Source organism: Akebia trifoliata, chromosome 10 (genome assembly GCF_017979445.1).
Source record: "Akebia trifoliata isolate Shusen 1 chromosome 10, ASM1797944v1, whole genome shotgun sequence".
Lineage (NCBI taxonomy): Eukaryota > Viridiplantae > Streptophyta > Magnoliopsida > Ranunculales > Lardizabalaceae > Akebia > Akebia trifoliata.
Window position 1 is genome coordinate 8134739 of NC_141384.1, and position 54921 is coordinate 8189659.

Here is a 54921-nt window from a genome sequence, read left to right on the forward strand (position 1 = left end):
CTTCGGATCTGAAACTAAAAAATGGAGAATGAAAGGGTGAGTAACAATGGTTACCCAGTAAGGAATAACACAATTTCTGCCAATAACCTCTTCTAACATGAACGAATAAACATACTAAATCATTTTAAAATACACAAAATTTTACAGAAGAAAACTACGATTAACTGGTATATATAGCCAGGGATGAGCAACTAAACATTTTAAAACTGACATTACATCAATCAGCATTACTCACTATAACATTATCTTTTTATACAAATCTAATTGATCAAATAGAAACATTAAATATGCATTTCATTTTATAAATCAAAATGAGCAACAGATACATAATACACAATGGTGGAGTATTGGAATTAGAGAGTTGGGATTCACGACTGAATCGCTCCCAGTCGGGACATGATGTTACAATTCCTATCTGGCTTTTAGTTCCTGATTTTGTGGCTGGTCGCTGTTTACCACGCTTGGTTGACCATTTATCCGGCTCAGGCTGGCCGTTTGACGTGACCGTAAGCAATGGGTCTCTTTTCGATGTGTCAGAACGTTCGACTACTATAGATTGTTACTAATCACTGACTAATCATCTTCGTCTATGCCTATCAGGCGTGCATGTGATTCCCAAATATACAAACCATTCGTATACGACCACCTTTACATTACAAGTTCACTGGTAAAGATAGAGAGGAATAAACCCGGATTCCAGTTGTGACTCCACTCTCATACGCGTCCCATACCACGTATGAGTTTGGTGGTCCCTACCGTACATCCCAGGATAGTACACCACTCCGGATGATATGACGCACTATCCCTTCAGGCATTCACAAACTCTTTAACAGCTCATAAAATAGGTACATATATATCTTATTTTCATTTGAAAACAAAAGAGAAATTAACAATACAAGGTTGATAATAGATATCCAGTTTTCTACCATGCAAGTGTGGCCACCCGGCCTAAAATAAATAACATAACGGAGCGCCTCGCGCTAACAGAAATTTAAATAAACATGCAACCAACAATATTATCCCTGGATATCTGTTCACCAACCTGCACACAACACAACAACGTAAAATGCAGAAATCACCCTCGGGTGTGACTCTGACATTTTACCGTTTCATACCCTTTTTCCCTTTTTCCGATTTTTACAATTTTCAATCTCTTCAATAAAACATCCATTTTCTGATATTTATCAACTCAATATGAGTTCATTGAATATTAAATCACATTTTTCAACTAAAGAATTTATTTTTATCAATAATATTGAAAAAAATACAAATTTCATATCAAAACGGGTTCGAGCAGTGCACAAGACCCAATTTATAGAAATAACCCGTTAAAATATCCTACCCACGTATAATTTGTTAAAAAATACAATTAAACATATCAAACATGCAATTTCTGGCGTGAATTTTGAAATAACAAAAGAATTCTATATTTTGGAAATACATCAAAAAATTTCAGATAAAATCTTAAATGCAATTTTCACAATCTACGATTACTAATAGAAATTGAGAGTTCCTTACTATTTCTAGGCGAAAGGATCGAAGCGTGTGCGCTGAAATCGAGGCGATCAACGCGGAAATCGAGACGGACCGAACTTCGAAGCGGCTGATTTTTGAAACCGGCCCGGTGGTTTCGAAGATCTCGATGTGCTCGTCTCTTCTCCCTTCTACGGCGAAAAACGGTTTGACCCCGAAACTGATGAAAACCGAGGTCGAAGTTACGAAATCTCAGTATAAAAATACGACTGATTTTTGACTATACGAGGTGAAAAAAACGAGAAAACGGAAGGAATTTAGGTTGGTTATGTAGAGAATGAGGCTGCGGACGTTTCTCCCTTCTGCGTCGGAAGACGGTTTGACCTAGAAACGGACAAAATCCGAGGTCAAAGTTTTGAAATTTTGTATCCAAATACGGCTGATTTTTGACGATATCGGGTGAAATAGAAAGTGAAACGAAGAAAGGTTGGGTGGGTTTTGTAGAGAACGTAGCTGCGGACATTTCTCCCTTCTGCGTCGATCATCGACGACGAACCGTTTGTGAGAGATCTGAGGTGGAAGATCAAAGAGAAAAAAAATTTCGTATTTATATGTCTCGTCCGTATGGACGCGTTGGGGAAGATGAGTTTATAAAAAAAAATTAAAATATTATTTATATGAAATTTGGGACGAATTTGGTATTTCGCTTATTGTTTTGATCGACGATAACTTGGCCATTCGGACTCCAAAACTGACGAATGAATACTTTATTTCGCCTAATTTTTCGTTCCGGATCTAATGGTGTAGTCAATTTCTAAAAATTATGTCTCCATAAAAAATTTACATTTTTGGCCTGAGGTGACCCCTAAACTTGATGTCGTTTTCGTTTTTGACGATAATTCGACTTCCTGATCTCCAAAAATGACAAATAAATAGTCCATGTTGAATAATTTTTCGTTACGAATCCAATGGTGTAATTGAATCTTAAAAATTCTTACTCTAACAAAAGATCACTATTTTAGCCTGATCCGATTCGATAATCGAGGATTTTGTAACTTTTATATTCGGACTCGCATTTGAGCGTGCTTATAGGCTAAACTATGTTTTTAGATCATTTTAAATTTAATGGTGAGGTCAGATTCTATTAAAAATGATCAGAATAAGGTCCTACAGTTTTACCCTAAGTTCCACTTTCAAGATTTTCTTAAAATTCCACTATTTATTTTTCCTCGAGATACGAATTAAAAATTTGGGGTGTTACATTCTCCCCCCTTACTAAAAATTTCTTCCTCGAAATTGAAATCATACCTTATTGAGCTTTGTCGCGATTCCACTAATACGACATGTATTATAAACAACACCTATTTTCGATTACCATTTATTCTTAGTCCCAAATCAATCTCATTTATAACTCATAGACTTATGTCTCCCATATTCCGTCAACCCAACACATTCATTAATTAATCACTCTAATTCAAACTCATACTCCAACCAATCCATTATTTTTATAATCCTAAGATAACAATCAATTCACCTTATATCACTTCCTTGCTAATATCTATCAACAACAATTCCTTTAAATCTTCTCTGTTCTTTATATTTACTTCTCTCACCAGTTACACCGTCTATTATGTTTTACTCATACTTACCCTGATTATTACTCCTCATTGCATAGACTTACCGAAAACACATTACTACTATTTGCACACCATTTAATACTCCTTAATAAAATAATATACAACCTTTACACTTATTATATCCCTATTATGATACAAATATCTACTAACACTAGATTCACAAACTGCATTAAAATCTCTATTCCCAATACTCTAATATCGTTATATTCAATGCAGTATTCTATTTCTGCTTACCGTGACATCTCCTCATAATTTTCATAATTTAAAACCTTAATCAAGAAGGTAAATCTTACATCAATTAAATTGTTTCGTAACTAACCACGTGTAAAGGGCCTGACAAATACTTCTTCAACATGGACACATAGAACATCCGGTGAACTTGCTCAAAATCTGTTCAACTACTTTAAACGATCCCATAAGCTGCAAGTCACACGCTTTCTTTCTCTACTCCCAAAATTACAGTATTGACCAGTTACTGTTTAAATATTATTGTAATATCAATTAATCCTTATTCATGTAACTTTATATTTTGCCTAAATCATACATATTTCCACTTATCATCCAATATTGACAGTACCACAATTAACTTTTACAAATCTAACAACTATCTCTCATGACTTTCAGTTCATAAGTAATATTGCTATCTTACCTTCTTCATCTATTTCTCACAACTCTAGTAAGTCACCATTAATGCAACATTGTCACAAAATCATTCCTTCTCGCATTTTACATTGACTTACCTTACTTTCAAAACTATCTTTTATATCTAACTCTTTCTTATTATAATTCTAATCATTTTAACGCTATTTTTTTTTTAGCTTATCCAATTGCCAAATCCAACATGTTCCACTATTCATAAATCTACCCCTTACCTTTCCTAATGAAATTCATCATTCACACGTCGAGTTTACCTCCAAATACTCATTCATTTTGATCACCTACCAAATTTCAGTTTTAGATTGCACACCTATACTCTGTAGGTTCTTATATAATCTTTCTAACCAATAAATATTTTTAGCTTTTATGTATACAAACCCAACACCATATTATTACCATGTTATAGATGTACTCATCCCCACACACATATTTCCCCGTATAATGTTCTTTTCTATTCTACTCTACTGTGCATATCTCGACAGCATTCTTTGTCTCCTAGTACTCAATAACCTTTTGTCAATCATAGTCTTCTTGTGGCATAGACAGTTTTATTACTCGGCCTATCTCGACAATTTCTAACTTTCGTAAGTGTGCATAATCTTATCAGAAGCATGTAATCTAAATGAAACAACATTGAATAGAAGTCTAATTTTCTAACATCATAATTAGAAATCGTACCTTCCAAAATTTCGTCAGAGACAGGTACTTTCTCCTGGGTCACAACCCTTGCTCGCGACTGTGATAGAGGGCACTCTCTCCTAATATGTCCCACCTGACCACATGCGTAGCATGTCAACGATCCTGTCTTCGTAGATCTCTGTGAAGCAGGCAGTTGGTGGATTGGGGTCTGTAGGCTCTGAACCTGTCTTGTTGGTTCCTTTGGCCCTATTGGCATCATTGGAGTCTCAATTGTTATATGGCTAGGTGATGAAGAAACCCTATAACTCGATAGTGGAGTAGGAGCTCGGTACTGCGGATATGCGGGTTCAGAGGCACTCGGTCTTGAATACACCGGTCTCTTGGCTGGATCTGATCTGGAAGGAAGAGACGTCTGGGATTGACTAATATGTCCCCGAGATATCTGTAATTCCATTCCTTCTCGCTTTCGACCGCTAATTCGGTTTGATTGCGGTGGCATAAGTTTTTCATCAATTTTGTTAAAATCCAGTGGCCTTATTGTTCATTGAGTTGGCCCATCTAACATTTTTCTTAGCCATGGATCTTTAATCGGTTGACGTCGACCGGAACATTGCTCCCCTCTATGTCCTAACTTACCACATTCGTAACATGCCCCTACTCTTTCTTTTGACTGATTTAATATTATATGTTGTTGTTTCTTGTAAAACTCTTCCATCTCTTGAGCAGATATTTCTATAGTCTCGCTTCTTATGCATGGTTATTTTCTCCGTGACTTTGCTAGTTTCGTAATTGTTTGCCTCTTATTAGATTCTAACTGTCTTTCTTCAAATAGGCTCTGAGGCGATGATTGTAATATCCCTACTTCTTTTCGTAGTCCTCTCTGTGTTGGGATGTTTACTCTCAAATCCTTTTGGGATTTATCCTTAAGATGGTGGTCGAGTTTTTCTTCCATCCTCTCTAATATTTTTGTCAGTTGACCCACCATAATCATTTGAGCCTTAAACATCTCAGATTGTCTCATTTCCATACGAGCCTGCCTTTGGGATAATTCCGAAACTACTTCTATCAACTGTTCTAACTTGGTGAGTTTACTCGACCCAACTAGGTCTTCCCCACCAGTTTGACTCCTTGTCACAGGTCTAGTTGCACCAATATTTCCTTGCATCTTTCCTAACCTGTAAGTTCAGAAATCTTTACTTTATTAGAAGCAAGGCACTTCTTCGAACCACACCAACATCATTCTCATAGAAGCATAACTACTAGCATAATAAGGAATCTAGTAATGAATACCATTTACATTACTAACAGAATGAACCTAGAATCCAATCCTAGGCTTACTAGGCTATATGGACTTCTAGACACGGAAGAACTCGTAATTCCAATACGGAACTACTGGAGAGCTCGGATACCGAATTCTTAGTAACACTCTATGATTATCGCTTTAATATCTGTGGTATCAACCAATTCTCCAAAACATAGCAGATCTGTATCCCATACGGATCTAATACTATGCTCTGATACCATCTGTGGCGCCCCGCCGAATGCTAACACAAATCCCTATGTCAGATCTCGAGGTACTAGGTGGCACCTCGAAATTTCGGCATAGTCTCCTCTGTTTATGTTAGCATTCCAAGGCGTTCAACCTGCACCTGATAAACGACATACAATGCTGCATATATATACAAAATATAATACTAGCGGAAGCCTATATAAGTCTAATAATGTACGAATTATCAGAGTGCGGAAGAAGAAAATTTATATACAGGATTTTACAGAGGTTCCTCACTCTAACAAAATTTCTAACACTCAAAACAAAAATCTATGTAACTCTTTGACGAATCGATACCACTAGGGGTATAACCCCAATACTCACCAAGTGACAGACTCTGGCTGTCTATCTGACCCACCAGATGATTCTCTCATGTTCTACTCCTGCCTCGCTAAGCTTCGGATCTGAAACTAAAAAATGGAGAATGAAAGGGTGAGTAACAATGGTTACCCAGTAAGGAATAACACAATTTCTGCCAATAACCTCTTCTAACATGAACGAATAAACATACTAAATCATTTTAAAATACACAAAATTTTACAGAAGAAAACTACGATTAACTGGTATATATAGCCAGGGATGAGCAACTAAACATTTTAAAACTGACATTACATCAATCAGCATTACTCACTATAACATTATCTTTTTATACAAATCTAATTGATCAAATAGAAACATTAAATATGCATTTCATTTTATATATCAAAATAAGCAACAGATACATAATACACAATGGTGGAGTATTGGAATTAGAGAGTTGGGATTCACGACTGAATCGCTCCCAGTCGGGACATGATGTTACAATTCCTATCTGGCTTTTAGTTCCTGATTTTGTGGCTGGTCGCTGTTTACCACGCTTGGTTGACCATTTATCCGGCTCAGGCTGGCCGTTTGACGTGACCGTAAGCAATGGGTCTCTTTTCGATGTGTCAGAACGTTCGACTACTATAGATTGTTACTAATCACTGACTAATCATCTTCGTCTATGCCTATCAGGCGTGCATGTGATTCCCAAATATACAAACCATTCGTATACGACCACCTTTACATTACAAGTTCACTGGTAAAGATAGAGAGGAATAAACCCGGATTCCAGTTGTGACTCCACTCTCATACGCGTCCCATACCACGTATGAGTTTGGTGGTCCCTACCGTACATCCCAGGATAGTACACCACTCCGGATGATATGACGCACTATCCCTTCAGGCATTCACAAACTCTTTAACAGCTCATAAAATAGGTACATATATATCTTATTTTCATTTGAAAACAAAAGAGAAATTAACAATACAAGGTTGATAATAGATATCCAGTTTTCTACCATGCAAGTGTGGCCACCCGGCCTAAAATAAATAACATAACGGAGCGCCTCGCGCTAACAGAAATTTAAATAAACATGCAACCAACAATATTATCCCTGGATATCTGTTCACCAACCTGCACACAACACAACAACGTAAAATGCAGAAATCACCCTCGGGTGTGACTCTGACATTTTACCGTTTCATACCCTTTTTCCCTTTTTCCGATTTTTACAATTTTCAATCTCTTCAATAAAACATCCATTTTCTGATATTTATCAACTCAATATGAGTTCATTGAATATTAAATCACATTTTTCAACTAAAGAATTTATTTTTATCAATAATATTGAAAAAAATACAAATTTCATATCAAAACGGGTTCGAGCAGTGCACAAGACCCAATTTATAGAAATAACCCGTTAAAATATCCTACCCACGTATAATTTGTTAAAAAATACAATTAAACATATCAAACATGCAATTTCTGGCGTGAATTTTGAAATAACAAAAGAATTCTATATTTTGGAAATACATCAAAAAATTTCAGATAAAATCTTAAATGCAATTTTCACAATCTACGATTACTAATAGAAATTGAGAGTTCCTTACTATTTCTAGGCGAAAGGATCGAAGCGTGTGCGCTGAAATCGAGGCGATCAACGCGGAAATCGAGACGGACCGAACTTCGAAGCGGCTGATTTTTGAAACCGGCCCGGTGGTTTCGAAGATCTCGATGTGCTCGTCTCTTCTCCCTTCTACGGCGAAAAACGGTTTGACCCCGAAACTGATGAAAACCGAGGTCGAAGTTACGAAATCTCAGTATAAAAATACGACTGATTTTTGACTATACGAGGTGAAAAAAACGAGAAAACGGAAGGAATTTAGGTTGGTTATGTAGAGAATGAGGCTGCGGACGTTTCTCCCTTCTGCGTCGGAAGACGGTTTGACCTAGAAACGGACAAAATCCGAGGTCAAAGTTTTGAAATTTTGTATCCAAATACGGCTGATTTTTGACGATATCGGGTGAAATAGAAAGTGAAACGAAGAAAGGTTGGGTGGGTTTTGTAGAGAACGTAGCTGCGGACATTTCTCCCTTCTGCGTCGATCATCGACGACGAACCGTTTGTGAGAGATCTGAGGTGGAAGATCAAAGAGAAAAAAAATTTCGTATTTATATGTCTCGTCCGTATGGACGCGTTGGGGAAGATGAGTTTATAAAAAAAAATTAAAATATTATTTATATGAAATTTGGGACGAATTTGGTATTTCGCTTATTGTTTTGATCGACGATAACTTGGCCATTCGGACTCCAAAACTGACGAATGAATACTTTATTTCGCCTAATTTTTCGTTCCGGATCTAATGGTGTAGTCAATTTCTAAAAATTATGTCTCCATAAAAAATTTACATTTTTGGCCTGAGGTGACCCCTAAACTTGATGTCGTTTTCGTTTTTGACGATAATTCGACTTCCTGATCTCCAAAAATGACAAATAAATAGTCCATGTTGAATAATTTTTCGTTACGAATCCAATGGTGTAATTGAATCTTAAAAATTCTTACTCTAACAAAAGATCACTATTTTAGCCTGATCCGATTCGATAATCGAGGATTTTGTAACTTTTATATTCGGACTCGCATTTGAGCGTGCTTATAGGCTAAACTATGTTTTTAGATCATTTTAAATTTAATGGTGAGGTCAGATTCTATTAAAAATGATCAGAATAAGGTCCTACAGTTTTACCCTAAGTTCCACTTTCAAGATTTTCTTAAAATTCCACTATTTATTTTTCCTCGAGATACGAATTAAAAATTTGGGGTGTTACATTCTCCCCCCTTACTAAAAATTTCTTCCTCGAAATTGAAATCATACCTTATTGAGCTTTGTCGCGATTCCACTAATACGACATGTATTATAAACAACACCTATTTTCGATTACCATTTATTCTTAGTCCCAAATCAATCTCATTTATAACTCATAGACTTATGTCTCCCATATTCCGTCAACCCAACACATTCATTAATTAATCACTCTAATTCAAACTCATACTCCAACCAATCCATTATTTTTATAATCCTAAGATAACAATCAATTCACCTTATATCACTTCCTTGCTAATATCTATCAACAACAATTCCTTTAAATCTTCTCTGTTCTTTATATTTACTTCTCTCACCAGTTACACCGTCTATTATGTTTTACTCATACTTACCCTGATTATTACTCCTCATTGCATAGACTTACCGAAAACACATTACTACTATTTGCACACCATTTAATACTCCTTAATAAAATAATATACAACCTTTACACTTATTATATCCCTATTATGATACAAATATCTACTAACACTAGATTCACAAACTGCATTAAAATCTCTATTCCCAATACTCTAATATCGTTATATTCAATGCAGTATTCTATTTCTGCTTACCGTGACATCTCCTCATAATTTTCATAATTTAAAACCTTAATCAAGAAGGTAAATCTTACATCAATTAAATTGTTTCGTAACTAACCACGTGTAAAGGGCCTGACAAATACTTCTTCAACATGGACACATAGAACATCCGGTGAACTTGCTCAAAATCTGTTCAACTACTTTAAACGATCCCATAAGCTGCAAGTCACACGCTTTCTTTCTCTACTCCCAAAATTACAGTATTGACCAGTTACTGTTTAAATATTATTGTAATATCAATTAATCCTTATTCATGTAACTTTATATTTTGCCTAAATCATACATATTTCCACTTATCATCCAATATTGACAGTACCACAATTAACTTTTACAAATCTAACAACTATCTCTCATGACTTTCAGTTCATAAGTAATATTGCTATCTTACCTTCTTCATCTATTTCTCACAACTCTAGTAAGTCACCATTAATGCAACATTGTCACAAAATCATTCCTTCTCGCATTTTACATTGACTTACCTTACTTTCAAAACTATCTTTTATATCTAACTCTTTCTTATTATAATTCTAATCATTTTAACGCTATTTTTTTTTTAGCTTATCCAATTGCCAAATCCAACATGTTCCACTATTCATAAATCTACCCCTTACCTTTCCTAATGAAATTCATCATTCACACGTCGAGTTTACCTCCAAATACTCATTCATTTTGATCACCTACCAAATTTCAGTTTTAGATTGCACACCTATACTCTGTAGGTTCTTATATAATCTTTCTAACCAATAAATATTTTTAGCTTTTATGTATACAAACCCAACACCATATTATTACCATGTTATAGATGTACTCATCCCCACACACATATTTCCCCGTATAATGTTCTTTTCTATTCTACTCTACTGTGCATATCTCGACAGCATTCTTTGTCTCCTAGTACTCAATAACCTTTTGTCAATCATAGTCTTCTTGTGGCATAGACAGTTTTATTACTCGGCCTATCTCGACAATTTCTAACTTTCGTAAGTGTGCATAATCTTATCAGAAGCATGTAATCTAAATGAAACAACATTGAATAGAAGTCTAATTTTCTAACATCATAATTAGAAATCGTACCTTCCAAAATTTCGTCAGAGACAGGTACTTTCTCCTGGGTCACAACCCTTGCTCGCGACTGTGATAGAGGGCACTCTCTCCTAATATGTCCCACCTGACCACATGCGTAGCATGTCAACGATCCTGTCTTCGTAGATCTCTGTGAAGCAGGCAGTTGGTGGATTGGGGTCTGTAGGCTCTGAACCTGTCTTGTTGGTTCCTTTGGCCCTATTGGCATCATTGGAGTCTCAATTGTTATATGGCTAGGTGATGAAGAAACCCTATAACTCGATAGTGGAGTAGGAGCTCGGTACTGCGGATATGCGGGTTCAGAGGCACTCGGTCTTGAATACACCGGTCTCTTGGCTGGATCTGATCTGGAAGGAAGAGACGTCTGGGATTGACTAATATGTCCCCGAGATATCTGTAATTCCATTCCTTCTCGCTTTCGACCGCTAATTCGGTTAGATTGCGGTGGCATAAGTTTTTCATCAATTTTGTTAAAATCCAGTGGCCTTATTGTTCATTGAGTTGGCCCATCTAACATTTTTCTTAGCCATGGATCTTTAATCGGTTGACGTCGACCGGAACATTGCTCCCCTCTATGTCCTAACTTACCACATTCGTAACATGCCCCTACTCTTTCTTTTGACTGATTTAATATTATATGTTGTTGTTTCTTGTAAAACTCTTCCATCTCTTGAGCAGATATTTCTATAGTCTCGCTTCTTATGCATGGTTATTTTCTCCGTGACTTTGCTAGTTTCGTAATTGTTTGCCTCTTATTAGATTCTAACTGTCTTTCTTCAAATAGGCTCTGAGGCGATGATTGTAATATCCCTACTTCTTTTCGTAGTCCTCTCTGTGTTGGGATGTTTACTCTCAAATCCTTTTGGGATTTATCCTTAAGATGGTGGTCGAGTTTTTCTTCCATCCTCTCTAATATTTTTGTCAGTTGACCCACCATAATCATTTGAGCCTTAAACATCTCAGATTGTCTCATTTCCATACGAGCCTGCCTTTGGGATAATTCCGAAACTACTTCTATCAACTGTTCTAACTTGGTGAGTTTACTCGACCCAACTAGGTCTTCCCCACCAGTTTGACTCCTTGTCACAGGTCTAGTTGCACCAATATTTCCTTGCATCTTTCCTAACCTGTAAGTTCAGAAATCTTTACTTTATTAGAAGCAAGGCACTTCTTCGAACCACACCAACATCATTCTCATAGAAGCATAACTACTAGCATAATAAGGAATCTAGTAATGAATACCATTTACATTACTAACAGAATGAACCTAGAATCCAATCCTAGGCTTACTAGGCTATATGGACTTCTAGACACGGAAGAACTCGTAATTCCAATACGGAACTACTGGAGAGCTCGGATACCGAATTCTTAGTAACACTCTATGATTATCGCTTTAATATCTGTGGTATCAACCAATTCTCCAAAACATAGCAGATCTGTATCCCATACGGATCTAATACTATGCTCTGATACCATCTGTGGCGCCCCGCCGAATGCTAACACAAATCCCTATGTCAGATCTCGAGGTACTAGGTGGCACCTCGAAATTTCGGCATAGTCTCCTCTGTTTATGTTAGCATTCCAAGGCGTTCAACCTGCACCTGATAAACGACATACAATGCTGCATATATATACAAAATATAATACTAGCGGAAGCCTATATAAGTCTAATAATGTACGAATTATCAGAGTGCGGAAGAAGAAAATTTATATACAGGATTTTACAGAGGTTCCTCACTCTAACAAAATTTCTAACACTCAAAACAAAAATCTATGTAACTCTTTGACGAATCGATACCACTAGGGGTATAACCCCAATACTCACCAAGTGACAGACTCTGGCTGTCTATCTGACCCACCAGATGATTCTCTCATGTTCTACTCCTGCCTCGCTAAGCTTCGGATCTGAAACTAAAAAATGGAGAATGAAAGGGTGAGTAACAATGGTTACCCAGTAAGGAATAACACAATTTCTGCCAATAACCTCTTCTAACATGAACGAATAAACATACTAAATCATTTTAAAATACACAAAATTTTACAGAAGAAAACTACGATTAACTGGTATATATAGCCAGGGATGAGCAACTAAACATTTTAAAACTGACATTACATCAATCAGCATTACTCACTATAACATTATCTTTTTATACAAATCTAATTGATCAAATAGAAACATTAAATATGCATTTCATTTTATATATCAAAATAAGCAACAGATACATAATACACAATGGTGGAGTATTGGAATTAGAGAGTTGGGATTCACGACTGAATCGCTCCCAGTCGGGACATGATGTTACAATTCCTATCTGGCTTTTAGTTCCTGATTTTGTGGCTGGTCGCTGTTTACCACGCTTGGTTGACCATTTATCCGGCTCAGGCTGGCCGTTTGACGTGACCGTAAGCAATGGGTCTCTTTTCGATGTGTCAGAACGTTCGACTACTATAGATTGTTACTAATCACTGACTAATCATCTTCGTCTATGCCTATCAGGCGTGCATGTGATTCCCAAATATACAAACCATTCGTATACGACCACCTTTACATTACAAGTTCACTGGTAAAGATAGAGAGGAATAAACCCGGATTCCAGTTGTGACTCCACTCTCATACGCGTCCCATACCACGTATGAGTTTAGTGGTCCCTACCGTACATCCCAGGATAGTACACCACTCCGGATGATATGACGCACTATCCCTTCAGGCATTCACAAACTCTTTAACAGCTCATAAAATAGGTACATATATATCTTATTTTCATTTGAAAACAAAAGAGAAATTAACAATACAAGGTTGATAATAGATATCCAGTTTTCTACCATGCAAGTGTGGCCACCCGGCCTAAAATAAATAACATAACGGAGCGCCTCGCGCTAACAGAAATTTAAATAAACATGCAACCAACAATATTATCCCTGGATATCTGTTCACCAACCTGCACACAACACAACAACGTAAAATGCAGAAATCACCCTCGGGTGTGACTCTGACATTTTACCGTTTCATACCCTTTTTCCCTTTTTCCGATTTTTACAATTTTCAATCTCTTCAATAAAACATCCATTTTCTGATATTTATCAACTCAATATGAGTTCATTGAATATTAAATCACATTTTTCAACTAAAGAATTTATTTTTATCAATAATATTGAAAAAAATACAAATTTCATATCAAAACGGGTTCGAGCAGTGCACAAGACCCAATTTATAGAAATAACCCGTTAAAATATCCTACCCACGTATAATTTGTTAAAAAATACAATTAAACATATCAAACATGCAATTTCTGGCGTGAATTTTGAAATAACAAAAGAATTCTATATTTTGGAAATACATCAAAAAATTTCAGATAAAATCTTAAATGCAATTTTCACAATCTACGATTACTAATAGAAATTGAGAGTTCCTTACTATTTCTAGGCGAAAGGATCGAAGCTTGTGCGCTGAAATCGAGGCGATCAACGCGGAAATCGAGACGGACCGAACTTCGAAGCGGCTGATTTTTGAAACCGGCCCGGTGGTTTCGAAGATCTCGATGTGCTCGTCTCTTCTCCCTTCTACGGCGAAAAACGGTTTGACCCCGAAACTGATGAAAACCGAGGTCGAAGTTACGAAATCTCAGTATAAAAATACGACTGATTTTTGACTATACGAGGTGAAAAAAACGAGAAAACGGAAGGAATTTAGGTTGGTTATGTAGAGAATGAGGCTGCGGACGTTTCTCCCTTCTGCGTCGGAAGACGGTTTGACCTAGAAACGGACAAAATCCGAGGTCAAAGTTTTGAAATTTTCGTATCCAAATACGGCTGATTTTTGACGATATCGGGTGAAATAGAAAGTGAAACGAAGAAAGGTTGGGTGGGTTTTGTAGAGAACGTAGCTGCGGACATTTCTCCCTTCTGCGTCGATCATCGACGACGAACCGTTTGTGAGAGATCTGAGGTGGAAGATCAAAGAGAAAAAAAATTTCGTATTTATATGTCTCGTCCGTATGGACGCGTTGGGGAAGATGAGTTTATAAAAAAAAATTAAAATATTATTTATATGAAATTTGGGACGAATTTGGTATTTCGCTTATTGTTTTGATCGACGATAACTTGGCCATTCGGACTCCAAAACTGACGAATGAATACTTTATTTCGCCTAATTTTTCGTTCCGGATCTAATGGTGTAGTCAATTTCTAAAAATTATGTCTCCATAAAAAATTTACATTTTTGGCCTGAGGTGACCCCTAAACTTGATGTCGTTTTCGTTTTTGACGATAATTCGACTTCCTGATCTCCAAAAATGACAAATAAATAGTCCATGTTGAATAATTTTTCGTTACGAATCCAATGGTGTAATTGAATCCTAAAAATTCTTACTCTAACAAAAGATCACTATTTTAGCCTGATCCGATTCGATAATCGAGGATTTTGTAACTTTTATATTCGGACTCGCATTTGAGCGTGCTTATAGGCTAAACTATGTTTTTAGATCATTTTAAATTTAATGGTGAGGTCAGATTCTATTAAAAATGATCAGAATAAGGTCATACAATTTTATCCTAAGTCCCACTTTCAAGATTTTCTTAAAATTCCACTATTTATTTTTCCTCGAGATACGAATTAAAAATTTGGGGTGTTACAGAATGGATATCCAGTTTCCTACCATGAAATTGTGGCTCCTGGCCTAAATAAATAACAGTACAGAAATTAAACCAGCGTCTTGCTCTAACATAATCATAAATAAACATGCAATCGAAAGTAAATTACTCATAGATATCCATTCAATAAGCTCACACATAACACAACAATACAAAATACAGACATCACCATTCAGGTGTGATTCTGACATTTAACTGTTTCATCTCTTTTTTCCCTTTTTTCTGTATTGACACTTTTAAAATTTTCAACACAAATTCCTTTTTTGATATTTACCAATTCGATATAACTTCGTTGAACATTAAATTATTTTTCACTTTCAAATTCATTTTGACCATTTAAATTGAAAATTACAAAATTGGGATTTAAATGGGGTCTGTGCCGATGCACAGAACCAAACTGTCAAAATTACATCTGGTGATAGCTAGCGGTGGCACCACTAGAATGGCTTGTGGCAGGTGGCGGTAGCATCGCCAGTGCTGTCGACAGCACTGGGATAGCCCTCGCAAAAATTGAAATTTTGTCAAATTCTTCGAATTCTTCGCTATACTACCCCTACCTACGTATCCATTGTTAAAAACACAATTACAACACATCAAACATGTAAGTCTCGCATGAATTTGAAATAAGAGAAGAAAATTTTACGTTTAAAAACACATCACAAGTTTAATGAAAATCCTAAATGCAATTTTCAAAAACTACTTTTACCAATAAGAATTGTAAGTCCCCAACCAAAATCGTGATTTTCAAGAACTAGTATGGAAGTCGAGGTACATAGTTTGAAAATCAAGGTTAGATGTGGCTGATGTACGAAATGGTCGAGTAGTTTGCTAAGATCTCGATGGTGACGTTATCTTTCCCTTCTACGATAGAGGATGAATTTGACCCTAACTCAATGAAACCTCGAGTGTAACACGTTGAAACCCACTCGTTGGTTTTTGATGAAAAATGAAGAAGAAAGGAAAACGAGAATCAAAGACCATGAAGTTGTAAAGCTCGTCGATGTTGACAACTTTTTCTTTTTCATAGATGATCAATGAGGTCTCGTTTGCGATGGATCTTGATGCAAAGAGGGTTGAAACCCTTGGATTCCAAATCATCTCTTACGGCTAGGTATGTTTCGTTGGAGAAGAGAATGAAATAAAAAAAATGTTTATTATTTTATATAAAGAATAAGTAGGATGAAATTGATATTTTGTACTTTGTTCTATTATTGGCGGTAGTTCGACTTTTCGGGATAATCAACGAATGAATATTTCATTATTTATAATTTTTTATCACAGATCTAATGGTGCAATCAGATATATTAATTCTCAATCTAAAAAATGTTACCATTTTAGACCTCATCTAACATGAAAATCGAGGTTTTCATCATTTTTCCATTTGAGCTCGAATTTGAACTTGCTTATAGGCTAAAATATGTTTTTTTTTAGTCATTTTGAATCAAATGGTGAAGTTAGATTTCATAAAAAATGAACATAAGCCAAATTCAAAAGTTTTACCTAAGTCACACTTTCAAAAAAATTTCAAAATTTCATTATTTATTTTTCCTCGAGATACAAATTAAAACTTAGAGTATTTCTAAACCACACAAGGGTGTCAAATCAGTCAAAATATTTTGGGGAGGGGCAAAAAATTAAAATTATGTATGAGAGGGGCAACATGATTAAAAGAGGTTTCTCATTAGGTGGAAAATACAAAAGCACTTCAACCAAAAATCAAAATATAAGGGATATTTAAATAAAATAAAAAAATTGAAGGTGGGCAATTGCCCCCTCTAGTCTCTTATTGGCTTCAAGCCTGGCTAACCATTTCAATAATATACAAAATTACTATGATATCATAGCTAACTAGTTATGTCTTGTCAACCCTAAACTTAAACATGATGTCACTTTTGATTCAAGTCTTCTTTTGACTATTATTATAAATATTTTTTGGGTAGTTCACAAAGATTTTTCTATTGGTAATAAAAGATTTTTTTTGATACCATGGAGATTTGTTGCAAGGTCGTAGCTAACTATTATAATATTATGTTATGCGAACCCTAAACTTAAACAAGAAATACATTTTAATTGAATTATTTGTTTGATTATTATTATAAATGCTTTTGGGGTAGCTTTCCATCTATAGTAGTGGGACATTTTATACTATAGAGGCTCGCAAAAAATATCATAGCTAACAATTACAATATTATGTTGTGCTAACTTGAACTTAAAAAGGATGTTACTTTTGATCCATTTATCCTTTTAACTTTTATTATTTATACTTTTGGGATAGTTCGTGAAGATCTATTCATATACAACAATGGGTCATTATGATACATTGGAGGTTCACTACAAATCATACCTAACAGTACAATATTATGTCATGTCAACTCTAGACTAAAATAAAACGTAATTATTGATACAAATATCTATTTGACTATTATTATATATACTTTTTGAGTAATTCTTGAATATTTATCAATCCACTATAACAGATCATTTTTATATCGTAAAGAATCACTATGATGTTATAGTTGTTCTTAACACTATTATGTTGTGTGAATCATAAACTTAAATATGATGCAACTTTTGATCTAAATGTTCGTTTGACTATTATTATGTTTGTTTGGGTAGCTTGTGATGATTTATTCATCTACAACAATAGATCATATTAATATTATAGGAGATCACTACAACATCATAGCAATAACTACAATTCTTTTCACAAAATAATGATAAAATATTTCAAACATACATTTTACGCTTTATTTTCTCTTGAAATCGTAAACATTATTTAATTTTATTGATACATTGATCATCTGAAAAGGAAGATGACCATGTTAGATAGTTGTTTTTGGGCTTCAACGGCTGTAGTAAAATACTTATAAAAAATGCTTAACAGAGGCTTTGTTGAAGGTTAGTTGCAAAAATTGAGACTTGACAGGGGTAAGTAAAGAAATAAAAGTAAATATTATAATTACTTTTATTGGTACTAAAGTTAAAGTTGACATTTTTTTGAAAATATTAACTGATGTGGTAACACTCTCATTTCAGGTAGTTGGAATCTGAAGCCCTCGTTTACAATCTCGATGAGAGTAAAGCACTAAAATCCCCAAAAATATTTGCCGCCAAAATTCTCAAATCTCTTATACACAATCTAATAAGTGATTTTCTTATTAAATCATACTAGTACAAATGTCATGCAAGTGAATTAAAAAAAAAAATGAAGGAAGAATATAAGAATAGAAGAATAGGTATTTAAACAAAAACCAACTAATTATTGGGGGTAATGGTCAGGGCTTCCCTTTAAAAAGAGAGAGGTCTTGAGTTCAAGCTCCCTATTGGCCACCCACAAGGATTTATCCTAGCTTACTTGGTATGTGTGATTTGTGGGGTATTACATGTACCCACGAGATTTAATTAGGTGAGATATGATGCTCTAAGAGGCAAGTCACTAGCCAGTTGGGCCTATGGGTCCAAAGACCCTATCATAAAAAATAAAAAAACATGTAAAAATAAAGGAGATTACAACAGTATCTTATTATAAATTTATATATTTTGATTTACAATAATAATCGTTGTCGATGATAATAGAAAAAAGGAGGAAGTTGAATTAATTTAATAAAGTGAAAGAAAGTGTTGCAATAAAATTACAGTATTACTTGTTGTCAATGATGAGAAAAGATAAAGTTGAATGTATGCAAAGTGGGGAGAAAGTAAATAGAGAATAAGGGTATAATATAAGAGGGGTAAGAAAGCAATACGATTTCTCCATGTTTATTTTATTTAGATGTATAAAAATCAGCCCAATGTGAACCTTCTAACCCCATCAAAAGTGATTAGAGTCGTGTTATCAATAATTTGTAAACCACTTTTGATGGATTTAGAAGTTTCAAATTGGGCTGATTTTTTGTGAGGATGATCTCCTCACAAAAGATCAGCTCAATCCGAAACTTTTAAGTCATATATGACAAAATTAGTTACCTAACGTTGGTTGTCGAACACCTAGGTATATTTTTGAAATTTAAAAATCTATCTAATGTGAATTTCGATCGACAATACCTGCCCCTTATTATGATAATATAAATACTAGAATGCATGAACAATTCACAAGAGTGAAGTATGAAAATATGAATTACATGCAATAAAATATTAAAAACTTGGATGAATCTTACAGGTTTGTTGTTTGTCTTTGATCTAACACCCTCAATTAATAACATGGTCCACTTCGATGAAATTATCAACTCATTGTCAATGATGAAAAATGAGAGAGTTGAAAGAATTTAATGGATTCAAATCAAGAGAGTTATTCAATGAAATTGAAAAAGATACTCATCATCAATGTTGAGAAGACAAAAAAGAGTTGGATGAGTTTAATATACTCAAAATAAGAGAAAAGGAAGAGGGAATACGGGTTAACGTGGGAGAGGCTAAGAGAAATAGCTAAATCTTAAAAAAATGAGAGAGTTGGTAAAAATATATATTTTTGAAAATGGTAAATTACCATTTTCAGAAATAGGTGCTAAAGTTTACCGTTTTGGTAAATAAATTTGAAAACTGTATCGATTTGATAAATTTCTCTAAAAAATAAACGGAGAGAGTGAGAAATATAGGGTTACTCCATAAAAACAAAATGTAGAGTATTTTATTAGGTTAAGACTTAAAAGTAATTTTAATTAATGGGTGTATGTAAGATTTACTGATCAAATAATAATAATGTGAATTTTGATAAACAATACCCATTCTTATGTCATTGTAATAGTAAAGTTATTTAGGGACTTATATTTCTGCAGCATTATCGCTTACAGGCTTTTGGAACCCAACAATTGATTAGATCTCCAAGAGAGAAAATAATTCCATTTTCTTTATCAACATGTCCATGAAGACAATTGATGGTCTCCAAGGAAACAAACGCTATAGACTCTTTTGATTTAATTCATAGTTTTCGTTGTTGATGTGTGTCATCCGTCTTTACATGACTGAACAACTCCGAATTATCATCAAATTATTCTTTTATTTATTGATGTCGAACTCAATAAGAACTACTACACCTAAGCAAAGGCATTTTCCATGCCTAATGTTTTCTTCTACTTAACCTTCATTAGGGCTGTCAATGGATTGGATAAGATCCCAAACTTGATCCCTTTTGATTTGATAGCTCTGGATCGAGATCAAGGATTTGGGTTTTGAAAAGGACCAAAACCCAATTTGACAATTTATCAGATCAGTTTTGGATCAACCATATCCAATCCAAATCCAATGGGGTTGCAATATGATAATATAAAAGGATGTATATATTTTATTTATTCACTAATCAAATCGGATCTGCTTGGATGAAGACTGATCCAAAAATATATATTAATTTTTAAAATTATATCATTTCAGATCCAGAGATTATATTTAGGTCAGGTCCAGAGTTTATAATGACAGATCCAATCGAGTAAGGGCAGGATCCAATAAATTTCTTTTTCGACGAACAACAAATTAATTTGAATCGAGTCTAGAATAATCCATGGCCAAGCCAACTGGTGTTTTGGAACTAGGATAATTTAAAAGCTAAGGTAATATAAATTCACTTAGTTAATGATCAAAGAATCATTTTATTAAAAGTTAGAAATTAGATTTTTCTTTATGCCTTTAAAATCTGTTTCTTTGATCTTTCTCCCATGCAATATATTAGTTGGTTTAGGGTTCTAATCCTACCTTTCCTACATCAATACATACTTTCATTCAACTTAATAACACATGTTTATCCACCTAAACCATGAAATTGATGGGATCCATCTACCATATCTCTGGAACACAATTCAACCCAATCAGTTCCAACCCAATCAGTTAAACATCAGATTGCATTCTTTCGTTTAAAACCGACGAAGAACAATTTTGTACATATACCAATTTACCAAGAAAATGTCGTAGCTCTTTGAGACCGCTTGAATTTTCTAAAATTTGTATCCATATCTGAAGTACTACTTACAGAAAGAACTTGATACAGCATTCATTCTATTTAACTCAAATATGAGTTATATTGGACAAAAGGAAGAAAAATGACGAATTGGAAGTGTAACATAGTACCATATACAATTTCATGAGTTCAATGGTGATTTGACGACTGAGATTGGAAGGTCATTGATCATCTCTGTTACAACAATAGCCTTCAAACCAAATAACTGAATATCGCAACTGATCTTCATTTGAACTAAGAATTGCATGGATAGGGTACATTGGACTTTCTCAATTTCGGCCAAGCGAAAAATCCAATGGAACCAAAGAATTCAAATGAGGCTATAGCAGCTTTGCTAACCTTGATGTTGAATTCCAGCAGCTTTATTCTATTATATGTAAAGGTTATGAGAGTTTCAGACAGCCCAACTTATTAATATCATGACCCAACGAGACCCTTGTGTCGGGCATAGGAAATGATCAAAACGAAAAGGGAGGCACACACAATTCCCGTGAGAATGACAACCTGTTAATAAGCAGCCAAAGATCAACCAAGTGTACTAGATAGGTCATTGGTCCAATGCAATTTAATAATATTTTTTCATGACACGTACCCATTTAAACATGTATCCATGGTCCTCATTCCATGTATACGGGATATTCATGCCAAATATTCCAGCCACCAAAGAATAGATGGAGAGACAAACAGTACCCGAACTTAGGAAGAGCTCTAACTGTGGCCACAAAGTATGAGGAAAAGATAAACAGAACTATAAAGCTGTTAAGAAACTATTCTTACTCTGATTCAATGGCCTCATGAACAATGAAGAGGGAATGGAAGTCATAAAACAATAGCCAAGAAATGGGGAGCTTAGATACAGTACCTGAATCAGTTGATTTCGATGATTGTCAAGCTGCAAAAAACAAAAAGAAAAAAAGAAACAAAGAAAAAAAAAAGGAAGCATGAGATTTCTTTAGAATACTTAAATTCCATCTTTTAATTTCAAACTTATTTAAGCTTTCATGTGGTTTACCTGAATATTAATGTAATCCTCTGTGTCATCGATATACTCACGTAACTGGGAAAAAAATATATATATGCATCAATAACAGAGAGTAACAAGTGGACATGAAAGAAGAAAGGGTGATGCAATTTGTAATATCCACATATCCAGTAAGTTTTCACTACTTCAGGTGCTAGGCTTCCTGAACACATATGGTTTGGTTGCATGGATTAACGATTTTTCACACAGCCATAGAAGTGAAATGGCTGGACACTATATATTTTTTACAATTCATACTTCAATCCTACTTGTGCATTCCTATCTGCATCCCCCACTAACCAACTCATTTCAATGATCTAATGCACTTCACCAGACATGAAAACGAATATATCAGCAGACATTGAGAAACAAGTCAATTTTCAAGTTTTAATGTCTTGCCATCAACAATACAGGTCAGTAGTCAGTACCTACCAATTTATCTATCTTAAGGAAACTCCAAGGGATAAGAATTTAGTTAAGAGATGGGCAAGAAATACCCAAAGAGATTGCCTTCTGTTATTTAGCTTCAATCATCAACAAAGATGGAAAGATTGACAAGGATCATCCGATCCATAGAATTGGTCAGGAGCTATAGTGGAGGCACGCTTCTAGAGTTTTATGTAACAAAAAATGTACCAATCAAACCAAACTTTTAAACATGATACACCTTTTATAAAACTGAATGTTGAGCAGTCAAGAAAAAATGTTCATTGAGTGAGTAACAGAGATGAAAATGCTGGTATGACTGAGTACCAAGACTAGTAAAGACAAAAATAATAAATGAGTACATTTGAAGGAAATTAGGGATAGCCACTATTTAAAAAAAATAAAAATAAAGGAAAGACGGTTGATGACATGGAATAACTTTTAGTGGTGCATACCGTGGTCAATTTGTTTAATGTGCCATCAATTTGCATAAAGTACGCCTGCAAATACATTCAAAACAACCCACTTTAGACTTTAGCTTATGTGACCTAAGACTAGTAGCGTACTGTTACTACCTCAAGTAACATTTCAAGCTCTTCAACATCATTCTCATCTCCACGAAATGTTGCCGCACTTGCCCTACTTGCTCTTGATATCTTGGAGCCTATAGTGGGAGAAGCAGGGAACCAATTGGGTGCACCCGAGCCACTGACAGGTGAAGATGCCCCAGCTAATTTTCTTGATAAGTAAAGATCAGCCATATCATCATCATCGTCCAGAAGTTGTTCAAGCTCATCCCTTACCTGAACACAGTATTTTGTAGACAAAATTAGTAACATCATTGTTTAAAGTTATGGCCTCAATACAGAAAATAATCAGCCCTAGTCTCTTTTCAGCAATAATACTTCAACCTACAATCAAAAGCTTCAAGAGCTCTAGCATCCATCCAAAATGTACAGATTGAGAAAATATTCAAAGATACTAGATAAGCCCACATCCCAAATTTCCCAAGTAGCATATTATCTCAATATAATGCAAACAAACTATAAAAAACAGCATTCTTCATTCACAATATGATAGAACTGCATCCGGTTTCAACCACCTGGGAAGAAAAAAGGATTTGCACTTCTGATGCAGATTGGTAAGATTGGTTCCTCAAGAGGATGGAGAACTTGCAACACAAAAGTTCGTGAGTGGGATACACCAATCAAGCGAAGAAGACATCTCTTCGGTACGGAGGCATCTCATCCAAGCAAAGGTTTCAAACCGTAAAAAAAAAATATTCTAATTCAATATACAAAGAATACATCCCATTTTATAAAGACTTTTCTACCATTGGTTTCCTAATTCTAATCAAATTAAAAATGGAAACACCTACCGTTCATCTACCTTCTAAACTTATCACATAAAACCTCCAATTAAAATAAAAGAAAATTTGTAATGATTATAGGGTGTGGGTGTGTTTGATTGCACGGAAAGTCATTTTCATGGATTTTGAAATCCATGGAAAAGTAGAAGTGGAAAATGTGTAGGGTGGGAAAACCAAATTACTCTATTTGATTGTATTTAGGAAATATCAAAGGGAAAAAAAACATAGAGGAGGAAGAAGGGGAGAAAAGAGAGGCGAAGGGGGGAGGAGGACGAGAAAGAAGAAGAAGAAGAAGAAGAAGAAGAAGAGAGAGAGAGAGAGAGGGTGGCTGTAGTCGGTATCAAAGGCACGGCAACTGTGACCAGGGCGATGGCAATCGAGTTGGTGGTGGGGAAGAAAAACAAAATGAAAATGTTAGGATCTTGATTTCAGGGGTTTTGAGAATGGGTTTCATTTTCTAGTGGGTATGGATGGGAAAGTGAAATCCACACTTTCCCAGACTTTTGGAAGAGGGTGGAAAATCATTTTCCATGGAAAAAACCAACCAAACACATGGAAAATGTGATTTTCCATCCAATATGACTGTCCCACCTATTTTCCATGTGCAATCAAACACGCCCATAGAGTAAATTCTCATTTAGGTTAGAGCGAATTATCAACATTAGCAGAACCACCCTAGTTTGAACTTCAGATGTCAAACTGACACAAACAGAACCAAGAAGATCCAACCAATCAACAGCCCAATGGCAAGCTCATTTGGAGGCCCGTGAACAAGCCTTGAGGAAGCTCACTCACAAAGTGGTTTTGAGCACTTCAAGACTACTCGTTTTCAACATACACGCCCAGTCAATGTGGAACCTCTTGAAGTGATATCCAGCAACTTAGCTAGCAAAGTTAAAAAATTTAGTAGGTCTACCTGCTGCAGATAGCACAAAGAGAATTAACCATACCTTTTGAACCCGAGCAGTCAATCTTGTCATTGCACTCTTCAATTTACGAACACGATCCAAGTTACGACTACTAATCTGCACTTAGGTGAATGGTAGAGCAAAAAAAATAATATACTTTTAGAAGACAACCAAAAAAAATTTAATACAGGGAGCGAAAAGGTTCCACTTGGCAAAAGAGCAAATAGCTGAAGACAAGAATGAATGATGGCAGGGGAAAAAAATAACTTAGCTCAAAAATCAAAAATTTCAATATTAGGAATAGCAAGCAACTGAATCTATGTGGCAAATCTGCTAAAATTCACAATTCCAAAACATGATCATAAAAGTCAAATATAGAAGGATATGAGCACATAGAATAGTGATTGGTAGCAGAGTGAGTACTGAAGGTAGGTTCAATCCCCAATAAGGATATCTTATAATAAACCTTTATTTTATTTTATTTTTAAACTCTATTGAACATTTAGATAGTGATAGCCTGCGAGAAAAGATATCCCAAAGATACTACCAAATGAAGAAAAGGTTATAGCAAGGAAAAGTATTATTTCCTTTTTATTCTTGTTACTCAAATGAGTAGAATTTGTACAGCTTCCATAGTGACTGTTACCATTACCATTTCAACGACATGAACTCATAGCCCAAACACACTCCCATCAGGCATTTTGGGAGCTTTCTAGCACAAAGTTGGATTTCAACACTGAAGTTCTGGATACTGATATAGTTGTTTTAGTTTCAGAGCTTTTGTTTGTAAAGTTTACCATATGAGGGAGTTAAAGAAAATCCTATGTTCACTCATTTTATGTTTTCCATTTAACTCGAGTACCACCATTGACCTACTTGTAGTCATTGTTTTAAAAAGAGTGAGGCACATATGAGACGAGGTGCACGCCTCAAGGAGGTACAAGGTGTAGTCCTCAATTTTTTTAAGAATCAAATATTATTAAATAAATGAATTAATATTAGAATTAAAGGAAAAAATAAGAAACAAATTAGAAGCTCTTCTTTTATGATTTAACATAGAAATAATGCATCTTGAGGCAATATTTTTAATGCCCTTCTCAGCCCTCCTCCTCAATCCCTGACCTCAAAGTTGTTTTGCATGGTGTCAAACCAAAGCTATGGGTAATAAGCCACTGGTCATTCCCTTCTAGCCCTTAATATAACCCGCCCAATCAAATTCTAGGAGAAAACCCCACCCACCAAGAGTCCTACCTTAGCCTACTAGGGAGAAAAAAAAAAAACAATTAATCGTACAAATTGCGGAGAAAATCTCAGAACTGTTTTCAGCTCCAACGATCTCAATTCTCCGGGGATTCAATGCTTACTTCTAAAAACTTCCAGGAGACTATTGGACAGGATCTCACTAAAGCCATAAAAAGTTCTATAGGTCCAAGTTTGATGTTTGAATTCCATGCATAAAAAATATCGATATTATCCAAAAGATAAAAAATCTTCAAGCTTGGAGACTCCTACCTATTGGTTTATGTAAACATTCCATCTCTATGATTATGGCAAGGCGTCTTCAAACTGTTACTGGGAACCAAATCAATAAGCAGACATACCTGAACATATTATGCTAGCCTACAGACTGCTAAGAATTTTCACTAGTCCTTCCGAGGTTGGTGATTCAATTGTACGTCGATAAAGTGTTCAACTTGATCAGTTGGGATTTTGTTATAGCTATGCTAAAGCATATGAACATTCATGAATGCATCACTACAATTCATTTCTGATCCTGATGGGTCATCGGGTGGATACTTTAAAAGCTTGTCAACCTCTTTCAAGGAAACCCTCTATCTCTTATCTTATTTACACTCTAAAGAGGTATAAGAGAGTTTGAGTCTTCTTTTTTTCCAAGAAAGGAGTGAATCTTCTTTAGCTTAAAGCATGATATCCTGAATATAGGGTGTAATGTTGTGCTTATGCACGATGTGATGCTTTATATTGGCTTAGTGCAGTGCTAATCAACGCTATTAAATAAGATATTTCTATATGATTTAGGATATTATTTCGGCATTTCTTTCATCCTATATCAAAGAACTATATTTCAACTAAACATATCTCCAAGCTTATTTGAATATCAGGCACTCATCTCCAATATATATGCAGCCAACCCCAATTTTTTGGATAAGGTGTAGCTGATGATGATCTCCAAGTTTGGCAATTTTAGATCATATAGGTTGATGAGTTATCAAAGCCAAGACAAATCCTTTCTTCTACAAGAAAACATTCAAAAGGAATTAAAGTAGTAAATTTTGCCTTACCTTGGAAGTCAGCTCATCTAAAGCTGGGTAAGCAGCGGTCTCCAATTCGGTAGTACGTGCATCAAGAAAACTACAAATGGCTTCCAATGCTACTTCTAGGGCGCGAAATTCAAATGGAGACTCTGTGTTACATTTATAAGTCATAACAATCAGAAAACAAAAGAATAGCACAACTAAACAAATACAATCAGTTTGAAAATTTAAAATTATAAAGTAAATGTAAAAAAAAAGAGGGTGGGGGGGGGGGGGGGGGGGGGGGGGGGGGGGGGGGGGGGGGGGGGGGATGAAATTCAAAAACAACAAACCAGCCTGCTAATGATATCTGGCTATTGGATCATCATGAAACCAGAGACACTGGTAAAAACATATGGTTTCAAACACTTGAAAGAAAATGCTCAAATACATGGAAAAAAATCACTTATCAAGCGGGTTATACATGTATACACACACACATTCAAGGGATCAGTGGGCTTGAAATGTGTGCAACGTGGCAATATTTTGCATGACCGACACAGGATCAAGTATTTGTGACCAACATATCAGGTTTCCTCAAAACATAATAACAAGCAAATATCTCCCCCCCCCCCCCCAAAAAAAAAAAAAAAAAAAAAACCCACACCCACACCTACCCAAAAAAATCATGTTGACTCTTTATGTGCAGAAATCATTCTGAAATCTGATAATAAACTGCAATAATAGACCCAAAAACACATGCAAACAACAAGGAAAAAACCATCTGCTGTTATATACCATCTTCTTCCCCTGTTTCCATGTCATTGTAGCCACTATGTTGCTCTTTCCCATCTCCTTGGCCTTGGCGAATGGCGTTCACAGGTGGCAATCTCCTTCGAAGCTCCTCGACAATGGGAATGACATTATCCTCCAGTGGATCTCGAAGTAGTACCTATCCCAAAAGGAAAAAAGACAAGTTAACAAATCCTAAACAGACATTTAACTCTTTTTTTAACTTTCATTTTACTTATGATCTTGTTCAACAAGCTCAAGGATCAAAATTTAAACTAAATAAAGCCAAATGCATTCTCATTTTCAATACCAAACGCTTCAGAATATTTAAAATATTAATATTGCTAATCTCAAGTTCTCAATAAACATAAACCGAACATCTGAAATCAAAATGGAGAAATCTAGAATCTTAGTAATAAGACTTGCAGATGGTATTTGCCAAGGAGCCAACTAAGTGAATGGCAAGATGCATCCCTGGCCCATGTGTTCCCAACAAGGAAGCAATGAGAAGTTGGTCTAGTAGGTCTTAGAAACTCTACCAATACGAGGTGTCTGTCAGTTATCAAGAGCTGCTTACCTCGAAGGCCCTACAATCTGATAGGTTGGTAGGGGTGTCAGGAAAGAGATAGGGACATATAATGATTGTTCACCAATGCCCTACTGTAACGGCCATATCATCTGTCACCTAGAGTTAGGTGTAAACTCGCCCCGGAGCTACCCGGGAGCACCTATGTAATATCATGTAAGGCTCGTTATGAAGCCATGTCAGCCCCCGTACCCGGGCATATCTGTTAGCTTAGAGGTACATGTCAGCCCCATGCTAGGGCACCCTTGTTAGCTTAGTGGCATTTTCGTAATAAGGGAGTATGACCGGCCTCTACTTTTGATGTTTCCTTCTGGAAACCTAGGAAAGGAAAAGTATACACCTTGTAGGAAGAGTGTCAGTGATATCCCAATCCCCGGCCTACACCCACGTTGAAGCCCAGCTCCGTGGAAGTCCCGCCTGTCATAGGATCATCTATTGCTTTTGTAACGCGTTACCTCGAATAATCAATATTATATCAACAGAGTTGCCTCCGGGCTTTGCCTCGTGTTGCCTCATTTACTTGTTTGCTAGCTACGTGTGTGTGGTGTACGATCATTTTACAGGATTGCAAGTGGATTTGACCCCCTTGCGCCGCACGATCTCGCTTCGAAAGAATAGGGCCGTGACACCTAGGCTGGCAAAGTACTTGCCTATGGGAGGTGGGTGTTATTGGAAATATTTTATTATATGTTATTATTGTTGTTTTTCCTAGTTTTCTATTCTTCTCTATTTAAGGGCATTTATGTCCATTTACCGTGTTTATTATAAATACCCTGTAAGCTCTCATTGAGACTTGATTTTTTACTCTCTATAAATTCTTTTTGGTATCAGAGCTAAAAGAGATCCTTCGACAACCACTATTTGGGGTTTTTTTTTTATATTTTTTTTTTCGATTTTGGATTCTTGAAGACTCACCGCACGCCTCCCTAATCTCTTCTCTTCTTCTCCCATCATCCTCTTTTGATTGTTGAGACCCCATGACCTAGCAGGAGCCTTTGTCAGAGTCTCAACCCTTCGGGGGTTTCCTTTTTTTATTTTCTTTTGGTCAGAAATATGGAATCCTCCCATTGCAAGTCACGATAGGGTTGTCCTAGCAATAGTAGGACTGTGTGGCTGTCTTGCAATGGATCTATGCGGGAGAGTGGATGTGTGGCTGTATTGCGATCATAGCAGTGCCACTGCTGGGTTGATGCATCGTCATATTGGGACTATGTCAGACAGTTATTTGCTGGGACAGTGCTGCTGAGACTAAGGGGATGTGTGACTGTGTTGGCTTTTATTTGTTGCAACAGTGCTGCTGTTTGGGATAGTGTTGTCTTTGGAGATTGCATATTCTGTTTTGGATTGCGAGAGACCTCCCTTCAAGCCAAATAAGTTATATTTGCTTTGCTCTTTTTACTCTGTGAAGGACTTCTACTTTTTCTTTTCTTTGGACAACCATAAGTTCATGTTTATACCTCATTTTTCCCTTCTCCAGATTTCTAGTGACCTCTTGTTTCTTGCACTCTAAGTGTGTGATGGTTTGCTCCTACACTTTTTTCTTCATCAAATTGTAGCCTTCCTACATTTGATTATTCTTATCCTTTTTCCTTTGTGAATTATGGCATTTAATCAAGAGAACAAGGAATCTAATACTTCTTTTGGGCCCAACGTATTACTAGTGCTCTATTGGATGGTCAAAATTTTCAATCTTGGTCTCGGTCTGTGAGACTCTACTTGAGAAGTAGACGCAAATCTGGATGGCTTTTGGACACTGTCAATAAGCCTCCAACGACTGATCCCAAATTTGAACAATGGGAGATCAATAATTGCACTATTCTTGGGTAGCTATTTAATTCCATGAAGCAGCGTATCTACAATATGTTTATGTATCATGAGACTGTTTCTTCTTTGTGGTTAACTCTCACTCGGACCTGCGCATGCTAGGAATAATTCACGGATTTATAAGCTCTATCGAGATATTGCCCAGGCCATTCAGTGGACTCAGAGTGTAGCTAATTATTTTGGATTTCTTTAGTCTGAATGAGAGGAGCTCTCTTACTATGAGTCTATGACCGAGCTATCTACGGAGGCAACCGAATATATGATTAAGCAAATTACTCTACATTAGACATACCGGTTTCTCATGGGCTTATGTCCTAAGCTTGAGGCACTACGAATATAGAACTTAACATCTCTCCTTTGCCTTCTTTATTTGAGACCTTTGCTACTAATGATAGTGATGAGGGTCGTCGTTGTGTAGTTCCATCTCAGACTCAGGCTCCTGGTATTCTTTCTGCTTCAACAACATATTAGATGGCTCTAGTAGCTAATTCGGATTTTTCTGACTCTCGTGCCCAGGGATCTAGGAGTCATGGTTGAGGGGGTAATGGTCGTGGTCGTAATCGAGGGAGTAACCTTATTTGCAGTCAATATGGGAAGATTGGCCATGAGAAGGCCATATGCTTTCAGCTCTATCCTCATTTATTCCAATCTAGTGCCACTCCTTTAGGGCATTCTACTCCCTATATTGCAGTTGTAGATTCATCACCAATTCCTACCACTGATTCTCCTAGTATTCCTGGTACTATTGATTTGCAACAACTTTAGACCCAGATTGCCACTATTGTTCTTGATCAGATCCATGCTCATACTCGATCATCTTCGATTGTGGCCTCAGTTACCACGCCTTTAGTTACATCCTCTACATTTCATGTCACCTAGCTGGGTCCTGCTCCCTTGACATGGGTTATTGATTCTGGTGCCTCTAATCACATGATCGGTAAGTCGAACCACTTTACTTCGTCTACCTTTCCTGCTACTCATAGGGAGATTCGCCTTATTGATGGGTCATTATACATAGCAAGGGTATCATCATGTTATCCCTTGGTGTTTCCTTTGATTATGTGCTTCATGTTCCTCATCTATCTCTTGACCTTTTGTTTGTGAGTAGTATTATTAAATTTCTGAAATATCCGATGACTTTCTTTCCTACTAACTGTATTGTTTAGGACTTGACTTCTAAGAGGATTTTTGACAAGGGATATGAACGGGATAAGCTGTACTTGTTTGGATCTTTGCATACTGCTACTCCGACTTCTATGTTACCTACCTCTGAGAGTCATACTTTCTCATCTCAGTCCTTAGATTTGTGGCATGCTCGCTTAGGATATACTAATTTTTCAGCATTTATGTTCTTTATTTCCTGTTTCTAAAAATTCTTGTAGTGGACATAAGTTTCAGTGTTTTGTGTGTGAGCTTTCTAAAAACACACGTATCTATTTTGTTCCTCATACGCATCGATTTAATACAATGTTTGATTTAGTTCATTCTGATATGTGGGGGCCTTCCTTTGTTACTGCTTCTATTGATCATCAATATTATGTTATATTTATCGATGACTATTCTCGTTGTACTTAAATCTATTTGATGTGTTCTTTGAAGTGCTTCCTATTTTTATTAATTTTTCTTAAAATGATTTAGACTCATACAACATCACTATTAAATCTTTCCGGTCTAATAATGGAAATAAACATATTTTTAATGGGATTTGCTCTCATCTTCATGAGCATGGTATGCTTTACCAGTTGACTTGCCCCTACACTCCTAAATAGAACGGGGTGGCGGAAAGAATCACCACCTGATGAATATTGTCTGTTGCTTTCTTCGAGGAATGCATGTTCCTAAGTTATATTAGAACATGACTGTCCTCACTGCAACTTTCTTTCTTAACTGTGTTCCGAGTCGCACCTTAGGGAGACAAGTGCCTCTTTATGTTCTGCGTCTTGATAGCACCATCTTCCCCATTACACCCAAAGTCTTTGGGTGCACTTGTTTTGTTCAAGACAAGACCCCTTATCGTACTAAATTAGATGACAAAGGCATGCGGTATGTTTTCTTAGTTACTCCTCTATGTCAAAGGGGTATCGGTGTTATGATCCCCGTTTCTCATCGTGTCATGCATTCCTTTGATATTACCTTTTTTGAAAATGTTCCCTACGTTCATGCCATATCTTCTTTGCAAGACTTTTTTCCTTTGCAAGATCCTTTTCTTATAATACTACCCTCTCCGGTCTTCCCTTCATCTTCGCCTAATGCTTTAGGTTTACTCTCATCACTGTCTCCACTCTCCAACCTCCTCATTGGAGTCAAGTATATTCTCTCCTACCCATGCTCCTATCCCTTCTATATCTGACTCTCACTTACCTATTGGGCTTCACAAAGGTAAGCGGAGGTGTGTTATTGATCATCCTATTGCCCAATTTATTTCTTATTAAGGACTTTCTCCTTTTTATCAAGCCTACCTTGCTATTACTGATTCTATTTGAGTTCCCGATCTATTTCAAAGGCTTTATGAGATCTTAGTGGACTGCAAACATGATTGTTAAGATGGATGTTTTGCAAAAGAATCATACCTAGGAGCTTATTCATTTTCCCTCTGGGGAACGGATTATTGGGTGTAAATAGGTATTCATTGTTAAATATCATGTGGATGGCACTATTGATCGATACAAAGCCCGCCTAGTAGCTAAGGGATTTACGCAGACTCCAAAAAAGGATTTTGGTGCTACATTTGCTCATGTAGCTAAATGTTCTACTGTTCCCCTCCTTATCTCTTTAGTTGCTTGTCACTCCTAGCCCCTTCACCAACTAAATGTGAAGAATGTTTTTCTAAATAGTGATTTAACTGAGGTTCTTTATATGGACCCCCTCCTAGGTTTCGTCTTCAAGGAGAGTATTCTGGGAAAGTATGTCACCTTCTCAAATCTCTGTATGGGCTCAAGTAGTTTCTGCAAACTTAGTTCTATCGCTCTTCTGAGGTCATTTTATCTATGAGACTTTTCAGATGCCACTCAGATCATACATGCTTTGTTCATCGCGGATTAGATGATCGTTTATTGTGTCATTATTTTGGTTTATGAAGATGATATTATCCTTATTGGGGAAGATGCCCAATGGATTGACATGGTAAAATTGACATTGGGTCGTACCTTTGTGGTTAAGGACTTAGGTCTTCTTAAGTACTTCTTGGGGATAAAAGTGGCCCACTCACATCGTGGTATTTCGTTATCTCAACGCAAATACTCATTGGACCTTCTTCAAGATACGAATATGCTTGATTATCGTCCTGATTCCTCTTTTATGAATCAGAATCATCACCTTCATGCTGAATCTGGCAATCTATTCTCTGATCCCCTCTTTTATCAGAGACTCATTGGCCGTCGAATTTATCTGACCAACACTAGAACAGATTTGACCTTTGCGGTGAGTGTTGTTAATAAGTTCATGCATAATTCATGTATTTTTCATATTGATGTCGTTTATCGTATTCTTCGCTACTTGAAATTGCATCTTGGTCTTGGGCCCTTCTAATCGTCTACTACTCAACCTCATTTGTCATGCTTCACTGACACTGATTATGTTGGTTTTATTACAGATAGGAGATCTACCTCTGATTTTTGTATTTTCCATTGTGGTAACCTGATCTCGTAAAAGAGTAAGAAACAGAGTGTGCTCTCTCATTTTTCTGCTGAAGCTGAGTATAGAGCTATGACCTTTGGCACATGTGAGTTTATTTGGATTTGATCTTTACTTACAAGAACTAGGATTTCTTGTTTCTGGTCCCTGTACTCTGTTCAGCGACAACAAGTATGCTATTATGCTTGCTATAGATGAGAGTTACCCTGTGCTTCACGAGAGAACCAAGCATATAAAGGTTGATCTCCACTTTCTCAGAGAGAAAGTTTGATCTGGTGTTCTTCAGACAACATTTGTATTGTCTTTAAATCAGCTTGCCAGCATGCTTACGATATCTGTTGGTCCTTCCATTACCAACTCTCATTTTGTCAAGCTAGGCTTAGTTGATATATTTGCAATAGCTTGAGGGGGAGTATTGGAAATATTTTATTATTTGTTATTATTGTTGTTTTCCTAGTTTTCTATTATTTTCTATGTACGGGCATTTATGTCTATTTATCTTGTTTATTATAAATTCCTTATCAAGCTTTCATTGAGACTTGACTTTTTACTCTCTATAATTCTTCTAATGTCAGACAATTGAGAGTTACCCTTAAAATAACAACCAAACAACCAAGATCTTGGTGTAGATGAGAGTTACCCTTAAAAGAACATATGCACCACATAAGAGCCCTATCCACCTCATCACTAGCTACAATGGCAATTCCGCTAGGTAGGGCGACTCACACAAAATATCATGTGGACCATGCCAAAGGCCGCATATTAGAATTCTTGGAAGAGACGAATCCATGTCAAAGGAATACCTATGATGTTGGAAAGTGCTATATGAGAGTTTGCACAAACCAAGAAAAACATGTTGTCATACTTGCAATCATTGTTGTCAAATTTGACTGCATATGCACATATGCGAAGCATATGACATTTCTAAAAATAAAATTGCATATTCCATCATGACATGCAATTAAATCATAATGCCATAACATACGTAAATATGTGATGGCATACCGATTGAGTACTCCAATGTGCAATGCATATGCATTATGCAATAACATATTTGTCTAATGGTAAAAAAAATTACTTTTGGGCTCATTGCCACCTCACCATTCCTACAACATTCTAATATATTTTTATTTCATTAGAACACAATCCCATTTTAGCTCTTGTTTAAGTTCTAATTTTTTTTTTTAACAATCAAACTACATTCTCTCTTTCTTCTACTTTTTAAATCATCATTATCAAAGTCAAGAAACAAGAATCATGATTCAAGATTAAAGGATTTTTGCAACAATCAAGAAGCAAGATATCATGTTTTTTTTCTCTCTGAGTTTATACATTCTTACAAACTTGTTGAACAAGCAAATATTATAAATAATTAATGAAAGTGGAAATAAAAAGATTACAACAAATATTTTCTAAAATTATTCTAATATTATCAAATAATTTTCAAGTATTCTCATTTTTCTCTTATTTTCTCTATCTTTATGAAAAAAGAGCAAAAAAATATTTTTGAGTGATATGAGATCGCATATACCATTGAATGATATTGTGATTGCATATGCACACAACATATGTTGATCCTACATACGTTATTTGATAACATTAGTTACAGTGTGTGCATAATGGCAAGAGGACGATTGCAACACCCTGCCTGTCGTTGGTTGACTAAGTAGTCAAGCTTCATGGGCCTTCAACGTCCTTCGTGGAACAACAAGAAGACAAGTCATTGGATTCATCCAAAGCAACATGTGTGATTTCAACCACAATGCCGACAACCCAATGCACTAATGAATCAACAAGAAAGGCGAAGTTTATTACTGACAAGGGAGTTGACCCACCTCCTTGAACAAGAATGCCCTCAAAAGTAAGATTACTTGAACAACCACAGATTGCCTTACACCAAAAAATTACAACTTTATCCTAATGATACACACCTATACGAGGGAAAATGACATGCTCCAAGCATTTTCCCACTTCCATGAAGGTTGGGGGTGCATGAAATAAACTACGAGTACCGAATGGGTTAAGAGTATTTGTAGGGTTGGTTCTAGTTACAAAAATTTCATACCTGGAACTGAAACCAATATGAATCGGAGCCGATGTTTAATTTAGGTTTCGACTAGGGGTTTATGAGGAGCTGAATTGAATACCTATTTACTCCTTAAATATAATGATGGGCATGGAGAGGATTCGTTAGAGGCAAAGGACGAGAAAGAGATGAAAAAGAGGGTAAGAATCAACATGTGAGGGAGAACTGAGCACCTTTTGTAGTGTGCCTCAAAATCCTTTTTTGTAAGCAAATAGGTGGTAAATGATCACATTTGACAACCTACAAGATACATTGTATTCTTAGATGAAAGGTACACGAGTCATGACAATCTCTTGGCCTCTAAACCTACATCCTCTTTTTCTCCCCATATGGATTGTACTTCGCTACCTCACTCATGGACGGTCTACATAATACATGCATCAATCAATTAATTTTGCACCATCTACTTGGCTGTCTATCCCAACGCAAATGTTATGACAACCTCTGGAGGCAAATGGTGCTTGGGAAGGCAAGAAGGTGTAGTTACAGGAGTGTTAGGCTGTGTTTGGTAAATCTTCTTAAAAGTACTTCTATGACTTTTAATTGAAAAGGTTAAAAAAAATTGTAAAAACGTGTTTGGTTAAAACATTAAAAAAATAATTTAAATAAGTAGATTATTAAAATTAAACACTTACAATAGAAGTCGTATTAAAGTGACTTCTACCTTTTACTTATGCGGGAAGTAAATTTCCCACTACATTACTGTGTAAAATGTGGGTTCAAAACCCACGAAGTGAAACAAAAAAAAAAAACACTATTTATAATAGTCGTGTCACCTTTTATTGAGATGAGTCTAACTAAACTTACCAACTTAGTAAGATTTCAATTCTTACTAAGGGTTGTTGAACTCATCTTGTGGCATCCAAACATGATCCGATGCGACAGGTTGTAAAGAAAATTCTATAGACTTTGAAAAATAAAAATTTTAAAAATTGTTATTTTTCACCATTGAATTATAATTTTAAATTTGGCATCTCTGTGGAAGTTTGGTAGCCGTCCATTGTCATAGCCTTGAATAAAGCCACAAAAAACTTATTATTATTATTTTTTTTAATCTGAGTTTTTCCATGAAATCTAGTGGGTTGCGATGTTGGATTGCCAATGTTCTAATCCATTTGAACTCAAAGACCCTTAGTAAGACTTAAAATATCACTCTTTCTCCGCAAATCTCTACTATTATTGTGTAAAATGATTTTGGAATGTATCAAATGCTACAAATATTTAGTTCAATACCCATCTTCATCACTTCTGATCAAAACACAAGACTTAATTGCTTAAGTACTTTTATCATTACGACTACCAAATGGATTTATGTTGTTGAGAGCCCTATTACATAAGTAATTGGCAGTTACCGAATTAAATACCAAATTACACCGCCTTAGGGAGCTAATAAGCATCGAAAAAAATGAGCAAACGCATTAAAAGAACAATCTTTGCCTAAATATGGAAGTAATGCCTAAAAAGACAAGTTATGGCTAGAGACACCAGGGAACCAATAAGTGTTTAAAAAGACAAACAAGTGTAATATTTGCCCAAAGGTGAAAATAACACCTGAGAAAGGAAACAATTACGGCACAAGGGCTCCAAAGAGCTAGTAGGCGTTGGAAAAGACATGCAAATTCATGAAAAACACAATCTTCACTCAAAAGTGGCATTGCCTTGAGGCAAAAAAATTGCCTAGAAAACTAACGATTGTGACTATAAGAATGTAGGAAAGCCAATAAGCATCGAAAAAATATAAGAAAACACATGAATAGTGTGACCTTTGCTCACAAAAGCGAACATACACCTTGAAAGCAAGTGGCTGAGGCTATAAGGTGTCAAAAAGTCGATGACCACTTGAAAAGACAAGCAAACATAAGAAAGAGTGATATTTGCCAAAGGTGACATCACCCGAAGGCAGAAATAGCACTTGAAGCATGTGCCTGATAAGACAATGAAAAGTATCACATGATAATATCATGATGTTATTGTTTAAGAAATATGCATACCGATCTAAGGCAAAGCCAATATTTAATATGATGTAACATCAATCTCAAGGTGAGCCTATGTCGACCAAGTGCTATGTATAGCAAAATAGTGATATCAAGAGGGCCAATTTAATCAAGAACTATGTAGGGCGATGAGGCGGTTCAAATAGGTTGATTGAGTGGTAGAACATTAAAGGTCAAACATAAACTGTTGCAGCATGGGACGCTAATGAGTCATTTTGACATTTGTGCAGAGTAAAATGATTGTTAGCATTTATGCTCGGTCTTGTGGTCACATAGATTTATTAATGTGGGACACAAATCAAAGCTTGAAGAGTAGAATTTTTTTAGGCTTTTATTTTTCTGGTTTATTTCCAACCAAGGTCCTTATTGTTAGAATATTACAATCCTAGGTTTATTTATAATTATAAAAATTACAGGGACCTATGACTAATTCCTATTAGTTGCAGGGGTCATAGTGTTTTGATTTTTAGGAATTCTTTTGGCTATGTAGAGATTTGATTTGATTTTTATTATAATACTCTAATCTTGTTAGGACTCTAGGATTAGATTCCTTATTTAGTATTTTATCTTTATTAGGATTCTTAAATAAAATTTTCTGTATATATAGATTGTATTAGGATTTTTTGCGAAAATAATTTATGGAATAAAGAATTAGTTTCTTTCAATGGAGTTCCTTGGTGTAAGTTCTCCATCATTCTTGGTGTGATTTGAAGGTTTTATCCTTCTATCTCTTCTCTTCTCTTTCTAATATTATTTCTCTTTTTTCCTTTTAATTTTCTTATTCTTGATTCTTGAATTCTTAAAACCCTTTTCCCTCAATCCTTAATCATTTTCTCATTCTCTTAACCCTTAATCCTGAACTTACAAACCCCAACCTTTAACCCTTTCCTTTACCCTATTGAAAATATTGTGATTTCATAAAGTTTATGATCATGCCAATTGGGCTTTCTTGAGATATCTAATGTATCGTATGGGTTTCGGGGATAAGTGTATTGATTGGGTGATGAAATGTGTCCTCAACTTCTTTTTCAGTATTAGTTAATGGATCCCCAGCAGGTTTTTTTAGGAGTTCTAGGGGTTTAAGGCAAGGCGACCCCCTTCTCCCTTGTTGTTCATGTTGGTAGGGGAAGTTTTGGATAGATTCCATAGGAAAGCTTCTAATCTTGGGTTGATTCTAAGGGATCATTTGCTTCCTTTGCAAGTCGGAAGGTGAGTCCGTGGATCACATTTTCTTACATTGAAATCTTGCCTATGCCATTTGGACCCATTTTTTCGGACTCTTTAGAGTTTGTTGGGTGCTCCCAAAATTGGTTATCTTGCTTCTTAATGGTTGGGATTTAAATCTGTTTCCGGGGAAATTGAAAACCTTGTGGAAGCTTCTTCCTTTCGCAATAACTTGGGGACTTTGGTGCAAGCTAAGCCCCAATTTTAATGGGGTGTTTTCTGATGATTTCATTTTTAGATAGGATATGTTTTTTTTATTTATAACTATGGTTGGTCATCTCAATCGACCCTTTGTGTCTTGCTGCCTTTACTCAATAAATTTATACTTATCAAATACATATATTGTGATTGCATAACTTTGCATTTTACCTTTTAACATTTAGTCATTGGGATTGTGGTTGTACTTGCAAAACGTCAAAATTAAATCCAACAACCCAAACCCTTTTGAGGTTACCCTAAACATTTAAGATAACCCTATTTAATCCACATTCTTAACCCAAACCAGATTCCTCTCCCCCCATATTTGATCTTATTCCCTCTCCGTCCTACATTTATGCTATGGCGTAAAAGCTAAAGAGAACTTTCGTTTCTAATGTTATGCTTTATGGTTACGTAGCCTCCTACACTACGAGACCCCAGATGAGGCACCCTTGGTGGCAAATCTAATATAAATGGGATAGGTGTCTTTTGAGTTCATCGGTCATCTCGTATTTACAAACTACCTAGTATTGATACGATTAATTTTGTCAATTTACAATCCGATATAGCAAGGGTACATAGAAAATAATGTGACAGAATAAAGTACATTAATTTAGAATAGACAATCAAATGGAATTGTGATATCATGCAACATGTAGCACATAATCATAAGTATATTAGTTGACCACACAAGCATGAAGGTGGTGATAACAATATGTGGACCAGGCAATGGAAGGCCAACAGGCGTAGTGAAAACAATGGTAGTGACATGTTGGTGTAACCATATGAGTTGAGCACAAGCTGTAATAGTTGTAACGATGTATTGGACCAAGTAAAGGAAGCCCGACAAGCATAGTGAAAACAACAGTAATGACCTGCTAGACCTGGGTCAGCACAGCCAGATTGACATCACGAAACTGACAATAAGCGATCCACTAGACCCAAACAATGAAGCTACCTAAGCATCATGAAAATGAAAGTAAGCAACCTACTAAACACAGCCAGATGAGCATTGTAAAATGACAGTAAACAGCTTGTTTGATATTGACCAAAGAATCCATATGAGTGCTGTAAAAACAATTGTAAGCAACCCGTTGGACTCAAGTTAACAAAGTTAGATGAGCACCATAAAAATGACAGTGAGCGGTACACTGAACTTGGGACAGTTCAGCCAAATGAGCGCTGTGAAAATGACAATAGTGACCTGTTGGACCCAGGCCAACAAAGCCAAATAAGTGTCATAAAAATGACAGTAGTGGCATGTTGTCGTGAAAACAACTAAGTGACCTACCAGATTCAGGTCAGAGAAGCCAAACAACCATCATTATTTTTATGATGATGGCATGTCCGAACACCGTAGGCCAGGCACCACTAGAAGGGGTGAGGCAATTGGCATCTTAGAGCACCATATCTCACCCAAATCCCCCGGGTACATGCAACAACCCACAAACCACACATACCAAATGATGTGAAACATAACAAATTCCATTTTATTGGAGCTCAATAATTCAAATAAAATTTGGGTATATTCACAAAATTCACAGAAATTACTCCAAAATAAGATAAATTAAAAATTGCACATAATGAGAGAAAAAGAGCTGAATAAAAGCTCACCTCTTCTGCAGTAATTATTGCTTTGATATGCTGATAAATACATGTCAAAAAGAATTAAAAACAACATTATCAAAAACTAGAAGGAAAAAAAAAAAACACATAATGAAATTATAGAACAAACATGAGATGGAGAACGAAATTCACCTCTAAATTAAGAACAATAGCCCTCTCTCGACCCAATATGGTGGAAGGATACGACAAAAGTGGATCGAGGATACGAAGATCTCTGGCATGAATCTGAACACGGTGCATGATAGCATACTTGTCTACATCTAAAATTGTTCCCTCTCCAGTAGAATCTAGCAAAATCCAGCTTCTCGAGACCGCGGTTTTCTTCTTCAAAGCTGCCTGCGGATCCGCAGGAACGATGTACCCGTCTCGAGTCATCTCCGCCAATCATTCCAAATCACATCTCGCAAAAACTAAGAAAACTTAATTCGTAAACCCTAATCTCGCCTATGCTTTCGAATGTAGGGATTTGATTGATCAATCGAGCATCGGACAACATTAATCTTGTAAAAAAGGAAAAAAATTAAAGATTTCTGCAGAAATTGGGGTTTGTTCTGATGAGAGATTGTGCTGATGGTGGTGGTCGTGGTGACGAATCTAGGGTTTTGGATTTGGAACGAATATCGCCATTAACGTAATCTTAGTAGCTCTGTAATGTCGTTACGTCGTTAATATATAAAAGTAGAGAGAGAGAAGAACATTTTTTAACTCCGAAAAAGAATGGTGACGTTCATTTTAACCTGCGCACCATTTGTGTTCTTTAGCCGTTCCTGGGTACCACCTGACCTGGATTCCTACTATATTACAAGTCCGAATATGCTGTTTTTAGGTAAGTCTACGTAGCTGTTAACTCACAATGGCATGATGCCACGTGTACAATAAAAAGGAATATTTACCGAAAAGTGATCAACTGTTGACTAATTTAGGATTCCTGCTTATTGTTCATTTTAATTACCGAAACATGAATGGTAAGAAATTCACAGGTTTAATAAATTAAAAATCTCTTAATTCGTTAATGTTGACCTTTTGGTAATTAAAATGAATAGTAAGCCAAAATCGTAAATTCTTCAAATTCAACTCAAGAAATGGTAATTCACTCAAAGAGAAAATCCAAACTCCACAATTTTTGCATGTGGCCAATCGACCATTTTATTCATGAAAAAATGACAAATTTTTTGTTTCTTTTAATAAAAGTAATTTTGTACTAATATCAATCATCTATTTTTTTTAGTTTATATATACCTATGTGTCATAGGTGTGTTATTTAGAAACGAAGTTGTGTGGTGCAAAGAGTGCTAATCCACAAGTAAGCCTGAAAAATAATATCCACACACAATATGTAGCTAGCAAGCAAGAGAACAGACAAGACAAAGCCCAGAGGCACCTTTGTTAACATATATGTAAATTACATGGTGTAACACATTATAAAAGCAAATAGGTGTGTTACAAGCAACTGATGATTTATGACACGCGAGACTACACGTAGCTTGGCGCGAAGGCTTGAATTCAACATGGGCGTAGGTCGTGGATTGGAAAGCACTAGACACCCTTCCTATAAAGAATACGCTAAGTTTTTCCTAGATTTCCAAAATGAAACATTAAAAGTAGAGGCCGGTCATACTTCCTTATTACATAAATGTCACTAAGCTAACAGATATGCTCTGACACGGAGCTGATATGGCTTCATATGTGAGCCTTACATAATATCACATGGGTGCTCCCAGGTGATTTCGAGGCAAGCTATACCTAACTCTAGGTGCCAGAATGTATGGCCGTCACAGTCTCCCTCACCTATTTTACAGACGTCTTCGTCGCATTACCCTGACAAGCTCTTCAATCTTCTGCTTGAAAAGTAATAGGTTATCTGCACTCTCTTAAGTAATTTCACATTCTGGCATGTTCTTCTATCCGACGAAAATTCCACATGTTACTACTGACTTGATACTTTCAAGAATTTGGTCGACAACACGCTTTGATTGAATAGCTAAATGAGAAGGCATATGTGTTAGAATGTTGTGCGCGGGATTTACTGGATCTGCATGATACGTCTTGAAACTTCTTGCATAGAAGACATGATGAATGCTACGCAACTAGTACGGTAACAAAAACTTAGCAAACATATACGTTCTTGGACTTTGTCCCTGATAGCCTGAAACAATAGTGTGAGGAGTTGAATGTTATTGGCTAGTGATAAGTTCAAAAGGTCTCTTGTTGGAGGAAGAACTCTTTTGAATGTTGAAATTGAACTGTGCGATATCAAGAAGATTTGCCCAATTCATATGGTTGGCATTGGCAAGATGCCTCAAATACTGCAACACGGAATTGAATATCTTCGTTTATCAATCTGTTTGAAGATATCCACAGGTTGAAAAATCAAGCTGAGACCCAAGTAATATGCACAGTTCAACTCATAACTTCCCTGTGAATTTTGAATCTCTATTACTGATAATACTTTTGGGCACACCCCAATACTTGATGACATTCTTGTGAAGTAACAAAGAAACTTCATTTTCAACCTGAACTTGAAAGTAACTTGATTTCAAACCCAACTTTAAAGAGTATTTAACTACAACAAGTTTATCAAATAAGTCGGCAATCTATGGGATAGGATATTTGTTCTTGATGGTGACCTTGTTTGACGCTCAATAATTGACACAACTTCGTAATGACCCACCATATTTCTTCTAGAACAAAACAAATGCCCCATAAGGTGCCTTGGAAGGTCTGACATACTTAGATTCCAGAAGTCTATCATGTTGCTTGCGTAACTCAATTAATTCCAGAAAACTTATCTTGTAAGGCCCCCTTGCAGGAAACGTAATACCAGCTACTAGTTTATTCTGATGATCAATTGACCTATGTAGTGGTAGGGCCTTTTGAAGCTCATTCGGCATCACATCCTCAAATTCTATTAATACCTGTGTAACTTAAATGGGAGTTGAACTATGGTCCTGATCATCAGGTTCAACTCGCAAGGTAGCAATGTAGGTTTGCTCACATTTCTTCAACATTTTCTTTAATCGAATGGTTAAAATCATATTTTCATCTTCCTTGCCGGTGAAGATGGGAATGAAACTTGGCCATTCACCTAACATGCCCAATGTGTTGACAAATGGCATCGGAACAACCCTATTTTGTTGCAAAAAATCCATCCCAATGATAACTCTGAATTCATTGAGTAGAACTATGAGTAAACCAAATTTACCCTTCTATGTACCTATCTTGATGGACATGGACTTGGTCAACTCTTGGATAGGAGTGGCTTGGGAGTTTACAGCTTTCATATGACTTGAATCTTTCTTGAGTTGGATATTAAGGCATTTTGCTTCTACAGGGGGTATGAAGCTATGTGTAGCTCTTATATCAACCATTGCCTAGGTGGTCTTACTACCAACTTCGATATCATCAAACATAAAACCCTTTCGTTGACTTTTTTGAGTCTCAGATGTCTGTTTCATTACATTCAACAAATGCATGGCTCTCATGTGAGGAAAATCATCATCATCTCGCCCACTCGTACTCTTGTGACTAAGGTCACTCTAGGAAACTAATAATACGTTCAACTTGCTCCGTTATAAGCATTTGAGTGTCTTATGAAGACCACCATATATAATGTATTTAAGCTTGTAGTAGTGATTGGCAATCGATGTACTTATTCTCTTTGAAAGAGAGGAATTTCGTTGGGATCCCTAACTAGAATTATGTATGTGCCCTTCATTCTTACCATTAGAAAACTTATGAATGTGCTCATGTTGCTGGGAGTACCCTTTCGAGTAAGTGTGTACCTTCTGTTTGCTCCCATCCGTGGGAATGTAATCAGTCAACCGCTCGGCTGTAGTAATTGCAAACGTGAGATCTTGCGCATGTTGCCTTTGGAACTCTGTCTGAACCCAATGTTTGAGCCCTTCTTGGAATGAGAATAACTTGTCTTTCTCTCACATGTCATGAATATCAAGCATTAAGGTGGAAAATTGTTTGACGTAGTCATGTACTGTACCTATTTGGTGGAGTTGCCTCAACTTTCTACAAGCAATGAACTCCACATTCTCTTGTAGAAACTGATGTTTCAACTCCCGTTTAAGGTCATCCCATGTATTGATGGAACATTGGCCACTTTCCATCTCGGTGTACTTTGTTCACCACTATAGTTTGGCATCACCTACAAGATACATAAAAGCTGTTGTGACTTTTACCTCTTCTGAATCCAAAAGAACTATATGGAAGTACTATTCCATGTCAAACATGAAATTCTCAAACTTTTTCGCGTAGCGTGCACTACTAAATGCGCATGGTTCTACGACTTGTAAGCTCTAGGAAAGAGCTTCACTACTGTAGGCCGTTCATTACCGACAGCTCTGACAAGGAAACATACCTTAGTAGTAAGCTCTGTGATTTATTCTTGTAAGTTGGCTAGGAATCCTCAGATATCTTCTTCGAGGTCAACTAATTTAGCATTAAGGATTACAGATTCTTCCTCCAGCTGAAAGCGCCCTCGATCCGCGGGGTGCGTAGATCCGCTTTTGACCATTGAGGTTTGGGAGTCGCCACCTAGTTATTATGGTCTAGGAACCAAACTGACTCTAAAACGGATAATGAACTAATCTACTACAAAAAATCTGAATCCGGGGATCATGTTACGGGGTTGGAAGGTGTTAGGCACCAACCTCGCCCGACCATTGCCGGTCTCTACTTATCTCAAATAAATCTACATCGCTAATGACAAACCTAGATTAAAAAATAATAAAAAACTTACCTTCGATCAGCAAAAGTGCTATTCCCTCAGATCTGGTGAAAACGGCTCCTTGTACCGTATTCCTTACTTCGTTCTATCTCCGGATCTGATTTCTGATCTCCGAGGTAAGGTATCTCCTTCTTCGATCTAGGTGCTTCGAATTTGTTGTGGATTTTTGGGATGTTTTTGAGAGATTTTTGGGTGTTTTTTAGGCTAAAATCGAAGCAGGGGTGTTAGGTAAGGAGTTGAGGCTCCAAAATTAGGGTTTTGGAGAGGTTGTGGAGGTTTCTTCACCTACTTTTCCTCAAGTTTTTTCTTTGATACGAAAATAGGGTATGGAGGCTCCTATTTATAAAGTTTTTAGAAGCATTAGGGTTTGATTAGGGTTTTTTTTAGAGTTTTAATTAGGGTTTTAACTTTGGTCTCGTGAGATTGACTTTATTAGTTTAGACTAGGGTTTTGATTTAGGGTTTTGACTTTAGTCTTATGAGATTGTCTTGATTAATTTAGATTAGGGTTTTGATTTAGGGTTTTGACTTTAGTTTTATGAGATTGACCTTAATACTTGACTTTAGTCTTACGTAATTGACTTTAATTTTGACTTTAGTCTTATTTGATTGACTTTAATATCTTGACTTTAGTCTTGCTTGATTGACTTTAAATTTTTGGAGAACCCCTCTCTATTATATCTTTAATTCTTTGGACCCCCAAATGGAGGGGTCCTTAAAGAAATATCTTGTGAACCCTCAACAATTTTGCTTGAAAACCTGATTGATAAATTTTTTGGTTTAAATTTTAATAATTAATTTTATTAATGTTTCACTTTACATTATTTAATGATTTATTTATTAATTTTGAAAATTTTAATTATTAAAATTGTGAAATTACCATTTTGCCCTCGGAGAGGATTTTTTACGTTTTAAGTCGTTTTTCAATGTTCCAGGATGTTTTGGAATCAGTTTTTCATAAAGAATTTAATGGGAATGTTGGTTTTTGTCATTTATGAAATTTTTTGTGTGAAATGGTCTTGAATTTTATGAGGGGTATTTTCGTAATTTTGTCAAATTTTGTGAAAATTGACGAATTGATTTATTTGGTTTCGATTTATCGTTTTATGTATTTGAACGGATTTTCCTAAGCGTAATGTAGGCTCTAGGGTTGTTTTGATGTTAGGGGTATTTTGGTAATTTAGTTATTTTTAGTGATTTTTATCGTGAAGCTTCTTTTTGGTTTGCAAGATGATGATTTCTATGTTTCTGGGGTCGTATTTTCCTAGTGTAGCGTGGTTTTTAAGTTTTGTCAGTTCGAGATACCTTATCCGGATTTCTGAAACATATCTGGTAAGAAAATAAAGCATTGGAATAGACATCCATCATTGGGAATCTTTGCGATCGGGTTGACGACTTGATTACTCAGGCGGATGCAAAAATGGGGTGTCTACACCAGCATGTTCTGGCTATCATCTAGTTGTGCAATACCATCAACGAGACTCGATAATTGGGTTATCTTATCTTCGAGTAGCTCAATACGTTCCTTGTTATTACGTGGGGTGGTATGGTTGGAGCAAGTTAGTCCATGGTATTTTTCTCTCCTCTTGTCATTGTTTGCGTAAACTAAATGGAACTGGGGGAAGAGCTTGGTGATGAAACAAACTTGAACATGTAACCAACGTGATTTTGATACCGACTGTGCTTTGATACCAATTGTTGTCACACAACTTGGCTCTGATACCAACTGTTGTCACACAACTTGGCTCTGATACTAATTATCACGGTCGTGTTCTTTTGGAGAAGGTCATACGACGCAAGGGGTGCTAATCCACAAGCAAGCCTTAAAAATAATATCCACACACACAATATATAGCTAGCAAGCAAGAGAACGGGAGAAACACGAGGCAAAGCTTAGAGGCAATTTTGTTGATATATATGCAAATTACACGATATAACACGTTACAAAAGCAAATAGGTATGTTACAAGCAATTGATGATCTATGACACATGGGACTCCATGTAGTTTGGTGCAAAGGCTTAAATTCAACGTGGGTGTAGGCCGGGGATTGGGAAGTACTAGACACCCTTCCTACAAAAAGTACGCTAAATCTTTCCTAGATTTCCAGAATGAAACATAAAAAATAGAAGTCGATCATACTCCCTTATTACATAAATGCTACTAAGCTAATAAATATGCCTTGACACTGGGCTAATATGACTTCATACGTGAGCCTTATATAGTATTACATGGGTGCACCCGGGTGACTCTGGGGCGAGCTTTACCTAACTCTAGATGTCAAAATGTATGGTCGTCATACTATGGGAAGATTATCCTCTTTAGGGTTAAGGGGATAAAAGAGGAAAAATAACCAAGTTACAATGATATTATTGAAAATGGGGTAGAAGAATAAAGGGAATAAAGTTGAAAGAATATTATTAAAAATGGATAGAAGAGAAAAGATAATAAAGTTGAAGAGGTATTTTTGGAAAGGGATGAGAGAAAAGGGAACAAAGTTGAAATTATTCCTCGAAATGTTTGCAAGGTTGAATTTGAATCTCTTTTTATGGGGTATAAACATTGGGGAGAAGATAACCATTGTGTTTTATCATATGGATTTATCGATATTACTTACTAGAAAAAAGAAATAAAAAACAATTAACTACTTTTTTATTAGATTCCTTGACAGAAGAAAAAAAATCTAGGTTATGTAAGCAACAATTGAATAAATCCTTACCTCAGCAATGTTGTATATATATATATATATGGGGGCGGTTCAAGGGACGTTTAAGAAAACTACTGAGAAACCGATGGATGTAAGTCGTTCGATTTGATAAAAACAACAGTTTGGATCGCTTAAGACGTCAATTCCAATATTTATATAATTCCAACACCTCCCTCATTTTTTTAATTTAAAAAAAAAATGAAATAAACTCTCTCTCTCTCTCTCCTGTCACTGTCTTATCTCTTTCTCTCTTTTTCTCTACCTATTACAGATCAATCTGTGAAGAAGATATCAGGTTGGGCTTAGTGTCAAGAACAACCCCAATGAAATGGATTCATGGGTTTCTTAATTCCAACCCTTCTTGTGATTTGTATGATAGAAGTTTTAATTCTTAAAATACATGTATGGTACTTGCAACGTGAAATCAGTTAACTTCATAACCCTTTGTAATTCAAATCAAATTGCAAACTGTGGCCTCTAATTCAAAATTTGGGGTCCTTTTTTTTTTTTTTTTTTTTTCTATTTTAGCTCCATCTTTGAACTCACTTAATATTGGGTTTGGTCTGATACAATGTTAATGACCCATAACCGACATTCCACAGCTTTAATGGCAGCACATGAAACATGATAGTTTCATTTAAAATTTTGAGGTATGATGGCTGTAAAGATTTTAAGCTTTTTTGATTGAATTGAAACCACAAGAACTTCAAGACTCTTTAATGGGTCTTTTTGGCTTCATAGCCTTTTAAGTTGGGGGGAAAAAAAAGAGGATACGAGAGAGAGATACCCATTTATCAATGATGGATAGATGCTGAAAATTCAGATGATGCTCCTCCCTACACATGTTCAGCCCAGTCAACCCATCATAATCTTAGCCCATATCGTCTGTCGAATCAAATTGGACGATTTAGATGTAAAGAGGGTTAAGGGGGTCAACATATTTTCAGTTCTCCCATCTTTAATGGCAACTTTAACAGAGAGAGAGAGAGGGTTTCGTTTGATTTCATATTGAGAGAGAGAAAAGACAGTGACGAGAGAGAGAGAGAGAGAGAGAGAGAGAGAGAGAGAGAGAGATGAGACAGTGACAAGAGAGAGAGAGATTTTATTTCATTTTTTTTTAAATTAAAAAAATGAGGGAGGTGTTTGGAATTATATAAATATTGGAATTGACGTCTTAAGCGATCCAAACCGTTATTTTTACCAAATCGAACGACTTACATCCATCGGTTTCTCAACAGTTTTCTTAAACGTCCCTTGAATCGCCCCCTATCTATATATATATATAGGGACATGATCGTGATCCAACATCCAACGTGTTTTGTAAACTTGGATTAGAAGTTTCGAAATGGACTAATAATTAGTGAGGATGATTTCCTCACCATAGAGATCATCATTATCAAAAATCAACTCATTTTGAAATTTCTAACTCCAATTCACAAAACTTGTTAGATAAAACATTGGATTTTTTTATATTTTATATCATGGGTATCCCATGGTCACACGCACCACTCCCTTGAAAAGTCCTACATGCAACAGATTGAATCAAGGGTCAACTAGACCTTGGAGGGTGGCCCCAAGAAATTCAAAGCTTTGTGGGATTTCGAATACTTGACCTACTCTTCCAACAATTGGATTTCTGACTTACCTGGTTGAAAGTGCCATCAATCTACGAGTTGCAGATCCGCTTTTTGGTGTTTAGGAGTCGCCACCTAGTTATTATGGTCTACAAACTAAAACATTGACTCTAAATAGAAAAAAATATTGACCTACAAAAAGAACGGATTCGGAGATCACATTACGGGATTGGAATGTGTTAAGCACCAATCCCGTCCGGCAAATGCCGGTCTCTACTTTTTTCAAAAATTACATTGCTAAAAAATGACCTAAAAAATAAAAATAAGATAAAAACCTAACTTACTTGGGTGATTGTGACAATTGATTCCCTTAAAGCTGGTGGAAAGCATCCTCGTGTGAATTTTCCTACTTTTTCTGTGTTACTAGATCCGCTTCTGATCTCCAAGATGAGGTACTTTCCTCATAGATCTGAGTATTTTCTAGATTTTCTGGGTATTTTTTGAGGAATTCTGGATTTTTTTGAGTAAAAAACAGGGTTTGGGTGTAAGGTAGGGAGTTAGGACTTTAGATTTAGAATTTTGGGAAGGCTGAGAGTTTTTTACCTATTTTTCCTAGGATTTTTCTTGACCTGTGAGATTGGGTTGTGGAAACTCCTATTTATAGAGTTTTTTTGGAGTTTTTTAATTTTATTAAGTCTCATTAAGATAAGGTTAATTAGGGTTTCCATTCTTACGTACAGTGAAAAAATATTTTTTAGTTTTTTAGGAGAACCCCCCTGATTATATTTTTAATTCTTTGGAACCCCAAATAGAGGGGCCTTCTAATAAATATCAAGTGGGCCATTACTTAAAATTTAGCCTGTGAGCTTAATTAATTGATTTTATTTGTTTAAAAATAATTTAATTTAATTTATTAAGATTTCACTTTACGTTAATTAATTTTTTAATTATTAATTTCAAAATTTAAAATTTTTAATATTAGAAAATTATCTTTTTTGCTCTCAAAGAGGGTTTTTGCGTTTTGAGGTTGTTTTTTGATGTTTTGGGATGTTTTGAAATCAGTTTTTCGTAAAGAATTCAATGGGAGTATCAGTTTGTCAATTATGGGTTTTTAGTATGAAATGATCATGGACCTTGTGAGGGACATTTTCATAATTTTGTCGAATTTTGTAAAAATTGACGAAACAGTTTATTTGATTTTCCTAAGTGTAATGTAGGTTCTAGAGATGTTTTGATGTCAGGGATATTTTAGTAATTTGATCATTTTTAGTGATTTTTCTCATAAAGCTTTTTTTTGTCTCAAAATGATGATTTCTATGTTTTGGGGTTATATTTTTCTAGCGTAGCGTAGTTTCTAAAGTTTTGTTCATTTGAGATACCTCATCTGAATTTCTGAAACATATCTAGTAAAAAACAAAAAAACATTGGAATATTTATCCATTATTGGGAACTGTCACAATCGGGTTGACGAGTTGATTAATCAGACGAGTGTGAAAATGGGGTGTCTACACATAGGTTCGTCGTTTAAAGTAAAAGACGTCAAATCATTTTTGTTGAAATGCACTTAGATTGTAAATCTCATATCCATTTTTCATGATTGGTTCAATCCCTGTCAGATTCTTAGCCTGGGAAACCGTTTTATTTATAACAGATTCCATCCCTGTCAAACTCAAAGCATGGGAGAATTATGTTTTCTTTTATTTTTTCAACCATTGCAATCATAGAGTGTTACGATAAATTTGAAAGACTCTTTCGTGTAGACTTACTAAAGGATCATCACAATCCCCTTAGTTCCTTCAAAAAGTTTTTTTTTTTTTTTTTTTTTTTATCATTTGAACGTATCTCATTAAAATAAAAATAAAAAAATAACATTTTTGCAAAATCAAAATTCAAATTTGTCAAAGGCTCGTTAGAAAACTCCCGGTTTAAAGTTTTTTCACCAAACTATCACAAATGTAAGACCTCACACGAGTTCCGCGCCATAAGGTCGAGGAAATTAAAAGGTTCACCCTGTCAGACCTCGTGCTTGGGTAGCCACTTCTTGTCATCAAATCTTTCAAATTAAATCGGTATTTTCAAAACTTGTCTGAGCAAAATCCTCAGACCCGTACAAATTAGGGTTTCATCTATTCTTTGTAATTCTTTGCACGTAATTCCTATAAAGAGAGGCAGCTGTAGACACCTAAATTTTATTGGACCCTCGACGCAATATGCTCCAAAACCCATAAAAATTGGAATGGGCCCTTAAAGCCCAAACCTTCAAAAATCTCTATTTCTTTTAATAAATGGCCTAAGGCCCCTTTCACGTGGCCCACGAACCAAAAACTCCTCACCTTACCTTTACACCTCTCAACCCATCATCATAACCCACTACCCACTACCCATTACTATACCCAAGCCCAACCTACCACCTAAACCCATTAACTTCAAAACCCAACAACCCAAGCCCAACCAATATACCCAAATCTAATTTTCAACTCAAGCCTAACATCACAACTAATCAATTAAAATCATCAAGGTAGGATACATGTCACCACTTCAACTTACCTTCCTCATCCAACTACCTACCCCCATCACCTTTCTTTAAAAAAATTCATCTACTCACACATAAATCCATCACCCTCTCTCTAACATATCCTCATCATTTGCTACAAATCTATTCTCACAAGCCAAACCTACACCTTTCCTCTCCAATCAAACACTCATTCTCTCCAATTAACTCATCCAACACTTCATCTCTACAACCTTTTGACACAGTCATCACCTCCTTCACTTTTTCAAAAACCTAGTCAACCATGCTCTTACACAACTCATTCTTTTAATCAAAACCCACTCCCCTCAACTCACCAAACGCTCAACTAATCAACCACTTCTTATACCATCATTCATTCAACCAAACACCACTCATTTCACTCCACCTAATACTCAACTCAAATGGGTTGAAAGATCCAATCCATTTAGGTCACAAATAATCTATTTCAATCTCCTTCCCCAAATACCTTTCTATCTCCCTTAATGTACAAACACCCTCTCTCACTATCCTCAAACCATTCTATCCATTTTCATTAATTCACCTAATTCTACCCCTAAAAATTCCTCTCCAAATCCTATAAAATCCTTCCATTCCCAACACAATCCCCCTTCATGCAAAAATATAAAAAAAACTCTCTCAACACTTCACTCACTACTCACTCTCAATTCTCCAAACTTATCAACTCAACCCTCTACTCACTCTCAAATAAGTCAAAAAAACTCGAAGAGGACTCATCTTTGAAGAGCAAAAAAGATCAAGACAAGATCAAGGTGGGTCTTTGGATAAAAAGAAACAAATAACCCCCTTCTCTCCTCTCCACTTTCCCTCTTCTATTTCTCTCATTTCTCTACACCTATGTACCCACCACGAAAGATTTGAACCATCAAAGGGCCCCTTTTTTTTAATAAGGGTGCCCTCAACGGTTTGAACCAAAATCAAAGTCCCTCGCACTCAAGGGTACAAATTGGATTTTCTAACTTATTTATTTATTTTCAAACCAACTGAATCTGAGGTTACCATCCACGGTGGAGGGAGTAGGGTGCCTAACACCTTCCCTACTCCCTAACATGAATCCCCTTACCTAGATCCAAAGGTGGACCAATGAACCTTATCCGTACTAGAGTCACTAGATGCCAACAAATAAATTTTCAAAAAAATATATCATGGGTGACCATTCACACCCTTTTGCAAAAAGAATGGTGGTGACTCCAAAACCCTCAAAGTGGTTGAGATATGCGAAAAATTGAATATCTTGTGTCCACACAAATCATTATGGGGTTTAGTTACAGAGGAAAACATTAAATGCCCAGAAATTTCTTGAGAGGTTTGCCTAATTTTTTGAATTTTCTTTGATTTAATGTCTATAAACTATTATTTAATTCTACTTAATGTATCATCCTGATTATCTTATTTCATAATTATTATTATTGATTATTGATTATTTATTAATTATTATTTTTATATTTGCTTATTTATGGTACCTAGATGAAGTCATTGTCAATAGTCTACATTTGGTTTGATAAAATAAAGGAGTTTTTGTTTTTCTGCAAAATCCTACCTTAATGCCTATTGAAATACTATTTTAAAATTAATGTATATTTGAAACAACTCCTTTCATTTTAATATCTCTTGTGAATAATTTTTCTATACCTAGACTCTAGATTTGTATTAATACAAGACATTCACGGTTAGGTAATAGAGGAGAATTCTAAATGCCTAAAATTTTCTTAAAAGGTTTTGTCTAATGTTTTGAAATTTTTATTTTTAGTATTATGAACTAGTATTTAATTTTACTTAATGTTTCATTTTGGTTCTCTTTATTATATAATCATTACTTCTGTGTGTATGTGCTTTGATCACATAAAGAACTGTTTCTTCTTCCTTTTAAGTATATGTATATTATCAGTATACCTATTATGACATACTTGAAACATTAACACGAATCACAATGTTAAATCCCGAGGTACTAGGTGGCGCCTTAAAATTTTGACATGTTTTCCTCTGTTTATATTACCATTATAAGGTACT

At 35.8% G+C, this 54921-nt stretch overlaps 1 protein-coding gene across 1 annotated transcript; it reads right to left on the minus strand.

Moving 5' to 3' along the window:
* Positions 1-21335: 21335 nt before the first annotated feature.
* MGT9 (magnesium transporter 9) lies at positions 21336-42088 on the minus strand. The gene is made up of 11 exons (XM_086455005.1): positions 41477-42088; positions 41333-41362; positions 28180-28333; positions 27430-27551; positions 25169-25243; positions 23425-23652; positions 23305-23349; positions 22415-22459; positions 22265-22294; positions 21995-22114; positions 21336-21906 (listed from the first exon to the last, which is right to left on the minus strand). Exons 1-11 carry the CDS (start codon positions 41717-41719, stop codon positions 21820-21822), a joined length of 1179 nt encoding a protein of 392 aa, XP_086311131.1. The 5' UTR covers positions 41720-42088; the 3' UTR covers positions 21336-21819.
* Between the last annotated feature and the right edge of the window lie 12833 nt (positions 42089-54921).

Bases quoted from the DNA above. Each gene is read 5' to 3' on its own strand.
- MGT9 (XM_086455005.1), bottom strand. From the start codon at position 41,719: ATGACTCGAGACGGGTACATCGTTCCTGCGGATCCGCAGGCAGCTTTG. The intron at 27,552-28,179 runs GTATATAACAGC...AATGTAACACAG, and splicing joins GGAAACAGGGGAAGAAGATG to AGTCTCCATTTGAATTTCGC. The intron at 23,653-25,168 runs GTATGGTTAATT...TACTGTGTTCAG, and splicing joins TGACTGCTCGGGTTCAAAAG to GTAAGGGATGAGCTTGAACA.